General features: G+C 52.6%; 5 protein-coding genes across 5 annotated transcripts; 3 read left to right on the top strand and 2 right to left on the bottom strand.

Moving 5' to 3' along the window:
* Positions 1 to 16,786: 16,786 nt before the first annotated feature.
* MIND_01116800 (uncharacterized protein) lies at positions 16,787 to 17,935 on the bottom strand (the record flags this gene model as incomplete). The annotated part of the gene is made up of 3 exons (XM_037367729.1): positions 16,787 to 16,878; positions 16,930 to 17,684; positions 17,742 to 17,935. The coding sequence occupies 3 exons, from the start codon at positions 17,933 to 17,935 to the stop codon at positions 16,787 to 16,789; spliced, it is 1,041 nt and encodes a 346-aa protein (XP_037215561.1).
* Positions 17,936 to 22,684: 4,749 nt separating this feature from the next.
* Positions 22,685 to 23,262, top strand: MIND_01116700 (uncharacterized protein; the record flags this gene model as incomplete). Its single annotated transcript, XM_037367728.1, has 2 exons — positions 22,685 to 22,780; positions 22,828 to 23,262. The coding sequence occupies 2 exons, from the start codon at positions 22,685 to 22,687 to the stop codon at positions 23,260 to 23,262; spliced, it is 531 nt and encodes a 176-aa protein (XP_037215560.1).
* A 21,079-nt stretch (positions 23,263 to 44,341) lies between these two features.
* On the top strand, positions 44,342 to 45,233 carry MIND_01116600 (uncharacterized protein; the record flags this gene model as incomplete). The annotated part of the gene is made up of 5 exons (XM_037367727.1): positions 44,342 to 44,441; positions 44,487 to 44,681; positions 44,730 to 44,794; positions 44,840 to 44,906; positions 45,220 to 45,233. 5 exons carry the CDS (start codon positions 44,342 to 44,344, stop codon positions 45,231 to 45,233), a joined length of 441 nt encoding a protein of 146 aa, XP_037215559.1.
* Positions 45,234 to 45,567: 334 nt separating this feature from the next.
* On the bottom strand, positions 45,568 to 47,405 carry MIND_01116500 (uncharacterized protein; the record flags this gene model as incomplete). Its single annotated transcript, XM_037367726.1, has 7 exons — positions 45,568 to 46,071; positions 46,127 to 46,225; positions 46,278 to 46,512; positions 46,559 to 46,736; positions 46,779 to 46,918; positions 46,971 to 47,231; positions 47,284 to 47,405. 7 exons carry the CDS (start codon positions 47,403 to 47,405, stop codon positions 45,568 to 45,570), a joined length of 1,539 nt encoding a protein of 512 aa, XP_037215558.1.
* Positions 47,406 to 49,187: 1,782 nt separating this feature from the next.
* Positions 49,188 to 51,489, top strand: MIND_01116400 (uncharacterized protein; the record flags this gene model as incomplete). Its single annotated transcript, XM_037367725.1, has 4 exons — positions 49,188 to 49,396; positions 49,491 to 49,700; positions 49,735 to 50,971; positions 51,010 to 51,489. The coding sequence occupies 4 exons, from the start codon at positions 49,188 to 49,190 to the stop codon at positions 51,487 to 51,489; spliced, it is 2,136 nt and encodes a 711-aa protein (XP_037215557.1).
* Positions 51,490 to 71,235: the final 19,746 nt, after the last annotated feature.

The raw sequence follows: 71,235 nt of genomic DNA, 5'->3' as shown, positions 1-71,235 counted from the left end.
TAGAGCTTAAGCTTTAGCAAAGCATACATACCATGTGCAAAAGATGAGAAAAAGAGTTGCAGAATGGAAGTATAAAGATGCACAGAATTATTCAGAGAAATATAAACATGTCATCAAAGACTATGTATTTGAACCAGGAGACTTAGTCTTAGTCTGTGACACAGTTGCAGAAGGTTCATTGAGCAGCCGCAACAAGAATAGATGGAATGGACCTATGGTTATAATTGCTAGAAGTAAAGGAGGTTCATATATTATCTCAGAAATGAATGGTGCACTATTCCATGGAAAGGTTGCCAGGTTCCGTGTCAGGCCATATGCCCAGAGACACAAGCTGAGTCTTGGTGTCAAAGTCCAAGAACTTATAGATATATCTCAAGATAAACTTAATGAGATGATTAATGAAGAAGAGGATGAGGAACTCCAACCTCAGAATAGAGACTTACAATTTGGAGGCATGAGATTACATCCTAGAGAGGGAGTGAGGGATGATTTACAGTCAGACTCAGACTCAGACTCAGAATTAGTTTCTGATGACTTAGAGGTTATAGAAGACCAGCAGGATGAAGGTCCAAGACGGTCAAAAAGAATTGATAACATCAACAAAAATTGATAAGATGTTCAAAATGCTGAAAGTCGGACGATTTGATTCCATCAGTGATTTGATCAAAATTTGATGATCAAATCAAAAGAGCGACAAGAGTTCATGCATTTACAAAGGAAAAACAAAGTACAACTGTGCTACAAGTTTTCCAACATCTCTGCTAACCCAGTAAGAACCCGGATAAGACAGTATAGTAAGGAGTGGTGTAAGGGCAACCCCGGAGGCCTGAGATCAAGGTCCTAGCAGGGGAGGATCCAAAGCGTGAACATTGGTAAGCAAATACAAATGAAGCGGCATCCAGCCAAACACGGTCGCCAACCTTAAACTCCGGAGACAGAGTGCGTCTCCGGTCGTAGTAGCGCTTATACTCCTCCTTGGCCTTAGTGAGCGCGGCCTTGGCTTTGGCAACCCCAGTGGTGATTCGGTCGCGGAACTCGTTCACTGACTCTATGGCGGAACGGACTCCGGGTTCAAAGCCCATGCGCGGGAGTCGTCCCGTGTCCATCATGAAAGGAACTTGTTGGGTGGAGGAGTGAACGTGGTTGTTGTAAGCGAACTCCGCGGCCAGAATCAGCTCATCCCAGTCGTCCTGCTGATAGTTGGTGAAGATCCGCAGGTACTGCTCCAGCTCCTGGTTGATGCGTTCTGTCTGACCGTCCGTCTGCGGATAATACGCGGTGGACGTGGCTGGCTTGATGCCGATTAGACGCCAGAGTTCTCGGGTGAAGTATGCGATGAACTGTGAGCCACAGTCGGAGACGTACTTCTCCGGAGTCCCGTGATGGCGCCAGACATTCTGGTAGTAGAGGCGGGCTGCTCCTAATGCGTCGACCATGGTATGACACTCGGAGAAGTGGGCTCGCTTCCCGAGGGTGTCCACGACGACCATGATCGCGTCGTACCCATGGGCCTCAGGGAGCTCAACGATGAAGTCGACGGAGACGGTATGCCAGCGCTCCGGGGGCGTTTCCGTCGGGTGTAGCTCTCCGTGGGGCAGTCTCCAGAGTGCCTTGGTGCGACAGCACAGGTCACAGGTCGCAACGTACCAGCCGATATGGCGAGACATCTGGGGCCACCAGTAGTTCCGGGAGACCAACTCCAAGGTCTTGAAGCGACCAGCATGTCCGGCGACTCGGGTGTCGTGGCAGAGCTCGATGATGCGCCTCCGGAGGTCCTTGTCCTTGGGTACGACAATCTTCCCACGAAAGTGAAGAAGACCACCGGAGACGGCCCACTCGTCGGAGCGTGAGGAGCGGGGGCCTCGAGCTTGACCTTGGACTTTAAGGAGTTGCCAGGCCGCTAGTGCGACGGGCTCCTCCAAGTCGGGCTCGCCAGAGAGGGCATCACGAATGTCGCGAAGAAGTTCGGAACCGGGACCGGAAACGGAAACGCCCTCGAGTGCGCGGACGTGGAAGAGCTCTGGTCGCAGAAGGACGCCATCGGAGTTGTGGGAATCAACTCTGTGATCGGGTCTCCGAGAGAGGGCGTCAGGTCGACCCATATCGCGGCCAGGCTTGTGGTGCAGCATGAAGTTGAACCGGGAGAGGTAGAGGGACCAGCGGGCCTGTCTCCAGTTGAGGTGCTGCGTCTTCCTGAAGTACTCCAAATTCTTATGGTCAGTCCAAATCTCGACGGGATGCGCGGCACCCTCGAGGAAGTGTCTATACTCCTCGAGTGCGCGGATGATCGCGAGCATCTCCTTGTCGTGGATTTCGTAGTTGCGCTGGACATCATTTAAGCTTTTGGAATAGAATGCTACAGGGTGCCACTTCCCGTCCGGGGCGGATTGTGAAAGAACCGCCCCCGTCGCATAATCAGAGCTGTCCGCCTCGAGTCGGAAAGGCCGTGCATTGTCCGGAATCCCCAGAACCGGTTCCGAGGTGACCGCGTCCTTGATTGTTTGGAACGCGGAGGCCTCCGCGTCGCCCCAAGTCCATTGCTGGTCCTTCTTGGTGAGCGCGAAGAGAGGACGCGCGAGGGCCGAGAAGTCCCGAATGAACCTGCGGTAGAAATTAGCGAACCCAAGGAACTGCTGAACATCCTTCTTGTTTTCCGGAGTCGGCCAAGCGCAGACGCCTGCGACCTTGACGGGGTCCATTTCGACGTGGTTGTGGGAGATGATGACTCCGAGGTATTCGATTGACGATTTTTCGAAGTCGCACTTCTCCGCTCGGAGGTACAACTTATGCTCTCAGAGTCGGCGCAAGTCCTCCTGGACGATCTGTCGGTGTTTCCGGAGGTCGGAATGGGCGATCAGGATGTCGTCGAGATAGATCATGACGTCTCCGGAAAGAATGAGGTCCTGGAAAATGTCATTCATCATCGTTTGGAACATCGCTAATACACGGAGGAAATGAGCTAGGTTGCTAAATATCAAATCTAACCAACTAAATCAAATCCAAAATATGTATGTGTTTGTGTTCGGGGTTCGAGCCGCAGGAAACGACTAACTGATTCAGATGTGCTACTGGTGGAACTTAAATATTGAATGTTGTGATTAAAGAGAAACTTTCAAGGATAAACAAAGAACAACAAAAGGGTTGAAGTTTGTTGAGGGTTTTAGCAGAAGAGTACCAATACTCAACTACTAGGTAAGCACACTGACTGTTACTGTAGCCAATCTACTTGGCGCTTACTATGGTTGTGCCTTAGGTTTACTAAGATGTGCCTTACTATGCACAAATTCACTATAACTGTGTCTTACTATACACAGGATCGCTGAAGGTTGGTAACCTCAGCAAAACCACTAATGTGACACCACTGCCACAATTAACAGTCTTCTGAGATAAATCACTGTTTAAGGTTGATACCCACAGCAAAACTAACTAGTGTGACAGTGGTAGCGTCACAACTAGCAGTTTTCTGGGGTGTTCACTATTATTCTATCTACTACATGTGAGCTCCTTATATACTGTTCAGAAAAATAACTAATGATGTGACAATTAAACCAATGATGTGACAAAGAAGCAGTATGACTCATGCTTCGTCCAGGACTATTGGGCCCTTAATGCGATGACTGTCAAAAACCGGTACCCCCTTCCATTGATCAACGACCTCATCAACCGGCTCAAAGGTGCTCATTACTTCACCAAACTCGACGTTTGCTGGGGCTTCAACAACGTCCGGATAAAAGAAGGTGACGAGTGGAAAGCAGCCTTCCAGACCAACCGGGGCCTGTTCGAGCCTTTGGTGATGTATTTCGGCTTGACAAACTCCCCCGCGACGTTCCAGACTATGATGAATGACATTTTCCAGGACCTCATCCTCTCTGGAGACGTCATGATCTATCTCGATGACATCCTGATTGCCCACTCGGACCTTCGGAAACACCGGCAGATCGTTCAGGAGGTCTTACGGTGACTCCGAGAGCACAAGTTGTACCTTCGAGTGGAGAAGTGTGACTTCGAAAAATCGTCAATCGAGTACCTCGGAGTCATCATCTCTCACAACCACTCGCGGCAAGTGAAGCAGCCGTGAGGGCACCGTGTCATCTTGACCTCCTTGGTTTCCCAATCGATCTCTGGGTTATGCTTCCGCTGCTGCTGCCGCCGCTAATACTGCTGGCGGACCCCAACCAACACCACCCCCGGAGACGTTGATTCCGACTCCGACTCCGGTCCAGGGCGGCTCCGAAGCCCCCTTTGGCGACGTCGACCTCGCCTCAAAATTGGTCTTGTGACCAAACCCGCCCCGTTTGTCTTCAACGGCGACCGGAAATGTGGCCGCGCGTTCCTATACGTGGTCAAAACCTACGCGCGACTCGCCCCCGAGGCCTTTGTGGTCAACGGAGAGGCGCGCGAGGAAAAGGCCATCTGCTATGCCATGTCATTTATGGCAGAAGGACCCGCTCAGCAATGGGCGGAGCACCACAGAAGCAAAGCCTTGGGATGTTTGGCGATAAATCCGGCATACGGCATAAGTTTGGACTGCCGAACCATGAAAATGAGAATGAGAAGTTCAACAATGCACATACCTGGAAGTTGGCCTGGTAACGGAAATGAACGGTAGCATACGTTGAACACCATGGAATTGTTGTAGCCCGCTGAGGCACGAATTTGACGCTCGAGCAATGGGGGCAAACCATGGTTGTTGAGACCGTTGTTGCGAGGAGCACGAGGAGTAGAGAAAGACATTTGGCAGTAGTAAGATTGCAGAAAGCTGGGAGTGACGATTGGATCGACGGCTAATAGGCAGGAAACACCCCAGTATTTATACTGTAGTGGCTAGGACCTTACAAATCATGAGCGTGGGTTCTCGGAATAACGGGGGACCGTTAAGAGCTATGAAAAAGGGAGGGGAATAATCAGTATGACATCAGAAATATTCTGGAATGAGTCATGCAATTATCTTCTCACCTGAAAGTAGTAGTAGAGGCCCAGAGTGTTGTTTCCAAGCCCGAGTAGCGGTGAAAATGACTCCACAAACAAGATTTGCACATGGATCAAAATGGAAACCTGGGTGAAGAAGCATTGAAGGCCTGGACTCCTAGCCTTAAACTGAAGGAGAGAACCAATATAATGGCCAAGAATATGACTGTCCACACAAGAGAAGCTGACAAACAACAAATTTCCCAAAAAGGAAATTTGAGGAATGCAATCGGTAGCGCAGGGAAACCAAAGTGTGGGTATGGCCCTCAGTCATTTGAACCAGAATTGGCCAATGATACCCCACACCCATGCTATTCAAGGATTAAATGACTCCCACACCCACAATAGAGGGAAAATCAACAGTAAATGAATTACATGGGAATCCTACAGGAAGAACCCTACAGAGGCATGCTGGACAAATGGAAGCGAGCTGTGGGAACCGTATGGAAGCCCCAGGCACCATCCATGAAGTAATCAAGGCGATAGGGCACAAGAGAAACCAGCCCCACCATGACCATGTGAAATGCTTGACATGGGTCAGTGTAAAATATCGGACCTGTATAGGAAGGAAGGGGCATCAATCGACTATGAACCTTCAAAATATGGAAGGGAATGAACCAAAACTGACGACACAGGGCCAAGTCCTGGAATTGCCAAAACAGGAAGGCGCGTCGATAGACCGGTGTGGCAGCGCGGGACCGTCGGTAACCTCGGAATATGGTAGAGGGACTCGAGACGATTCTCCCAGGCCCAAGAACGTGGGAATCGGACCAGAAATAAGCGAATGGCGCGCCAGAACCTGCTACAAGCCCATATTTGACTTGTGGGTCGAAGTTGAGGAGATATGGACAGTTGGGGTACATCCCCAGGTAGTATTCATCTGGGACTATGGCTTTTAGACAGCTGGCACAGTTGGTACTGTCGTCCAAGACCAGCAGAGCAATGGAAGTCCGGGAGCAACCCTAGCAGAAGCCGGAATAGCGTGAGAAAATGACCGTGAGAGAGAGAGCCGGAAGCATCGAGAAGGCAGCCGAGAGGTGCGAGAAAGAGTTCCAGAAGCACATAGCACCAGAATTATGGTTCCTAGTCCCAGAGAAATAGGAAGATGAGCGGAGGAAGCAGCCAGCTGGCAGCTGACTCCAGTGTTGTCAATAAGGGTATTAATAAGGGCAGTCCTGCAAGGTAAGGCCTTAATATCAAGATAAGTCTTAATAAGGATACCATAATTAAGGGTGTTAATAAGTAATTTCCTATTTGGCCTGACTCACCCCGAGATCCGTATCCCGATCAAGGTTCAAGGCATACACAATCCGAGCTGCAACTTATTCCAGATTGTTGGATTTTAACTGAGTCATACACCACCAATTGGCCTGCAGCCGAGCATCAGCTGGCAGTTCCAGCTGGCGCTGGCTGAGTTAGCATATGACAGCAGCTGTGTGTCATCGGAATGCCAGCTGTGCGAACAACTGATGGAAACAACCCAACAATGGAACAATCATAGCACAGCAAATCTATCAATCATCGAATTGCTGTGCTTCCGCAGATCAGCGCCCGTAACCGATGGCCTGGCAGCAACACACCTTTCCTTTCACCCCCATCTTCCTCCCCCCTCCTTCAAGTCCTCCTCCCCCTTCTTCAATGCCTCAAACCCTCACCAATGCCTCAAACCCTTCTCCTCTTCAATATCATGTCCACTCAAGCCCTCAAGTTGCCTCCTCAAGTCTATTCAAGTCTTTTTCAAGCGCTCTCTCAAGTGTCTCCCCTCCTCTCTCCCCTCCCTCTCTCCCCTCCCTCTCTCCCCTCCCTCTCTCCCCTCCCTCTCTCCCCTCCCTCTCTCCCCTCCCTCTCTCCCCTCCCTCTCTCCCCCTCCCTCTCCCCCCCCCTCTCTCCCCCCCCCCTCTCTCCCTCCCTCTCTCCCCTCCCTCTCTCCCCTCCCTCTCTCCCCTCCCTCTCTCCCCCCCTCTCTCCCCCTCCCTCTCTCCCCCTCCCTCTCCCCCCTCCCTCCATCTCCTCCCCCTCTCTCCCCCCCTCTCTCCCCCCCTCTCTCCCCCCCCTCCCTCTCTCCTCCCCCTCTCCCCTCCCTCTCTCCCCTCCCTCTCTCCCCTCCCTCTCTCCCCTTCCCTCTTCTATCTCCCCTTCATGTAGTTAGGCTACTAGATAGAACAATGTATTTTCTAGATACAAATGAATATACCTGGTAGTTGAGTATTGGTACTCTTCTACTAAAACCCTCAACAAACTTCAACCCCTTTGTTGTTCTTTGTTCATCCCTGAAAGTTCTTTTTAATTACAACATTCAACCTTTAAGTTCCACCAGTAGCACATCTGAATCAGTTAGTCGTTTCCTGCGGCTCGAACCCCGAACACAAACACATACATATTTTGGATTTGATTTAGTTGGTTAGATTTGATATTTAGCTACCTAGCTCATTTCCTCCGTGTATTAGTGGTGAGAAAAGCAAGGGCCTCAGTTAGGCTGTCGATTTTCGCCTCGAGTGAGTCTAGCCGAGCGTTTCCGTCAGAAGTAGCTCCGGAAGGCATAACGAGTGCGGGGACTACAGGAGTGGAGGAGGAGGGGACAAGTGGCAGGGGCGGTGGCGAGGGCAGAGTGGACTTGGACTCCGAGCCTGAGTCAGCGTCGAACCTGGCAATCTTGTCCGGTTGATCCCATAGAGAGTTTCTTCTGCTGTAAGGGCAACCCTGGAGGCCTGAGGTCAAGGTCCTAGCAGGGGATGATCCAAAGAGTGAATAACAGTAAGCAAATACAAAGGAAGCTGACCTAGCAGGGGAGGATCCAAAGAGAAGAAACTCTAAGGGTCCGCCTGCTAGGTAGCTGAACTATATACTGCGCTCTTGACGCGCCAAGGTTGATCGTTGCTCCGTGCAGTATGCCTGCACCATGTCGCAGGCCAGGTCCCGGGGGGATCGCCAGGCCGAGGCGGTGATGCGATTGATGGCGGTGATGCGATCACCGGAGTCGGAATCGGGGCGATTCCAGGCTGAAAGGGAGGTTCCCCTGACACTGTTTTAAACCTATTTAAAATGTTTTAAAACGTTTGTTGAACCCTTTCCATTTGATTTGTCTCCACCAACAAAAGGAAACAAAAAGGTTGGAGCCCTATGCTGGTGACCCTCCCGCTCAGTACGACTGTACAGGTCTGCTTGTGCTGCAGTGCTGGCCCAAATACGGGTGCTAGGATGGATGGAATCAAAGACAAATCACTCACAATGCATTAGCGGGCCCAGATAATTGCACATAGCGGATCAATGAATGACGGGTGGGCCTGTTTTTACTAGTCGTTTGGCGACACAAAAGCAAGATACATGACACTCTCCTTCTTTTGTCTGCACTCCCAGGTCGTCGCCGCAGCCCCCTGCACAAGCCACCCTCTTTAGTCCAAAACACACCAGGGTTTTGCCTCTGCCATACCAGCCACCACCCAGGCCCATTTTCAACTCGGCTCTCGACGCTCTGTGTCGTCAATGTCGCGATTACGCCACTTCAGGAAAACATGTTGGCGAGACTCATTGTGGACCAGGGGGGTCCGCGGAGTAGATTTGGAGCTGTGGATAGAGAGGAACGAGGTCAGTGTGGTTTTGAAGCTCTTTTGCATGATGGGCTTGCTGCAGATCAGTACTCGTCGGAAGTCCAGACCACGACGAAACAGATGGAGGCCTCACACTTGCTCGTCACCTTCAAGTTTACTAGGGCTCCCAACCGTCCCCGTCTATGGACGGGTCTACGGTGCCGTATTTACGGTACGGGACCCGTACCGTCAGCGGTGTTGGTCCCTTCCTGTACGGGACGGGTGACGGACGTGGGAAGCCCGGATACAGGCCGCCGGCGCCCGTCTCACCTTATTTAGGTACCAAATTGGGACCTATTTGGCCCAGTCAAACAAGTTTCATAAGGAAATCCGCTGAATGCGGACAATAGTCCGTGCTTACGAACTTTTTCCAGGTAAACCATTGACATATAATGGCCGTCTACAGTACGGGTTACAGCCATACGGTGCCGTACCGTATAAGATCCACTGGCGCGACTTGACAGTACGGGGAAGGCAGTCTGGCACACTGTAAAACTGTATCTTTCAGTATAACTGAAAATGATGCTTTTTGTGGTACTTTAAGGCAGCACTGGAATTGGCACTGAAAACAATACTATGAGTTTATCTCTGACATCTGTACCAAAAATAGTGGTTTCAGCAACAGTTTTTTTAAGTAGCCAGTAAAACTGTTGCTGAAATCACTGCTTTCAGTGCAAATTTTAGACAAACTGATAATATTGTTGTCAGTTCCAATTTCAGGACTATGTGAAACCATAATAAACACATCAGGAAAACTTCATCGCCCTGGGCATCCTGGTGCCAAGGCACCCAGGCCAGTCCCAGGCATGCCAGGCCGCCAGAATCGGCCTGGCCCCATTAATGACATAGCAAGCTCCAGAATTTATTCTGGCACCAGAAATTCTCCAGAATCTCAACAGGGTTCCTCCAACGCTCTCCATTGCTCTCAAATTTTCCACTTCAAATGATGATAGAAAATAAAATATATTTCACTATTCTACGTATTACATAATGTAAATACATGGTGGAACCCTCAGACAGGCTGAGGGTGAACGGAAAAGAGCGGGCGCACCGCCCAAACCCAACTGCTGCCTGTTCCCCTCGATAGTTAGAGAGGGGAGGGTGTATTGCGGGCAAACTGCAGGGCGGGTGAGCGGGAAGATGGGGGACAGGGACAGATTGGGACCTACGTGCTTGGACACAGCGTCCAATGTCACAGTTGCGGGCCTCGTATGCCGCGTGCCACTTCCAGAAGTGCGCGAGGCGCTTGGTCAGCATGAGCGGCGCTCTGTAGTTGCTTGTTAGCTGTCACCCATCAGCGCTGGCATGTTAACAGAAGGGGGACACGCTCACAGGGATGATCTTGGGCTACGCAAAGCCCATTGTGAGGGTTGGCCAAGCCACATGTTGTTGAGCACCGAAGGTGTGTCGGTCGGGGCCCCGTTCCGTAGGGCGCTCGGCGGAGAGAGGCGCGGCAGAGAAGGTGCGGGCAGGCAGCGTCGACAGCTACGAATGGGCGCAGGTCGCCTGGGGTTAGCGAATGCGCAACGATTAGGCTTCCTGAATGCAAGGAGGAAGAAAAACTGGCCAGAACACGCACCCAACGAGGACCCCAATGGCCAACAGCCTTCCCGACCATCGTAGCAAGCATAACGCCCCCGAGGCGGTCGGTTGCAGGTCGGAGAGAGAGGAGGAGAGAGTTGGGGGATGTGGTGGGAGGGAAGAAAGCAGCGAAAAAATCACGCCATCTGTCAGGCGTTGTCATGGAGGAAAAAGAGGATCAGTGATGAAATGATTGATTTGGGACTTAGGGATTTTTTCCGAGGCAGATCCTGGCATGATTTGTCAAATTCTGTCAAATGTCTGACACCAGCCGGAACAGCCGTGCCAGCCACACCAGATTGATCACAGAATCTGGAAGGCCCTTGACAGGCTTGCCAGGGCCTCCAGGGAAATGGAGTTTTCCTGATGCAGCATCACTTTTGGTTACACTGAAGGATACCATTTTACAGTGTGTGGGGCCCAGACTGAGACTAGAGCAATTGGGTTGGAGAAGTGCTGAGCAACATCAGAATGGGGGGAGTGACTGGCATGGGAGTATCACGCACCGCTAACAGTCGCAGGCTGTTCCGTTCCTGCGGTCCTCTTTCTTTTCTTCTCGGGCTGCTTCTGTGTCTTTTGCACATTAGTTGACATGTCTGTGAGTGAATATGTAAGATGAGGTTGTCCGGGATACGACGAGAAGCACTAGCCTTCGACAGCAGCGTCAGGGCCTGAAGCCACGTTATCGGCATCGTCGTCATCACCACTCAGGCTGAGCGTAGATGCCTGACGCTTAGGAGCGTGGCTGATGGGCTCGTCAGGCTTGGGTGGAGCACGGCGCTCCCATTGGGGCCTGCCGTCGGTAGGCGGTAGAGTAGCCATGGCGGTGTGGAGGCAATGAGGTCTTCCGATCGATAATCGATCACCACCGGTTATCTCGGCCGACGGTCCGGCTGTCTGCACTGCCGAAGCCCAGGCTTAAGCCTGAGGGCTTGGGCCTTCCGAGTGCCAGGCCCGAGCCCAGGCCCGGTACAAGCCCGAGCCGGGCCCTGATGGGGGCTCGGGCTGCCCGAACCGGGCTGGGCCGGGCTTTGGGCTTGAAGCCCGGCCCGGCAGAGCACTAGTCTGGGCAACGGCCGTCCCCGTATACGGGACGGTTGGGAGCCCTAAAGTTTACCTCTCCCGCGGAAATTTCATGCGACGCCAATTAGCTGGCGCCGCCATATACCTACTTACTTTGTTTCTAGGCAGAGTACTATGTAGGCATGACTATGAGGGTTCGTTTGTACAAAAAATAATTTCCACGCGCGCATATGATTTCCGCGCGCGCACATCATCTTTTGTCCCATTTTGCACTACAATTGGAAAACCAGTTAACTCGTCGAAAGGGCTCTACTTTGGCCATAGCATGCGGTTTTAGTGCTGTTTCCAAGCTTGCCCCCAAGTTTTAATGGACGGTGCACGGCCATCGGCTATGTCGGACAGTCCTCCGGCTACGTCATCGGCCGGGCCAAATTGATCCGACTTTCAAGTGCACTCAGCAAAAGGACCACCTTCAGACAAGAAAGTAATTTAGGCTTCCAAAGATGGCAAGAGAACTGAGTAAGTATGTCTATATTTCTCTGCTCAGCGCTATGTTGGGAATGGCATCGCCGGCCGGCACTTATTCAGCCCGGCTGCTCCGGACCTTCCCCGAGCTTCTTTCCGTTCCCACTTACTGATTATTCTTCCTCTCTGTAGAAGTATCCAGAACAAATAGCTACAGTATATAAAGACATGTAATAGCTACATAAATTTATACTCTTCTTCTCCCCATCTGCTCCTCTGCGCCCTCTCTCTCCACCTCCATCCTCAACAGGTTATGGGCCCCGGCCATAACTGAATTGCCCGAGTATCACACACCGCCGGACTACTGCTTCGATCATCTGCCGCGATCTATTCGCACGCCAAGCTACTTGCTACTGCGCACGCCTGCCGCGCAAACCGCCTACTGCTGCCTTACCACGCCGTGCATTGCCGCACACCTGCCACGCCACTCGCCGCGCATACTTACCGCGCACCGCCACTCATTGCCTACTGCCGCGCACACTGCGCATCTGCCATCTGCCTTACTTGCTTCTCTCGCGCACCACTTGCCGTGCACCCGCTACCTGCCGCTAACCCCCACACTGCTTCACCATCATGTCTGCATCCGACGCCGCTTCCGCTTATCGCATCCATCACCTCACGGGTGAGGACAATTACGCCACATGGGCTGTCAAAATGACGGACATACTCACCGACTTTGGCTATCTTGAGCATGCCCTGGGCACCGCGCTCCGCCCCGAGCATAAACTTGATGACAAGGGGAGCATTGTCGACCCCCAAGGCACTACTGCCGCCGCCATCACTGCCTGGGACGTTAAGGACCGCAAGGCCCTGTCCCAAATTCGTCTCCGGATCACCGACGATCTGCTCGTCTACGTCACCGCCGCTACTACTGCCGCTGAAGCTTGGCAAACACTTGCCGACACCTACCAGCCGAAAGGCGTCATCGCCATCGTACTTCTTCGCCGCCAGCTGTTCCGCCTCTCATGCCCCGAAGGTGGCAGCATCGAGGAGCACATCCACAAGCTTACGAATCTCCGCACAACTCTCAACTCACTGACAACAAGTTCTCCATCACACTTCTGACATCGCTACCCGACTCCTGGGACACGTTCATCTCCGGGATCGACACTGCTGCTCTCACGTCGTCCACCAAACTCATCGCTCGCATCCTCGAACAGAACCACCGCCGCACTGCTAAGCCGAACTCTGATGAGGTCGCATTAGCCGCCCGCAACACCTCGAGCAAGCCGCCCCATAAGCCATTCAATCCCAACGTCACTTGCTTCGGATGCGGCCGCCATGGCCACATCAAGCCTGACTGTAACGACACCCGCTGCGGCATCACATTTACTCAGGCCGAGAAGGACCGTAACGAGCGCAACAGCCGCCCTCGTTCTTACCAACCCAACAACGACAATCGTGATAATCCGCCGCACGACAGCGACCAAGCTAACTTTGCCGAGACCGCCAACTACGCCTTCACGGCACTCGACGCTACCACGGCCATACCCGCCGATGCGTGGATCGCCGACTCCGGCACCACCCAGCACATCACAAACAGCCGCGACTTGTTCTCCTATTACACCCCACGCGCCGAGACCATCACCGGCCTCGGAACCACTACCAGCCAAGGCCGCGGCACTCCCGCTTACCACTGACTCCTAACCCGACTGCACGGTCACTCTGACCGACGTCCGACACGTCCCGGACGCGCTGTTTAACTTGCTTTCCATCCCATGGCTCACCAGCGCTGGCTTCACCGTCCAAATTCGCCGGCCCGCATGTCCGGATTTTCACACCAGCACCCAATCAGCGCGAAATATTGCATGGCACCAACACAAATGGCCTCTATGTGCTCGCCGTCAGTCCACCCCTGCCGCCTCTAATCCCCATCGCCAATCTTCCCGCGCCGCCGTCCCAGCTCAAGGGGGAGCTTTCTACACCCCCAAAACCTCTTACTGAGCTTGTCACGGCGCCGCTCGCCGACCCCGCTCACCTACGCTGAGGCAAGACACTGGCCAGACTCGCCTAAATGGCATGCTGCCATGAACGCGGAAATTGCTTACGCGCAGGCCTCCGGCTTCATTCATCATCCCGGACTCCACACACCTCCCGCCCAGCTGCCGCTGGATTTTCCGCACCAAAGCGCTACGCTGACGACACGATCTATCGCGCCCGCATTGTTCGCGATTGCTCCCACGCCACGGACACCCCTGATCTTGCTCCAGGGGGAGTTTATGCTTCCACCCAAGGGGCTGTCAAAATTCGAAAAATGGATATAGGGTTGAAAAAAAAATTCCAGCCCTCCAGGGACCCCCTCCCCCCTCTTACCATATCGGGTAATGATTTCCCACGATTAGATAAGATTACTAAGGCATGTGACCAATTGATGGGATCAAAACCGCCGATAAAGGTAATATTTTTGTGTTAACTTCACTATATATATGGTAAGGAGGTATTACATGATGTTCTCAGCCTATATGAGACCATATCAGGTCATATTTGTGATAATCACTGGTCATGTATCACCAGTAGTGTGATGAGAATGTAACAGCCTGGTATTATTGCACCACATTGGGCTTATTAAACCTTGCTTATAGGTATAAGAGATGGAATATATATATAGAATCTAGTAGCAGATGCACTATAGCTGTTTTTGAGGTGTCCCTAGCCATATTTAGTTAAGATATAAGAAGCAGTAAATATTTTTTTCTAGGGCTTGGGACCCCCCCTCCCTATATCCGTGATAGGCATCTTGACAGCCTCTTGCTTCCACCCGCCAATTCCACAGCACCCCTCGCGTCAAACACACCAACGTACGCGCCCACCGGCGACTCCATCGGGCAACGCAGGCTTCTACCTGAAGATTCAGTTGTTCTTTTTCTATCACATGCACTCCCATTCAAATTTCACAGACTCACACCTTCTCCATCACCACCTTCCAATCGCGAGCCTTCTCGACGTCACGCCGACTCGATGGGACTCGCGCTTGAGGGGGAGTGTTGGGAATGGCCAAGGGGGTCCCAACTTTCAAAAATCGGATATACCGTCGAAAAGTTTTTTTTTTCAGGCCATCTGGGACCCCCCCTCCCCCTTACCATATCGGGTAATATATTCCCATGATCGCACATCATGTGACCTATTGATGCGATCAAAAGTGGCGATAAAATGTATATTTCTAGCCACATTCATTAGAATGCTTTTATTTTTGAGTAATACATAGCAATTGAGTCTTTACAGAGTCCCTGGTAGGCTTCCTGTGATTATAGGTGATGAAATATAAATGATAAATTGTAAGGCTAGTCACACTCCAGTCACACTACAGCCCAACTAGACTGCTGAGAGCCTTGCCATAAGCAGATAGTAGGGCTAGTCAGTACCCACCTTGCATTCTATGCTAGAATGCTACACATCTAATCCAAACACAACCTCAAACCTACCAAAACCCCCCCAAACTTTGTTATAGCAAAAGTTTTTTTCAGCATACCTCCCACGTCCGTGATAAGGATCTTGGGACCCCCTTGGGAATGGCATCGCCGGGCTGGCGCTTATTCAGCCCGGCCGCTCCGGACCTTCCCCGAGCTTCTTTCCGTTTCCACTTACTGATTATTCTTCCTCTCTGTAGAAGTATCCAGAACAAATAGCTACAGTATATAAAGACATGTCATAGCTACATAAATTTATACTCTTCTTCTCCCCATCTGCTCCTCTGCGCCCTCTTCCTCCACCTCCATCCTCAACACGCTAACCTCATCTGTAGTCTCATTTAAATTTATCAATATTTAATGGGGGGTGTGACATTAGCATCGGCCCTTCTCCTCCGGCCACATCACACTCGACGGCGGACGCTGCCTGCAGCTGCAGCTGAGGCCGTTTGCTTGGGCCCTAACGGCCACGACTCCGAGCCATGACGACCACGACCTTACACCCGATCCTAGACCACTGCAGCTGGCACCCACCTCCCTCCCTCTTGCGCTGCCTCCCAGTGGACAGCAATGGACTGGGCAGTCTTATTATAGAGTTATGTACTTGTGTAACTTACTAAATTTTGACCAAATTTCTGTGTGCGCGCGGAAATCATGTGCGCGCGCGGAAATTATTTTTTGTACAAACGAACCCTCCTCTATGGGGAAGATTTAGGTTGGTTTTCTACCTATAGAATCACCTAATATAGGCTGGAAACATACGTTATAATGCATCCTATTTAGGTTGTTTTGCAAGGTGGTATTTCAACCTAAGAGGAGGGTGGGAAACCGTCCTAAATCGGCCGAATTTAACCTAAGGCTTATAAGGGTTATGATAGGTTGTTCTTAGGTTGATTTTTTATAATTGGTAATGAAAAGATATCTCATATTTACTACTATATATTACTTCAGATTGCAGTAGATTTGTAGAAATATTGGACTAGAGATAGGTAACATTTATAATATAATTAGATATGACAAGTGAGGGATTTGAACAGGCAGCCTTAGCACTTACACTACAATGAGTAGTTAACCATACCTAAACTCAGGACTTGTAATGTTTTCTGCTTGTGGGCTATGATCTGTAGCCTGTAGGTTGATTCTTGACTTCCTTTAGGTTAAATGATATTAAGTAACATCAATTAGTGATAGATAGAGATATATACCATTTAACCTAAGTAGGTAGAATTTCAACCTAATTAGGTTGTTGGTTGATGTTAGCAATGAAAAACAACCTATATGTTAGGTTGAAAAAATAAATTGTAAAATCTTCACAGAAATGAGGAGTATACAATCGACCTATATACAACCTAAAGTAGGTGGAAATCAATAATATGTCCTAAGAGGGGTGGAATTCCCACCTAAATCAGCCCCATAGTGCTCAGAATGACAGCTTTCTCCTTCTCCACGCGATCAAGGACCCGGTGACAATCCTCTCTTCAGATCCCAGCGGCTTGAGATCGACCAGAATTGTTGCTGATGCCGAGCGAGTCGTATGCTGTTTATGGAGAGGTCTTTTTACCGTTCTACTTGCCTGTGGAGACAGCATAGTTACTATAAATTCCACCAGCACTCAGGCTGAGTTACTCGTCATTTCCAAACTGAAAGATTGTTATTGTACCAGTATAGATACAACAATTCGTGAATCGCTATCCGCTAGGCTACATCGAGAATTTGCTGTCTAATGAGCTGCGCTGTGGGATCTGTTGAATATTCATCATGAAAATCGCCCGTGTAAATACGGTCCTCTGGAAAATGCGTCAGCAGCTTCATGTCTGAGAGTGAGAGTTACCACTCACTGTCGATGCGGCCTTGCTTCCTGTATTCAAGAAAAATGTCGATTGCCGTCCAGAAGGAGTGCTCGTAGCTGGAGATGACCTCTTCCCATTCGTCATAGACGGATACGACAATTCTTGGGTCACAGATCGGTAAGCCGTGGAGATATTCTATGAGATCAGGGACGAGGTCGGGGATCAAGGTCTGCGAGGGCTCCATGAAGGCAAGCACCTGAAGAAAGGCACAACCATCCAAGATTTGCTGGATGCAATGGGCTGGTGGCTGGCTCTCAAGTGCAAGGTGGGTCAGGCTGGGCAGCGCCGTTAAGAATGGAACAATGCGAATGAGGTCTGAGTCGCGGGAGTGGCTGTTGTGGCCTTCGTTGTCAAACACATCGAGGTGCGTGAGCGCTGAGAACGCAGGTGCATGGTCTTTCATCGAGATTGGGTATGGTAGGAGATTTTCGAGAAAAGCCCCAAGGCGGCGAAGCGGCATGGTGGCCAAGATTGGAAACAATGTTGGCCCAATGTCCATTTTGTCAGCACCATTCACGGCGAATTCCTGGATCCCAGTGCAGGACCGCAGTGCATGGTAGGTGCGCTCCAGAAGGTCTTGAGCTGGTGTTCCAGAATGGTCCAGTTCGAGCACCACCACACGCACACTTTTTGCGAGAAAGGATTGTGGGCGGGCAACAGCGACATGGAAGAAAGCGTCTTGCGCGGGCTTTCGTTCAAGGTCGGTGCTGATATAGACATGTTGGTACAGGAGAGGTTCGAGCCTAGATGCTGTAGGTCAGCGATGCTCAAGACGCTGAAGCAATTTCAGATATACATACCATATATGTGCGCGCTGAGCGACGCAGAGAAGTGTGGGGATGAAACTCCAGTCATCCTCGGCGCACATTTTGAGGATGGCCTGCTCAAGCTCCGGGGGAAAGCGACCCATGTTGCAATCGATATCGCTGATGGAAGAGCGTAGCAGGCACACTCGACGTGGGCGTAGTGTGGCGATCACCAGCGCCACTTGCATGACTGCATTTAGCACCCTGGAAACGAAAGCGTTTCAAGAAAAGTCAATAAACATACTTAGAAGTTTCGAACTTCCAGTAAGTAGCCTGTTTCAAGGGAGAGACATAAGGACAGGGAAGTCCGCAACGGAGTCCGGATGCCTTTGGAGGTAAGTCAAGAAAACACCGAGGCCCCGAAATCCGAGGAAAGCTACGAACTCAAAGCATGTCGCATAAACGTCAATCAAAGTAAAATACACTCAGCTTCAAACAACCATGGACTTCAAAGTGCCGTTGAGAATGGTGCGCGGTGTCGTATATGGATATGGAGCGCAGAGTGGAGGAAAAGTGGAAGACTCGGAGTTGTGCGTGCCCAGCAAGACGAAGAATTGGGAGTATCAACGCAAGAACCAAGAACGGTCCGAAGACCGACACGTGATAGGCATCCATTTCTCTTCCGCTCTCCACCACCACAGATGGCCACTTCGCCCTCCACGCCCTGGGAACCTCCCGCTTCATTCCTCACGCACACGTAGTCGTATGCACGAGTAGCCAGGTGCGTATTCTGGCTCGCCAGGCGAGGGTTCTGCTGACTTGACTTCGATTCAGCCGACTCTGTTTCTGGCTGAGGCTGCGTGGCACTACCGCCTCGACCTACCATCCCCAACCTTGCGGAGGAGAAGGACCTGTGGCGACGTGGCGGTGTAACGAATATCTTGTGCGCAGAGCACAATTTGTCTTCCTCTCTTTTGTTAACCTGTTCTCTCCGCAGGTGCTTGCCGACTCCGCATTCAATCGACACAACAGAAACAGGGCATTTGTCTCATTAACGCGAGCCCTATGCTGCTCGGCAGCGCTCGTGGGTCCCACGACAACGACTCGCAAACACGCCTCAGGCGGGTGCAGTAACCTTGCTGGCCCGGGGTGGGTCGCTGCTGCCACTGGGCGGCTGTGGCGCTGGGGATTTCCAGACTGCTCAAAGGAGAACGAGCTCACTACTGGTTGCGAGAACCAGACGCACAAATTCAAGCTGCTTTCCTCCCCGCCCTGTCCGCCCGCGCGCCGCCTTATACCCTTCTCTACACTCTCGACACTCTCGCGCCTATGTTTATCGGCATGCGGTGTGTTCTTCAAAAAGAGGACTTTACCGCGGATGACCACTCGCAACTTTCTCAAATACTGCCTACTCCTTCTACGGCGTCATCTCACCTCTCCACGCATGTTCAAGTATCACCCCCTGCTGCTCTAGTCGTTTTCAGAGTCAGTGCCTGCTCATACGAGTACTTGCGACACTTTTTCGTCGCCTCCTTCGAAGGTCACATCCGTCACCGTCACGCTCCCGGCATACGAGTTTGCAGCCCTGCGCATGCATTACCTATGCTCCTACCGACCGTATCCCGCGGTGCATTACACACCATGCGTTCCACCGAATTCTTTCTGGGCTCTGCGATGGACGAGAAGGCTCTCTTTGACGCTGTTTTTGACGACGCCCACATTTACATCTGAAGCGACTTTGCATCCGTACTGCGAGCTACGACCACTCGAAACCCTGTATCCCCATTTGCCTGTGCATATGCTCTCGTGCTTTGGATGTTGGCGTACACGCTTGGGCCCCGCGTTCGTCGTCTGCGGTCGTTTTAGGCACGTTGACGCTGCAAGTGATTCACAGAGTCCGAGTTTGCTTGCGAAGGGCTTCAAAAGCTTGGCGAGCTCATGGGCAGGAAACTTGTCGATGGTAGAGAAGCATATGGACCACTGGTGCCTATGCCTGCGGACCTTTTTCGTGTCCTGGATCATACATACATACCCGCATACCTACACACCTACTTACACACATCTCCGATACCGTGACCTATAATACGCTTCTCTCCATACTTACTCCACTCTCAGACGCTCTTCACAGTTCTGCATTACAAGGCTCAGAATCTGTCGTTGTGAGCTCGTTCACCGTGAACACCCACATGAAGCGATTACAGAATCTTCGGGAAGATATCTCGGTGCTCGAGTCCAAATGCTCAATGAGTCATAGTCATCGCCTAAACTCTTGATCAGACGTCTTTTCCTCTCATCTGACGGCCTCAAACGCTCTCAGTGCTCTTCCCTCCCCATATTGTCGCTCCCATTGGTCATGAACCACCCAGTCTATGATAATCCTTCTCGTCGCAACCGGAGAAACGAGCAATGGTCTTAATTTGGTACCCAGCAACCACGCGCCGCTCAATTGAAGTCATAAGCAGAATCATCTGGGCTCGAAGGGGTGATATATCTACCTCGCTATCGATACCGCTCTCTGACCTCTGACTTTATGAAGCTCTTCCCTCTAATCTTCGCCACATTGGTAATAGCGCTCATCCACACGCAAACGGTCTTGCCTCAGACAGCTGGCGGATGGCAGCGTTTGAGGCGCGTTCACAGCCTTCCGAAGAGCGGGTCTACACACATCCTTACCGTTACCCGCTCTACCGACGGGGCAGGGGCATTCGTGGCGGGGATGGGGTACTTGGATAACATGCATTTGAAGGAGTTGCCCAACGGCAATGTGCTCGCGACGTTTAGAAACGACGATAAGAATGCGGCGGGGGGCTTACACTTTCTATTGGGTCAGTTTTGCTCGTTTTTTCTTTCAAGCATTGGGCTTATTTTTCTGCTAGACAACCGCGTGTATCTCAAACGACAATGGCAAAACGTGGAGAGTCTTGTCGCAGGAAGACCAGAGCACTCCGAAAGCAGCTAATAACGGGCTTTCGGTGCGTGGCATTTGCTTCGGAAACCAACTGTGTCTGAGCTGTCTTCAAGGAGTCATTTCTTCGCGTTTCAAAAAGCGGAGCAATTCAAGCCTACTATTGCTATGCTGCCGAAAACAGTGCTTCCGACCAGGCCATTTCCATGCGGTCATCCACAAAAAACGGGCGACCTGGTTTACTACGACGATGGTTGCTGTGGGGGAACTACTGAGCGGGATGGAATGCCTGGCTGCCGGGATTTCACTACCTCAAGCGGCTCGGCAAGGGTTTTGAGCGTATTCGAAACACCGGAAGGAACAGTACCCATCAAGTCAGCAGCAACGACGGGGGATGATTCTCGGGGGAGAAGACAGGTCTATGCGACAGCTGGTCATAACGGTGTGTCGCGTATTATTATTATTATTATTAAGGGCATAACAGTCCCAAATCTGGGTACCGCCCAACTCAAGAGGCCTGCGGGGGTGAGCTGTACCCTCCAGGGAGTACGTCGACCCCCTGCCTGCTCTCATGAGCTTTACAGAAAATTGCTACATAACCCGTTGGCCAGGAACCCGCACCCCACCACATGTATAGATCAGCGTTGTGACGCGGCTGGCCCGAAGGGCAGGACGACTGGATAAAACCCCCGTGAAAAACCCATTGGGACAAAAACACGGTAGGACGCAGGCGGGGTCCTCCCCACCTGCGTGTAAATCCCCAGCCTCCACCGCAAAGACGAAAAGCCACACACTGATACAGCCGTGCGCGTGCGCAGGTCCGACGCCGGGTATCCTGCAGCTCAAAACAAGAAACAAAAATCCCAGGACTCTCCTCAGTCCCCACACTCCCCCACCGAATTCGCGTAGTTTTTCGAGGACATTACTCAACAACTTCAGCTGGCGACCCTCAAATTGTGACGACGGCATCTGCGATAATTCTGGTCGCATAGTTCATGACCAACGAGGAGCATTCGGAAAGGAGCGTTTGGCCGCAAGGGCCTTCGCTTCGGCTCTCGACACGCCGCACTTTCTGCCACCTTCATATGGTTTCTGTCGTCCGCAACGCCCTGCTGCCAACTCCACCCATGTCGGCAAACATGTTCCTCCCCAACCTCCACTTGTTGTCGGTTTTGGCTTGAACCCCGTCTACTACTACATCGCCAGCATCCCGCGTCGCATTCTCCGCTTGGTGCCCGAACCGCCCAAGCCGACAATCAAACTCGAGATTCGATATACCAACGAGGCTGGGGAGCTGGCCATCCAATACGTCGACTACCCGGACGAGTTCGCTGAACATTCATGCCCCGAACGGTACTCGATGATATTCTGGGGATTTACTACTCCGAGTCGGATGCCAATTATTCGCGCGTCAACAAGTGGGAGATGGTGTTCCATAACTATGGCGCCAGTTATGTTTTCACCCGGGTTGTAAGGAAGGGCGAGAAAGTCGGTGTCGTCTATGACCCCGAGGATTGGCAGCGCTAGACGTTCGTCGTCTATCATTTCATGATGATACCCATAACACCCAATTTCTTCGCGTATTCCCTCACCTGCCTACTTTTCGCCCTCTTGCCATACACCACATAAACCCCTCCAAGTATTCGATAACCCAACTCCCGTATCCCGCCTTACAGTCTTGGCCTTGTATCTAGAGTTTAGAGTATGTACTTTTCACATTTTTTCGCGCTGGAGCTACATATGTTGTAGCTAAAAGTACTGGATAGCAGTTGCGTGAACTAGACTCGCACTGGCTATGCACAATACTGGATATCATATAGATAGAATACAATTCTGCTTGCTTGTTGACGAAACCTTCGCGGTCTTCCCAGGCTGTGACTGAATCTCGTGACGGTGACCCGCATTCCCTCTTCTGCCTGCCAATCGTGGTTAAGCCCAGGCAAGTTCACTCGACTTAGCTTCTCGACTGGTACTAACAGTGTCTATGAATCATCATCGCGGCTCCCCCCATCAATGAGCACCACGTCAGCCTGGCGGCGGCCTGCTGCCTCAAGGCCGCCTTTCCGGCTCCACAGCCTTGCCTTTCACCGTCATGGCCATCCACCACCCACTTGACATCCTCCCCAGTGAGCTTTGGGACAGAGTATACGACTTTCTACGGGGCCAGCTGCTCCTGAAACTCGCTGGCGTGTGTGTCGATTTTTCAATATGCATTGCCTCGAACGATTTCTCCAGAATTGGGATGTCGGTCTATCTCTCAATGCTTTGACCATGGCGAAGAAGATACGGCTCGACTCGTACGCCATCGCAGCGCTCCCGCCGTGTATGATACGGAAAGAGTTCTCTGTGGAGGTCCTTCGCTGCGAAAACCTCAACGCGTTAGACTTGTCCAAGCTGTTGGCGTGTTTGGACAGCATCATCCTCCGTTCTCCCAAACTACACTCCCTCTCGATATCTTTTGATGCGGACTTGTGCTCCCTCCCTCCTGAAGCCCGCCAACTCGTTCTGCCTCCCTTGTGCCAAACACTGTCGCTTTTCACCCATCGTAACACGAAACACAACGACCCAGTTTTCGTTTTCACCCACTACGCGATGTTCTCGTGCTCTAGTGCCGATTTGGCCCAGTGGGACCTTCACAATGGGAGATTCAATGCTCCCCGGGTTAAATGACGGCGTTTTGGGTTCCACAAAGGCAAAGAAAGTCCAAGTACAACGACGCGCCGTTTTCATGGTCGGACAAAACACATTCCGGCTCTTTTCGGGCTTGTCTCGCTCGATGCTCGCCTCATCACATCCTCCAAAGGCGTCAGTGCAAATGCATATCCGCCATGGACATGGGAAAGCAGCCTGGTCGTCTTGAACCCATTCGAATATGGCTCGATGACACTGTCCCGGGACAATACCTGGATCGCTTCTGAAGAATGTCTTGCGGCCGTTATGCGTCATGCTCGTCTTCGCCACTGTCGGTCGCTCACGATCGACGCGGCTATTGGTCTTGCGCGAGGGTTGCTGCGCCAATTTCTCGCCAACCATTTGTTCGTGACGAAAATCACATATCTGGCAAGCGACAAGCCTCCACAGAACCAGCCTCTGATTCTTGACGCGGCTGTCCGACATCCTTCGCTGGAAACCTTATTACTGGACATTCCGAAATACCATGACCCGCACATCAGGAAATGTGTTTTCGCTACCAGGCCACCTGTTTGGGCTCCATAGGCCTGGTAGCATCAGTAGCATCAGTTGCATCAGTAGAATTCAGGCAGCGCCAAGTAGCTGACAATATCAGCTGGTAGATCTGCGCGGCATTTATGTAGCAATTGATAGATATGTCAAATCATGTTGTGACCAGATGCAATATCAATGGTCCACAAAATCTATAATTTTTCACTATGTAGAATTGTGAACAGTCATTCAGTACTTTAACTAGTGGGCAAGCCTTATTTGCTCTTGCTAGGGCCATGCCCGACTCTGAGAAATTTGCCTAAGTCCATGATCACATGCCAGGTGGCGCCATTTGACGTGATTGATGGCTCGGGCAAAGATCCCGGCTTAAATCAAATGGCGCCATCTGGCAAGTGACTCCCCCTTCTTTCTTCCCCCCTCCACTGCCGTCTCTTCCCCCCCTCATCGACTGCCACCCGAGCATGCCCATGAACTGTGCCTCTGGAGTCTGAGCGTCATCTACTTCACCCGCTCGACCTGGTTCGTCTTCTTTCTTATTATTTGACCATATACTAACTGGTCATTGCTCTTTTTCTTGCCAGCCAAATCGCACGATTTTTGGTACGAAGCTTCGGCCGCCCTGCGCGCATATGCTCACCCATTTTCAGCCAGATTGACCGTTCCGTTCCCGCAAACGATCAAGACTGCCCTCCATGACCCTCCCGTGTCCTCCCATGCCCCCCACCACCACCCTTTATCCCCATATGCCCCCCGCCGACACCCTCGCAACCCCCGCGTGATGCTCACTGCCCTCCTCGCCGCTTACTGCCCTCCTCGCCGCCCAGGCCGAGCTGCACGATGAGCTCACGTACAAAGTGCCTCCACGCCACTGTCGAGAGCATCACCTCTCGCTGCTGGCTCCCCTGGGCTAGTGGTGGTGGTGAGGGCACTGGACGCGTGCATGATGGTATGGAAGCAGCTGCACGTCGACTATATAGAATGCATGTATTCTGTAGTTGCTATTGTATAATTATTGTGCATTCTTTCGTTCTATTACTGGATTATTGAGTGAATAACTGGGCTATCATTAACTACTAATTGCTACTGGTGTACCACCTAGCTGCTACTGGGCTGCTACTGGTTGCTACCAGAATGTGACAGGGTGCTACCAAGTGCCCGAGATGACGGGACTTGTCTACCGGGCTACCACGGCTATCAAGTCTACCTAGCGTGTGATTGCAAAGTTGTCTATTCCTGATGCACGGCCTGTCCCTTATCAGCGGCCTCATTAACTCCCCCAAACTCTCCCTCGTTGCCATTTCCTTCGAAGTGTCATCCCCCATGGCGAGTGCCCAAACAGACAACGTGCTGAGTGCATTGGAGGGAGTTTCAAGTCGGTGGCCGCCTGACTCCCGCCTCACGCTCACCATGAGCATCAAGGGCACCGGGAGACAGCAACTCTCTCTCTTCCAGCGAGAGCGCTACAACCCAGTGAAGCCGATGGTGATATGTCAATGGGTGAATGACCCCCGCGGCCAGGATATTGCCCCGCGTCTCGGATGTGTGGAGGGAATCCGGCTGCTGATGGAGTCTGCCGCGGTCGGGCGCAAGCTGTTGCAATGGTGTAGCTTGCTGCCGATGCTCCGGCTGTTTCAATTCAGGCTGGATGACCCCGGCCTGTCGTCTTCGTTGGAGAAGCGACAGGCGAGGGAGGCGTTCCAGGCGGAGGCGGTGAAGGCCTTGCCGGATGTGCCAACTGTCCTGGGCGAGTTGGTGAGATAGCCTTGGGCCAAATTGGATAGCTACACACTTCTTCAGGTCCGTTGGCTCAGTTCTGACACCTCAAGCCATAATACTCGTTGATAAATCATAATATAGCTACTTGCTTGTAAACTACAAGCTGGACTAGGTGCTTCTTTAAATGCAGTGTGTCCCTCAAGCACAAAGCTTGCTTTGCCCGTTCCCGAAGCTTCGTAGATTTGACCTCGAGTGCCTCGGAGTCCACCTGTACACGGGGTTTTTTTTTTTAAAAGCCTTCTCATTACCAGTCTGAATGTTTTTAAAAAATGCCTCTAATTTATGCCCCTGCCAAAAGGTGGGTTTTATATAGGGAAATGAGAGATCAAAAAAAGGTTTAAAAAGTTGAAAGGCCATGTCAGGGTGGGCAGTGTGGTAGCTATAAGGCCCCAGACCTGATGTGTGGAAAATTCCTTAAGTATGGGGAAAATACTGAGTAGGGGAAAGGCCAAAAAAGATGAAAAAAAAATGTTGATGGCAAAGTGCCAAGAAAGATATGGAGTTTGACAGCGTGGAAACTTGGAGTTTGACAGCGTGGAAACTTGTAAATCACTGATGTTTTTTAAAAATGTTAATATTCTAATTACAAGGGATCTTTTTTTTAAAAAAAACCCCGTATACGCCTGAGTCGACATCCGGAGTGAGAATTTTCGGTGCTGACATAATCGACTCCTGCAACTGCTTCTTCGACAGCCAACTCGACAAGTACTTCGACTTCGAGCGGGTCGACAAACGTGTTGGAGAAGTCTGCTCCTGCTCCTTCTGGGAACGCGTGGCAGCGGGAGCAGCACGCTTATGACCACACCCGCGACGACTTCAAATCCCCGTTCTGCCCCTGTGACCTCTACTTCTTTCCCTCGCCAAACCCCCTCCCAGCCAATCCCTTCTTCACGATCATCACCACCTATAATCGCACAACCCATCCCTTCTTCACGATCATCACCACCTATAATCGCACAACCCACTCCTTCAAGTTCATCCTCACTGCCTTCCCTGCTTGGCCGACCACCGCAACGGCCATTCGTGGGCAACGGCGGTATACGCGGCAACTCGCCCGCAAGCTCCACAGGCACAAACGGCACGGGTAACTCTATAAGAGCAGTTTTCACAAAAATTTAGTTATTTGAGTTTGTGCTCTGTTAATTGAGGTTTTGAAGATGGTACAGCTTCATGGTTGTGTTTTTTACCAGGTTGTGGTGTGTGGTCTACATGGTTTTTGCTTCTCAATTACTGGTTTGTGGTTGTGCTATGAGATCTGTGGTTATGTTTATTATGTTTGAGCTTGAGGTATCATGCATTAGACCACTTACCCACATTTAAATTTAGTAGAAATTGATATTATGATGGCCGATCAATCCCATCAATCTTGCTATCGCACTTTAAGGCATCCACCTTCTACATATCTAGATTATCTGGGTCTCACCAAGCTTCAGAAAGCCTCAGACATTTGAACTGCAAGATTCCCAGACCAATCACTTGGTAAGTATAGCCTTCCAGACTTTGGAGCTTTGTAGAGAGTATTAACTTGTTGTAGAGCATTGATGAATTGATCTGAATCTGATGGGAGGGGAGAAAGGAAATGTGAATTCTAGCTTCCAGACACTTGCAATACAGGCCTGAAACCTCAACCACAAAAATCAAAACCTCAACCATGTATGTCACAAGCACAAAAATGACCTCAACCACAAAAAATGAACACAACCATAAGTCATAAACCACAAACCACAAGCAAATAATTTTTTGTGATAACTGACCTCATATAACTCGAGCAAAAGCAGCGGTGCCCTTGGCCCGCTTACACCGAGAGACGGGAGCGAGGTTGGGCTATATGCGAAGCAGGCGTACCAGATGGCAGTAGCGCAACAGGCCATGGCGGCTGCGGGCGAGGAGTGGGAGCGCGGGTCGACTATGACGGGCATGAGAGGCAGCGTTTATGCGGGGCGGCCAAATCGGGGGTGTTGGTGGGGGGCGGAGCTGGTGGAGGAGGAGGAGGAGGCGGACTGTCTCCGTTTGGCATGGGCCTCGCGATGCTCAATGCACAGAACGGGCCAGATGTTCCCCTCTGGCGCTAGAAGTCTCATGGGCGGGCTCGGGCCGGGCCTGTCAAGGGGCTCGGGCTTGAGAATTCCACGGCCCAGGCCCGACAAAGCCGGGCCCAAAATCGGGCTGGGCTCGGGCAGCCCGGCCCGGCCCGGCCCGGCAGGGCACTACTTTGTAGGCCCGAGGCCCCAAGTCAGCAAAAATGAAGCAGGTATTCCAACTAGTGGCTATTGTTTCCGGCTTTGAGGTTTTTTTCTCGTTGTGTTAATGATTCTTACTGACATCGCTCGCAGAACGGCAAACTATGTAATGACTCAGTCCCCAAAGAAAAGCATATCCGAAATGTGCTGAAGCCTGCAGGGCTTGCTGTAATGCACGAGGAGGATGCTCCCCCGAGTGGAAAGCTGATGAGATCGACCATTTCATTTGTCAAAAACTGCCTGATCTTGCGGCGTACATGAAGGCCAAGTATCCCGAGGAGGAGCCATTCTGGAGGCTTGCCCAAAAGCATTACTTGCTGTTCAAGACAATCCTCGAGGGTCCAGCGGCAGGGTTTCATGTGGAAAAATGGAAAGGTCCGACTGGAAAAAAGTGGATGGACTGCGCAATATACATTGGTAAGTCCATAATTGTTGGAAAGATATCTCATAACTTATCTACAGCTACCACACATGGTATTCCTACACGAGCATGGAAAGGCATTGGACTCAGAGAGGCCACCAAGCTCATCGGAACATACAAGGAGATCAATTCGGACGAATCGGACAACGAGTCATCAAGTGACGAACATGTCTCAAAGCCGGCTAGTTACTAGTAGTGTGGGCAGATACCTCGCTATCTGAATCGTCACACCTTCCCATTTGGGAAGGAGTCAATGATTGAAATCTCCTCTGGTGCATTTCAACTTCATTTCTTCATAGTCTGGCCTGAAAATTAGAGGAATAGTTTGGATAGCATAACTGTCCCATAGCATAAAATTTCTAAGAGATTCATTCACTCATTCACATTCAATTTGACCATAGTGGTGTGAAATCTTGTTTTTTCACAAGAATTTAAAATAGGGGGGGAGTTTAAATAGTGCTGAATCTTACAATAGACCTTCAGTTTTGTTAAGTGCCCATGAATCTATTTCCTGAGGAACATTACAGTGTATTGCAACACAACTTGTCGCAGGTTGTCACGAGGTTGACAGCATGTCACATCATGCTTGGTCGTGTTTGATCCTGCCGGCCGTAGGCCGGCCGCAAAAAAAACCATATGGGGTCAGAGCTATCTGAATCAGCACATGACCCGCGGACCCGGCAGTATCCTACCCGGTAGATAGTGCCCCAAAAGGCAATGATTGGGTAATTTATATATATAAAAATGCAGAATAAATTCTTCTAGATGGTCTATGCATGGTTGCCTCACCTTAAGCTCATAGTCCACTCAAAAACTCTTCTTTTCCCTCTCCTTCTCTTTCCTTTTTTCCTTTTTTGGCAATGAATTTATTTTTCATCTGAGGCCCACAGCATAGGTATCTAGCCTCAAAGCCTACCACCACCAACCAACACTCAAAAGCACAGCGTCTGCTCCCTGATCGCATCGAAAGTGATGACGAGCTTTCCGAGGTTATGCTTGCTGGCGTGCAGAACCGTCAGCGGTCAGTCAAACTGATTGTTAGGGACACAGGTATGTTATTCTTCTTTCGTATGCTATCTGTCGCTAACTGTGTGTAATCTAGATGGGGCATCAGAGAAAAAAAGAAGAGTAAACAAAAGGCGAAGGCCAAAGCCCATATGTACCCTTTTTTCATTGAGTATTGGGCTGACATACAATAGACGTTGTCATCTCATCTGACGAGTCCGAATGATGCGATTGAGGAGATTCCGGCTCAAGGTATGTTGCCAGCTGTTTTCTGTTCGGGCAGGTCCAAACATTGTATTCAAAGATGCAACACAAGCGCAAGTGCAAGGCTAACAACAACAACAACAAGAGCTCTAAACGGTCTCGCGGTGCTGAGAAATCTCGTGAGCCAAGTGCCAGTGTGTTTTTCATTTTGTTCCTCTTGGTTTTTGTCACTGACTGTTTCTCTATCCAGGCCCCAACCCGATGGATGCACCTGTTTGTCCCAAAAATGACTGTGAATTCACAGTGTTGACCCGGCGGAGTAACACTGTGTAGCAACAGAAATTTGCAAGGTTCTCATAGAAATGAATAATCCATGGATAAAGGAATGAATAATTGTAAGTTTTTAAAGTTTCTAAGGCAATGTTTGACCAAGTCCAATACATTGTAGGCTTATCAGTGGTCTATATAGTATGAATAATTTGAATAATATCGATAAAGTCCACATGCTAATAAGATAGTCAGCAGAGAATGAATAATAATGAATAATTCAAGACCTGAGACCCTAGGCCTGAGTTCAGCGCTGTCACACCGTGTCACATGCGTGACAAATTTCTGAAAAAGGAAATTTTCGGTACAATCATTAGAAAATGTCACAGATTGTCACAAAATCAAAGTTGTATATTTTGGTTGTATAACCAACTTTCATTAAGTGATCTATAGTAATAGCTCAATAGTTGTGCCAGCACTAGCCAACCACTAGCTGATCCATAACTGATGAGATGATATCTCAATAACAAGATAGGTTACAGAGCTAATTGAAGTACTACTAAGGATACCTGAATGATTGGATTAATATTCACATCAAATCTAATGTTATCTGTATATCAAACAATTAAATGATTATGCATCAGACTCATTGATTCAGCAATATATCCTCTAATTCTTTATAAATTCAGATAATTTTTTCACTAGTTAGTACATAGGTAGTTATATTGTCTTGATGTGTTCTGATATGACTGTAGTCTCATATCTTTATACCATACTGTTATACCACTTTTCTGTAGTTTTTCTGCTTCAAATTTGATCAAGCACAGTGATGGCCTGATATTTGGGTCAGGAATGCATGGATAACCATGATCTAAGTTGTGTTCTAGGCTGATGGATGTCCATCATAGCCCTGTAAGACACACCTATTTTTAGGCAACCTACATACCTGAATATAAGGCATATATCCTGTTATTCTAATCTCCCAATAACTCACTCGGATGTAAGGAATTCCCAATGAGATAAAGGTAGGAAGCATACAGAGGAGTCCCTCTGAAATATGACATGCCTCTCATAATGTACCATCCATGGAATCTCTTGTTATTTGGTATTATACACATTGCTCCTATTACACAATATATTCACAATACAACCATGATCTGTTAGTTGATTATAGATTAAAATGTGTCAAGTTCAGTCATTGAGATATATAAAGATACCCATGTACTCTGATTGGTCTCTATATATTCTTAGAGGATGAATTAAGGTGAACATTCCAAGACAGGTTGAGTGCAGAACTGGTTTACACGAATGGTAGGGTCTGTCAGGGGAACCCCTGCTTCGGCCTCCTTCGGACCCTCCGAACGCATACAAGGCGCATCCGACCGGCGCCCCTTCGGACGCTCCGACCCACCCCGACCATCATCCACGGCCTCCTTCGCCCGCACGATCACCGATCCGTCAAGACCCTCCCAATGATCGCCTTGGGACAGAGCCTGCGACGCCGCTCAGGCCTTCTGCGCTCTACGTCGGCAGTTACGGATGACCAGTATATAGTTGGCGCCCTAGCAGGCGGACCCTTAGAGTTTCTTCTCTTTGGATCCTCCCCTGCTAGGTCAGTCCCTCCGTGTATTTCCCGTAGCTTTTATTCGCGCTTTGGATCCTCCCCTGCTAGGCTTTCGTCGGAGTCTCCAGGGTTGCCCTTACAGGGTCTATAGACTGAGTACTGGACATTGAGATGCATGTATGGGGGTATTTGAATGTGTACTATAACCCTCTACTGTAATTACTTGTGGTTCAGGTATGTGTCACCAGAGGTAGGTGAAGAGGGGGTAAATACCCATAGAGCAAAGATAGTGTCTTCGCTATTACAACTGGTGAGAAATTAATTTCAAGTATAATCCAAGACATGAAGGTAGGATGGTATAGACCTCCAAATGAAGCTGTCCAGCACTTGAATCAACCTCATAGCCATTCTGGATCCCTCACAGTACCATTATCAGTGTTATCTATTCCAAAGATGATGGGTTGGCCATGGCATGGCCTTTATGAGTCTGAGAAATCTAAGTATATCTATGAGTAGGGGCATGATCCAGCTCCCAGAAAGTGGTGCCCCTGCCTCTGTAGCCCATCTTCATCCTGTGTTATATGACACCTAAGGCCACCAAGAATTGACTTGCTCTAACACTTGTGGTAAGGTCATAAATGGGTGGGATTATACTGGACCATTATATGTCTCTATATCAACTTAGATCATGGGATTCCATGGATGTAGTCCCAAGATATCAGCAAAATACTCCCTAGCTCAGTATTGAATCATACTTGGCAGTCAATAGGTTGATGCCATGGCACCAAATAAGATGACTAGATGGAGAAGATAATGTTAGGGTGCTATACCCGTCAAATGAGCACTCTCCCAACTTTATCTGCCCTGACTAGCTAGATAACATGGTTATCTTGCAGGGTTGATGAAGATCAAATACTACTGATGTATGGATACATTGCATTACTAGTATCATATTCACTCAGGATCTGAAGCTGAAATACCAGGTGTGGAGTATCTGAACATATAAGTCACCGACCACATACTAGTTTAAGTACCAGATATTCTCTTTATTATGACTGAGAACTAAATACAGTCATCATATGGTATGATAGTAATCAAATAGCATGGTATATTGATGGTACTGCTCAAAACCTTTCTAGTAGTGCTTGAATTATGTATTTACATATCTCAAGTAGTTATGGAGATAGAGGCTTATCAGTTGTGGATTAGTTAGTGATTGGCTCATGCTGGCATAACCATTCAGCTGGGACTATATGTTACTTAATGAAAGTTGTTTGTATAGACAAAACATACAACTTCAGTTTTGTCATGATTTGTGACATTCTCTGATGATTCTCCTGTCAAATGGCGAAATTTTCCTTTTCTGGAAGTTTGTCACGCCTGTGACGCGGTGTACTAATTATCTCATTAGTATATAGACTTTAAGGATATCATTCAAATTATTCATACCATGTAGACCACTGACAAGCCTACAATGTATTGGACTTAGTCAAAAATCAGCTGAAGAACTTGAAGAACTTATAATTATTCATTCCTTTATCCATAGATTATTCATTTCTATGAGAACCATGCAAATTTGTGTTGCTTCACAGTGTTACCACGCCGGGTCAACACTGCGAATTGACAGTCATTTTTGGGACAAACAGGTGGATCGATGAGATCAACAACTTAGTCTGAGACTACTCCAATTTCCCTCCGGACTTTGTCAACGCAACACCAGGGCTACTCACTAGAAGTGGGATCATTATCCCACCTGCCGGCGTTGTTCCAGCTAACCCCCCGCCGGGCCGGCTCCTGTCGTTGTCTCCGCTGTCAACTTGAACGGTCTGACGTTGAAGCACTAAGTACGGCAACTCCCCTCACCGAGGTGGCCTTTGTGTTCGCGAGACCCATGGGCATGAACAGTACCATACCAATCATATACATTCCTTGCTCATTCCGAACCCATTCCTTCAATAATCACTTGTTGTTCACACTCTTTACTTCATTTGCATAGTAGTTCATACTTACTCGTCTACATTCTGAATTTAATTGTGCCATTGTGGGCAGGCATTTGCCCCAACATCTTGCCCAGACAGCAAGTCTGCCTCTCCAGCAATGCATCCGATGGCCCATCGACAATGATGTGGCTGCGCGAAACCGCGCGCGCGTTGAACAAATCAGCGCGCGCTGACGAGTTACTGCACCATCTTTTATGAGGGTTCTTTTGTACAAAAAATGCGCGTGGGAAAAATGATGTGCGCGTGGCGCAAAAACATTGTTTGTACAAAAGAACCCTCATATCTTTTAATGGTGGTGTTTTGGCCTGAATATCACCCAAACCGGCCTAAGATGGCGTGGAACATCAACTTCGGGCGCGGAAAAATAAATGTGCAGTTAGACTGCCATACTTGGCCAGAAACAAGCAACATTGTTGATTCGCGGTCACGGTCAGACTCTCTTTCTCTTATACTGTCACCACCTCTCTATCCATCTCCCTCGGCCATTGCAGTGCACATCCAGAAGCATGCGTGTCTTGTTCTAGCTCAACATTCAAGACCATGAGAGGACAGCTGACAAGGCGAGATTGTTTTGGGTTGAGGAGGGAAAAATGGGGTAGTTGTGTGTAAGTGGCGGCACGCCGTTCTGACTTCCGCCGGCCTGACATGCAGCGAAGCGGGGTGGTTACATCTGCGCGCCACTGGAACGACTGGACGAGAGGCAGGTCCATGGTTAAATAGGGGAAATTGAGCAACAAGGTATGTCTTTGCTCACCTTTGCTTCGATTCAGGGCTGACCCTTGGTGTCGCAATCTGTTCTCAGAGCTCTGCGCTCAGACAGTGTAGCGGGTCTGGCACCGAAATCTAAGCAAGCGCGAAGTCAGTCTGCAGTAACGATGCCTGCAATAGAGTCTTGGGTGTTTTAGGGAAGGGTAGCGGATGACGAAAAGGTTTGGCGATAGGTGCGCGAAAACTCGCTCAGTGTCGTTGTTGACGGTCTTTCCCAGCAAGCTCTTTATTTCAGGTCGCAATACCGCGACATTACCGTTCTCCAGCAAGACTTTCTTTCGGACAGTCTCGAGACCCATTATTCCTCGCGTGTTGGGAAGACTGCCATACATATTGCTTGTTGTCAAGTGCGTATCTAACCTCCCATAATCTTTCTTTTATCTCCACAACGGCACGAAGAGATGTGTTTATGGTTGTGAAACAGCCCAACGGCCTTTCTCCCATAACGGATGTGGTCGAAAATTTATGGGCTGGGTTGTGATGGTGCATCCATATAGATACGCCAGGGAGGTGATGATAATGGCCACCATGAAAGCCCAAGCGGGGAGCGCGATGACAATAGTGGTGTCCATTCTGTTGCGGGTGTAAGGGGATCACCTAGATTCTGTCAGACTGCGGGTCGGGCCATGCAAGGACCTTTCCTAAGAATGTGTGCCCGGAACAGAACAGACAGATCTTCGGGCCCGCCAGTACGGTGAGCAGGGTAGATCAAAACCAAAAGGGCCCGTTAACTTAGTCCCTTGTCGCTGTCAGTGGTCGAAGTTTCAAATCGGGTCATGTCGGGCCCGATAAGTCACTGTCACCTCCTTGCACGGAGAAAGGTAGTTCTTCAGACGATTTAAGCAATAGAGTACATGGTACACTATCGCGCATTATATACGCGGGCCTGCAAAGGGGTGATCGGACACCCTGGCCTCTCCTGCTCCTCCTCGCTCCTGTTCCTGGCCGCAGAGGGGATGATTGTACTTCCCTTGCGGGCCAGTGTCAGGGGAACCTCCCCTTTCAACCCCTCGGAGACGATTCCGATTCCGGTCCGGCCCTCCATCTCACGCGCGCAATCACCGAACGCCGCCCAGGCCTTCTGTGCCCGACAGCGGCAGCTACAGATGAGCAGTATATAGTCAGCTCCCTAGCAGGCGGACCCTTAGAGTTTCTTCTCTTTGGATCCTCCCCTGCTAGGTCAGCTTCATTTGTATTTGCTTACCAATGTTCACGCTTTAGATCCTCCCCTACTAGGACATTGATCTCAGGCCTCCGGGGTTGCCCTTACAGCCAGGCGCTACTCCTAACCTCCTAGCACTCCTCCCCTAGTGTCGAGTTGGGCTGGGCGATGGCTTGACACGTTGTTCTCGGTCACGTGCTTCCCACGTGTGCGTTCCTCCTACTGAGGTGCATGTTCCCTGTGGTCACGTGCTGCATGCTACGGGCCCGCGATGGCCCAACACCAGCGATACTTTTGGCTAAATTTCCTTTTTAGTATTTTGTCTCCGGGTGTGAGCGTTCACCAGCCCCGGTTCTCGTGACTGATCTAGATACTGGATTTAAAAAAGGTTTATTTCCATGACTGATTGTTCATGTTCCCAGTGATTGTCAAATATACACAAATAATTAGACAACCCTCCTATTATCTATGCATGTATGTGAACTAGTAGAAGTGAGAATAGGTACCGACAGTTTGAGGGTCTTTACCCCTATCTCCAGGCACAATCAACACCAGGATAGATAGAATCAAAGAAATAAATTTACACTTTCCTAGGTTTTATTTCCCCTGTGGACAGCTCCATGGACCTTTCTACCTTGGATATGCACAAATGTAATCGTCAATCAACTATTCCTGCAGAGACCTGCATTTTTATGTAGGTAATTCAGATCAGGAGCTGTAATTTTTGATGAAATTATTAAATTACTTGATAATTGTAATATAGAAAATTTCTAAACTTGGAACATTTCAAGATACCATGTATATCTAACCACACACCAATTTCCAGCTGAATCTGTTATCATTTCAGTGCACAGTAGCACGATGGAGATTTTATATCACATGTATGGCCCAAATAGGTAATACTATGACTAATTTTCACTAACTGCAGTATCTACCAGCAACATGAGTATCTAGCCTGAACCTCCACCAGTGACTCCCGGCATCCTCGCTTGTTACTAACACTATGGAGGCCTCAGACGGCAGCAATGGAGCAAGACTGGGAACAAAAATGTACCTTGTTGTGTCTGGTTACGTTCATGGCTCTCGCTCGATATCGGTTGCACCGGCGCTGTCAGAGCTTTCTCCATTGTAGAGATGAGCCGGAAATGGCACCAACAACAACCAATGCGGTTGACTGACTTGGGAATGCTACAGCCAGTGCTGGCCATAAATAAATATCTTTGAATAAATATTGAACATATTCTTGTAAGGGCAACCCGGAGGCCTGAGATCAAGGTCCTAGCAGGGGAGGATCCAAAGAGTGAATAGAAGTAAGCAAATACAAGTGAGGCTGACCTAGCAGGGGAGGATCCAAAGAGAAGAAACTCTAAGGGTCCGCCTGCTAGGTAGCGGAACTATATACTGCGCTCTTGACGCGCCAAGGTTGATCGTTGCTCCGTGCAGTATGCCTGCGCCATGTCGCAGGCCAGGTCCCAGGGGGATCGCCAGGCGGGGGCGGCGATGCGCCTGACGGAGGCGGTGATGCGATCACCGGAGTCGGAACCGGAGTCGGACTGGAATCGGAATCGTCTCTGAGGGGCCGAAAGGGAGGTTCCCCTCACATCACCCCCCCCCTTTGAATGCGGCGTCTCGACGCATAGACCGAAACGGAATCGAGTCGAAGGTCGCGGAGGCGATGTGTCGTGGCTTGCCAGGGTACTTACGATAGAACTCCGCGATTTTCTCCGGGGCAAAGACGCGGTCGAAGCGGACCCATTGGTCGTGCGATGCGTCGTAGCCTTTCCATCTGACGAAGTAGTTCAGCCGTTTATACCTCACCCTTGCATCCAGGATTTCCTCTACTTCCCACTCCGGGACTCCGTCCTCGAGGTCCGGAGGGGGCTGGTCATAGCCGGGGCGTCCGTCGAAGGGGTCGTCTTGGGCGAGCTCGAGCTTGACGACGGGGAAGACCGGGTGGAGCTTCGAGTAGCGCGGAGGGAGGTCGAGCTTGTAGGCACCTTTGCTGATCTCCGCGACTATCTTGAACGGTCCGAGCGGCGGTGGGAGAACTTCTCCGAGGGGCGAGTCGTCCTGATGTCAGAGGCATCCAGCCAAACACGGTCGCCAACCTTAAACTCCGGAGACGGAGTGCGTCTCCGGTCGTAGTAGTGCTTGTACTCCTCTTTGGCCTTAGTGAGCGCGGCCTTGGCTTCGGCAACACCAGTGGCAATCCGGTCGCGGAACTCGTTCCACGGACTCCATAGCGGAACGGACTCCGGGTTCGAAGCCCATGCGGGGAGTCGTCCCGTGTCCGTCATGAAGGGGACTTGTTGTGTGGAGGAGTGAACGTGGTTGTTGTAGGCGAACTCCGCGGCCGGAATCAGCTCATCCCAGTCGTCCTGCTGATAGTTGGTAAAGATCCGCAGGTACTGCTCCAGCTCCTGGTTGACGCGCTCTGTTTGACCGTCTGTCTGCGGGTGGTACGCGGTGGACGTGGCAGGCTTGATGCCGATTAGACGCCAGAGTTCTCGGGTGAAGTCCGCGATGAACTGCGAGCCGCGGTCGGAGACGTACTTCTCCAGAGTCCCGTGATGGCGCCAGACATTCCGGTAGTAGAGGCAAGCCGCCCCTACTGCGTCGACCATGGTGTGACACTCCGAGAAGTGGGCATGCTTCCCAAGGGTGTCGACGACGACCATGATCGCGTCGTACCCATGGGCCTCCGGAAGCTCGACGATGAAGTCGACGGAGACGGTATGCCAACGCTCCGGGGGCGTTTCCGTCGGGTGCAGCTCTCCGTGGGGCAGTCTCCGGAGTGCTTTGGTGCGACAGCACAAGTCACAGGTCGCGACGTACCGGCCAATATGGCGAGACATCTGAGGCCACCAGTAGTTCCGGGAGACCAACTCCAAGGTCTTGAAGGCGACCAGCGTGTCCGGCAACTCGAGTGTCGTGGCAGAGCTCGATGATGCGTCTCCGGAGGTCCTTATCCTTAGGTACGACAATCTTCCCACGAAAGTGAAGAAGACCACCGGAGACAGCCCACTCGTCGGAGCGCGAGGAGCGGGGGCCTCGAGCTTGACCTTGGACCTTTAGGAGTTGCCGGGCCGCTAGTGCGACGGGCTCCTTTAAGTCAGGCTCACCGGAGAGGGCATCACAGATGTCGCGAAGGAGTTCAGAACCAGGGCCGGAAACGGAAACACCTTCGAGAGCGCGGACATGGAAGAGTTCGGGCCGCAGAAGGACGACGTCGGAGTTGTCGGAATCGATTCCGTGGTCGGGTCTCCGAGAGAGGGCGTCAGGTCGGCCCATGTCGCGGCCGGGCTTGTGGTGTAGCGTGAAGTCGAACCGGGAGAGGTAGAGGGACCAGCGGGCCTGTCTCCGGTTGAGGTGCTGCGTCTTCCTGAAGTACTCCAGGTTCTTATGGTCAGTCCAAATCTCGACGGGATGCGCGGCGCCCTCGAGGAAGTGTCTATACTCCTCGAGTGCGCGGATGATCGCCAGCATCTCCTTGTCGTGGATTTCGTAGTTGCGCTGGACATCATTTAAGCTTTTGGAATAGAATGCTACAGGGTGCCACTTCCCGTCCGGGGCGGATTGTGAAAGAACCGCCCCGTCGCATAATCAGAGCTGTCCACCTCAAGTCGGAAAGGCCGTGCGTCGTCCGGAATCGCCAGGACCGGTTCCGAGGTGACTGCGTCCTTGATCGCTTGGAACGCGGAGGCCTCCGCGTCGCCCCCAAGTCCATTGCTGGTCCTTCTTGGTGAGCACGAAAAGAGGGCGCACAAGGGTCGAGAAGTCCCGAATGAACCTGCGGTAGAAATTAGCGAACCCAAGGAACTGCTGAATGTCCTTCTTGTTTTCCGGAGTCGGCCAAGCGGAGACGCCTGCGACCTTGACGGGGTCCATTTCGACGTGGTTGTGGGAGATGATGACTCCGAGGTACTTGATTGACGATTTTTTAAAGTCGCACTTCTCCGCTCGGAGGTACAACTTGTGCTCGGAGTCGCCGTAAGACCTCCTGAACGATCTGCCGGTGTTTCCGGAGGTCGGAATGGGCGATCAGGATGTTGTCAAGGTAGATCATGACGTCTCCGGAGAGGATGAGGTCCTGAAAAATGTCATTCATCATCGTTTGGAACGTCGCAGGAGAGTTTGTCAGGCCGAAATACATCACCAAGGGCTCGAACAGGCCTCGGTTAGTCCGGAAAAGCCGCTTTCCACTCGTCACCTTCCTTGATCCGGACATTGTTGAAGCCCCAACGGACGTCGAGTTTGGTGAAGTAGCGAGCGCCTTTGAGCCGGTTGATGAGGTCGTTGATCAGCAGAAGGGGGTACCGGTTTTTTGACAGTCATCGCGTTGAGAGCACGGTAGTCCTGGACGAAGCGGAGTCCGCCGTCCTTCTTCTTGACGAAGAAGACCGGAGACGCCATCGGAGACTTGGAGGGGCAAATCCGGCCCGTCGAAAGCCCTTCCTCGATGAACGCTCGTGAGCTCGCGTTGCTCGAGGGGCGAGATGGGGTACACCTTGCAGTTGGTGGGCTTAGCGTCGGGGACGAGTTCAATGGCGTGGTCCCAGGCTCTCCGCTCCGGTAGCGTGTCGAAGGACTCCTTGTTGAAGACGTCCTGAAACTCCTTAGCCCAGTCCGGGATCTCGGAGGGCGGAGGGGCGGAGTTCCTGGCGAAGGCTTCGGCCAGGCGCTGTGAGACAGTACTGCCAGCGGTATCTCCTCCGAGGGGCGGAACGAGGTGTAGAAGATGCGGTCACCATCTTCAAGCTGACCATCGTCTTCATCGTCGTCGGAGTCCGGCATCAGATCAGGCAGGGCGGAGTCGTCACCGGAGACGGAATCGTCTCCGTCGTCAGGCCCAGAGAGGTCCATGGCACAGACCGAGGGGAACGGGCCGGACCGGAGTCGCTTCTGGAGCAGCCGGAGTCGCCGTAGCTCAGTCCGTTCAACGCGTTCTTCCTCGCGGCAAGTGGAGCAACCGCGGGGGCACCGTGTCATCTTGACCTCCTTGGTTTCCCAATTGATTTCCGGGTTATGCTTCCGCAGCCAGGAGTACCCCAGAATAAGGTCTTGTTTACCAAGATGAGTGACGGCGAGTTGAACACGCTCGGAATGGCCTTTGTAGCGTAAGACCAAGTCCGCGATCTGGTTGATGGAGCCGGCGTCGTTCGGAGTGCCATCAACGTTAAAGACCGGAATCGGTTGCGCCAGGGTGCGGACCGGAATGCCATTCCGAGCGACATAGTTCGTGTCGATAAAGTCGGAGGTTGCACCACAGTCAACCAGGCCGGAGAGCGAGAGCTTAAGCGCGCTGGTAGTTGTAAGGGCAACCTCGCGAGGCTCGAAATCAGAGTCCTGAGCAGAGGGGGAATCCTTAGTGAACTACTACAACAGGAAGGGACGCTACAGACTCACCTGAGCAGAGGGGGAATCCTTAGAGAACAAGCCAAGGAGCCCTCTGCCCAGGTGCACTACTATATACCAGTGACCGGAGTAATGATAGAGTGACTGCATAGCGACGGATGACGGATGGGAGAAGTCAGGCATCGCTAATGGACCCTAGGTGAGTGTCGAGTAGCCCTTGAAGCTCCGGAGAGGCAGGTTTGGGACCGTGATGCCAAGGGAGGGGCCCAGGCATCCCTAGAAGGCCTAAGAAGGGCTTCGGGAGGTCCAGGCTGCCTCTGGGCGTCTCCGCTTGTGACCGTGACCGTGACAACCGGAATCGGAATCGGAATCGGAATCGACTCCGGGTGTGTGACCGTGACGTGACGGCCGGAAACGGAGAGGGAAGGCGTGGAGCGGAAAGGGAAGGAGTCTGGTCTAGCCCAAGGGCCGGGGAGTGTCGAAGAGGACCAATGGGAATGGCGGCCAGCCATGACCACTGGAGGGTAGCGACAGGGGGTCACTCGGAGACGTCCCCGGACGTCTCCAGAGAGGTGGAGGTGTGAGGGCGTGCAGCCTGGGGCGCTGCAGTAGGCACGAGCCTTAACGGCAGTAGGCCTCACCCAGGGGAAGGCCCGATGACGGGGGCCGTGGTGGCGGAGTGGAGAGCGGAGCCATGGCAAGGCTCAGCCATCCGAACATAAGCCCGAACGCTGACATGGGTTGGGGACACCCAAGAGGTCCAGCAGGTAGAGATCGTAGGGAGACCTTGATAAGTGACAGCCCAGAGAGGCTAGAAGGCCATAGGCTCAAGGTCTCGGAGGGAAGTGGTGCGTCCACATCCGGAGGGGTCTCCGATGGCATTAGTGATCCCTGATGGTGACTCCGCCAGGCGGAGAGACTCCCGGAAAGGGGTGGCCAGGGAAGTCGAAGACTGGGGATCACTGGATGTGGGATGTGGTGCGGGCAGTGGAGGGAGAGCGTCAGGGTGCGGAGACGCGGAGACACGAGCGGAGACGCGGAGACGCGAGCGGAGACGCGGCGCTTGATGGGATCAAGTGACGGCATCAGGGTTTCCCCTGACAGTAGTGGACTCTAGCTCCAACGGGAGGTGGAGGGAGTTCACTCCAGGGGAAGCAGCGACAGTGTACTGCTTGGGTAATTTCTTTTCCCAGGCAGTGAGGCGGCGAAGGACAATGACCGGAGTCGCAGGCGGAGTCGGAGACGGAGTCGAAACGGGGGCGGGGGAGGGTATGTCTTTCGTTTCAGGCTCGTTGTAGGGCAAAGGAATTGATTCGTCATACAAACAAGCGAAACGATTTATGGATGCGAACGAGGGCACACCAGTCACTCGTCGCGGGGGACAAAATCCTCTCTGGCCATCGACTCCGCGGCTGTTTCCGGCAGCGCAGCTGTGTCCGAGTAGCGGGTGATCAACTCCGCTAACATCTCGTCACCGAGTTGTTGGATCACCTCGTCGAGGATGTCCATTGAGCGGACATCCGCGGGGAGGGGGCAATCTCGGGCGAGATAGTTTGGGTCGCCGCACCTGAAGCAGGCGCGACGAGGGGCACCCCGAGCCCTAGTGCGATCCAACTCCATGGGGACGGGAGCTGGAGGCGCCGGAGCGGGGGCGCGGGCCGCGGGTGGCACGACTGGAGCCACCGGTCGAAAGGGGGCCGGAGCCGGGACGCGGTTGACCGGAAACGGAGTCCGAATCAAACCGCCAGGCGTCTTGGGGGCGGCTGACTTGATCAGCTTGGCCTGGACCAGGGCCTCGTATTGACGGAAGGCCCGGGTGCGCCAGCTAAGGTAGTCCCGGAGGTCCGGGGGGTCGTTCGAGGACGTGATTCCGTTGTTGATCAAGGGATCAAGTCCGTGGCGGAACTTGGTCACCTTGACCAACGCATCTTCGAATCCGGCGAGGTCCATCAGGTCCTCGAAGTCGTCGGTGTACTGGTAGACATCCTTGGTGCCCATGTGATAGGCAGAAGTCTCCAGTTTGGAGAGAGCGTGATCTTGCTCATTCTCCTCGACGAACCGGAGTCGAAACTCGGAAACGAATGAGCCCCAGGACGGAAACGGAAACGGGGCTTTGCTTCCGTGGCGCTCCGCCCATTGCTGAGCAGGTCCTTCTGCCATAAATGACATGGCATAGCGGACGGCCTTTTCCTCGCTCGCCTCTCCATTGACCACGAAGGCCTCAGGGGCAAGGCGGGCGTAGGTGCGGACCGCGTAGAGGAACGCGCGGCCGCGTTTCCGATCGCCGTTAAAGGTGAACGGGGGGTTTGGTCGTAAAACCAATTTTGAGGTGAGGTTGATGTCGCCAAAGAGGGCCTCGGAATCGCCCTGAACCGGAGTCGGAGTCGGAATGGGCCCTGGCAATGTTCGTGAGCGGGCGGGCGGCAAGCTTTCGTGAGGTGTCAAACGGCACCTTAGCCGATCAATCGGTTGCGGCGTTATGATCTTCCACTCACGAAGACAGCGACTTGTCAGTGGGTGCTTCGACCTTGTGTCTATCGGAGTTCAATCGGAGTCCAGTTTTTGATGTCGGCATCCTCCGTGCCGATCTAACCGGCGCCGCGTGCCACCTCCACCTGCACTGCCTCAAGAATGGTGCTCCTCGAATGTCTCGCCTGCTCCTGCGCTCGCAGCCTCACACTCGCTACTGCTCGAGGCAGCCGCGGCGCCAATGCAACCAGTACCTGCAAGGCCCATCGTCTATAACACAGTGAGTTGTGTGACCGTTGCACACATGGAGGTGAAGACACTTCTCTGGGTGTTGGAACCGTCAAGGCAGTTAACACGGAATCGTGTGGGGAGACCCCGGTCGGCGGCCAGCTATATAGGCTCACATACCCAAAACAGCGCAAGATTTCGCACCTCCCTCAGCTTTTGGCATTGGAGATAGCCGTCGGGCCAGCCGTTCCACTCGGATGCCTGGAGAGGGCAGTAGACATGGACTTGCGGTGGTGGGAATATCAGAGGTGGGGGTGGGGAGACTGCGCCTGGGTAAGATTCGGGTGACTTCAGTGCCAATGCAGCTCTATCGAGGAGAGAAATGAAAACCTACCAGTATTCTTCAATAAGCACTCGAAAGGTTCTTCAGAGTCCATCTACCCACCGTTCGCATCGTAGACTGGCTGCGGCCTACTGTGTTTGTGGTGGATTGGTCTTGGTAGCCTGTACGATGTCATCCTTCAGGCTGAAGACTGACCTGGATATAGACCAGGATGAGGGCGTAAAAGAGCGAGAAGAGGCTCGCTGGAGAAAAAGCTAGAGAATGCCGACAGCCACGTCATCACCAGGATTGCTTACAAGGACACGAGTTGAGAGTGGCTCCTGGGATGATGGATGCTGGGTGCCGCAGGGTACAAGCAAGAACTGCAAGAAAGAGTGAAAATGTGTGCTGATGGTCGTGGATTAAGGCTCCAACAATTTGTGTTTGACAAACTTTATAAACGGTTTTAACCCTTTTTATTTTCGTTTTATTTGGCAGGTTGAGCACATAGTAAATAAAAGGAAACAAAAGGTTTAAAAAGTATTTATTTATAGGTGCCACGTAGCACACTCCGAAAGGTCCGAGTAGTCCGATATGCCGCCATGTCACATCAAATCACTCTTACGCAATTTGGCCCAATGACTCTTCACGCTTGACCAAGACCAGCAACGACACGCGTAGCCGACTCCGCGTCTCAGCGGTCCCTACTCCGTCTCCGAGCGGTCGATAACGTGGCGGTGACGTGTCCGGGACCTTAAAAGGTCTGAGCAACGGCCACTGAGTTCATGGAGTCGACCGGACGCCGCCAGCGTAACCCTGCACCCCGAGTCCTTGACTCTTCGAATGGAGAGAGCCCAAGTGCTGCTCATGCGAAAATTATCGCCGGTGCGTGCCAGAAACTTCACTTGGATGCATCTGAAGCCCTTCCAGCGAAACCTATCCAAGATCTCATAAAGAAAATCGGCCTGCTTACCGCAAAACTTCCGTCCTCGATCCCTCTAGCCACCGAGAGCGACGAAATCTATCGCGTCATCAAGAAGGTCAAAGCTCTCGATGACAAGGTGGCCGCTCATTTCAATCGTCGCTTCGATATCCTGTACGGAGAAGACTGTCGCGATGAGAACGGTCGGCTGGTGCATATCCGGCGGGGGAAGTATGGGCTGGACTGCGTAGTCGTGTACCTGAAGTCTCTGAAATGGGACTCGGGGGACATTCCAATCGACATTGCCTTTCTCAAGGTTGCCAGACTAGCTCGTGAATCACAATCCACTTATTTGTCGCAGGAGTTTGGGCACCACTTCCCCGTCATATCTCAAATGGCCCGAGACTTTTTGGCTATACCTGGAACAAGTGTTTCCGTCGAACGGCTATTCTCGAAATCACGTCACCTCTGTCACGAGGTTCGAGGCTCAATGAAAGCAGAAACAATCATGGAAGCAATGCTGACGAAAAGTTGGATCAATTCGGGTCTTCTGTCGCTGTAGCCTTCACAAGAATAAATTTTATTAGACATTTTTAAACCTTTTTAAAACTGTTATAAACGTTTTAAAATGTTTTTTGAACCCTTTCCGTTTGATTTGTCTCCACCAACAAAAGGAAACAAAATGGTTGGAGCCCTATCGACGTGGATGCGGAAAGAGAGCGAAGATTAACACAGCCACAGCTGCCGTCCCATGATGACGAATGATGTCGAGGCCTTGAGCTCAAGCGTTCGGAGCACCATGGATTCCATTTCAATGTCTATTTGGGTGAGTGATATGTCAATACATACCTTGATATCCATTCGAGCTCTTAATAATACATCCAGCGCTGCAAAATGACTGTTTTAATTGCGCCGTTTATACTACAAATTTTACATTATCTTCAACAAAGGTTGTATTCGAAGGTTGTATTCGGACTCTTCTGTTGGGCTCGGGGGCCAGTTTGACCTGAACTTGCCAGTGGACATTCAAGTTAAAGTTGCATATCCAATTACTATTTACTATCATGATGAGTATTGTAATTTTCTATTCTACGCAAATTCTACGTATTGATTTTCTGCCTTCCAAACAGCTACATACTCTGGATACTCCACCGCAAATGCATCGAAATGCATTCTCGCATACTCTCGAATCGGAGTCACCTTCCCATCAACATAGATCTCCCAGTCTAAATTGAGGCCTTTGTTGCGTGTGTTGGCGGGCCCAGACTTGTTGCGCTTCCTTGATGTGTGACCCGAGCTCTCTGTGTCGCGCGCGCGTTTAGTAGTTGTGGACTCCGATATCACTCGCCGATCAAGAGCTGGCTGCGTCGGACGCGTTGAGCGGCGCACTGCAGGGATATCCGCGGCAGGACTCAGTGGAGCGGTCACATTGCCTTGAGACTGAGCTGATGAGCTCAAATCCATGACAATATCGACGAGAGGCTGAGAGTTGTCCGCCGCGTCTTCCTCAAGCTCTTCAACAGTTGCCAGGTAGCTCTGGGTTTGTGCGCTAATCCGAGGTCGACCAACGGACACCCGTCCCGACGAGTTAGACTAAATATCATCTTGTTAAGCCTGCGACTTAGAGGATGACAGATAAACAACGGACCTTGGCCTCAGCTTTGGCTTTTGAAAGCTTTGTCTTAGACACCTGAAGTTGTTTCTCGCACACCGCAACTTGATTTTGAGCTTGCGCTGACGGTCGCGACTGACAATTGTGTTAGGACGGAACAAAATAATAATAGACTCAGAAAATGTACCTTTGCCAGTTTCCTTGCCTTTTTGAGCTCAGCTTTCGCCTCAGCCACACCGACTCCACGCAATCGAACCTTGATGTCGACAAATCGAACTCGACGGCTCTTCTCAACCGCGGAGAGTCGTCGAGTGTATCGACTGAGATATCGGGTGGCGACGCCGTTGCGTGGGTTCCGCGCATCACCTGTTCGCTCCTCTTGCCGAAGCTGGGCCTCAATAGAAGCATCGAGCGCCTCGTACCTGTATGCGCGTTAGTTTCAATGTGATGCAGACCGGAGAGACCAACTTCTCCATCGATTCTATGATTCCCATGTCTGTGCCGGTTTGGATGTTGTTCCATCGATGCTGACCTTCTCCGAGGTTCGTGTTTGGCTCGAGAAGATCCCAGTCGGCGCCGATGTTGGAGCGAAACTGAATGAGGGCTGGAAGAAGCCACCGATGCATTTTCTTGTGGTCCAGCCATCCTGAGACGGTGAGACACAGGACAGTAAATAGAAGTTACTTACTTTGAGTACGGCCAGTCGGATCATCGATACTACCAAGCCACAGCTCAAACTTGTCCAGCTCAGCCTGCGTCTTGACGTGACGAAGCTCACGCAACTGCCCTCGAGTTTCTTTTGACAGATGCTTTAAATCGTCAATGCCGCTGCCAATGTGCTTGTTAAAATCTCATCGCGATATGAAACACTGACACTCACCGATTGAAATGGACGCTACAAATCCGGAGAACGTAAGATAGGGTCGATTCAGGGTTACCGATCCGAGCCTTATACTCCGGTGTCATTTCTTCCCAAAGAGCAGCAGCGAACCCAAGAAGTGGTGCCGCTTCCATATCAGAAAGTAGACCCAATATCTTCCCACCATGATGGACACGCTTAAATCGAAGGGGTTTACCAGTCAACTCGAAAACAATTCGGAAGATTTCGGACCAGACAAATTTGAAGGACGATTCATCGTGACTCTCCATCCAAAGGTTAGGATAGGCCCAAAGCAATAGAATTGTCCACGCACCATGTTGCCCTGTTGCTTCCACAGCCACTGTTGCTCCCAGGGCCACTCCATGCGTCCTCCGCGTAATTCGCCTCCGCACGTTCTGGCCGTGCATAGTACGTGTCCCACGATGGGTCATACATAAGCTGCGGTGAGTGAGTCACAGGCTGATACACTGTACAATGTGTGCGCACCGTGTTTGATGTCTGCGACGCGCGTTTTAACGGTCGGGAGGTTGGGGCGGAGGGGTCGGGCGTCGGAAGGGATGGAGGAAAAGAAGCAATCGATGATCTGCCACGTCACGTTTTGACGTGTGACCTACCATTTTGGGTCAGATTCCCATGATGCTTCGGACCTCACGAAAGTCGTTGACAGCTTTCATCAACCTCACGAATGCTGACGCTCGGCAACCAACTCACGAAAGCTACCATCAAGTTCATGAAAGATGCCATCAATCTCACGAAATCTTGTCGCGCGCGCGCTCGCGAACATCACTATTACCCGTCGGAATCGACGTCTCCGGTGGTGGTGTTTGGGGTCCGCTAGCAGTATTAGCGGCGGCAGCGGCAGCGGAAGCCTGGGTGGTGAGGAGAGTAAGGGCCTCAGTTAGGCGGTCGATTTTCGCCTCGAGTGCATCCAGCCGAGTGTCAGCGTCAGGAGTAGCTCCGGAAGGCATGACAGGTGCAGGGACGACAGGAGTGGCAGAGGAGGAGGGGACAAGTGGCAGGGGCGGTGGCGAGGGCGGAGTGGACTCGGACTCCGAGTCTGAGTCAGCGCCGAACCTGGCAATCTTGTCCGGTTGATCCCGTAGAGAGTTTCTTCTGCTGTAAGGGCAACCCCGGAGGCCTGAGATCAAGGTCCTAGCAGGGGAGGATCCAAAGAGTGAATAGAAGTAAGCAAATACAAGTGAGGCTGACCTAGCAGGGGAGGATCCAAAGAGAAGAAACTCTAAGGGTCCGCCTGCTAGGTAGCGGAACTATATACTGCGCTCTTGACGCGCCAAGGTTGACCGTTGCTCCGTGCAGTATGCCTGCGCCATGTCGCAGGCCAGGTCCCAGGGGGATCGCCAGGCGGGGGCGGCGATGCGCCTGACGGAGGCGGTGATGCGATCACCGGAGTCGGTGACGAGCCTTGCTCGTCACGCCTGTCATGTGACCGCTCCGCTTAGTCAGCAGCCATATCCGGTAGCCGCCTTAGTTTTCTTAGTTTTTCATTTCCCTTGTCTTGTGCCTGTTCCTTTCTGTAGTTCCCTTGACTTGTTCCTTAATTAGAGCTCCTAGCTCCTAGTTCTTTAGTCTATATAAGCCACTGTTTTAGTTAGTCCAAATCATCATCCTGTTGATCTCTCTCTGCTGCCTGCCTCTCTGTTTCCTCTCTGTTCTCCCTCTGAGTTCTCTTTGCTTAAGTCCCTTAAGTGTTGAGAGTTTGGCTGCTAAGTGCATAAGTCTTATCAGAGCTTTTTGATAGCACTTGCTTTTTAGTTCTTGTTCACTCCGTGAGCAAGCGCGTCATTTTGGAGCCCACCGCGAGGGCTTTTCAAAATTGCGTCTGACAGCTCTTACGGCTTACGGCCTAACTCCGCCCGCACTTCCCACCGCGAACTGCACGAAGAAGTTCTCGCTGCCATCCACGACCCCTACACATCAACTCCTTACCTTCCCGGTGACCCGGACGACCTCCTACACGTCGTACCTGACACATTCGCGACACACAACACACTTACCCCTCATCGCCCCGGTGATCCGACATTAGCTTGGTTATTCGATAACCCACCAACGCCTATCGACGAACAGACGTATCGCTCCGACGAACAGACCTCGCCCGACTCTCCCACACCCAGCCGCGCACCACCCCAGTCCCGCTCAGCCTCGATAGTACCACCCAACAACGTTAACCCCGTCAATATGCCTCCCACTCCGATCCCAATGCCCGCTCGCGGCGCGCATACTGCGCCCAAGTTCGACTCCACGAAGCCAGAAGAGCTTCGTCGTTATCGCGCCGATGTTGAGTACTTGATGGGGCTAGCAAATATCACTACGACTGAGGATAAGAAGAAAGCATGCTCACGTTACCTTTCAGTCCAAGACCAGGAGCTCGTTGAAGGTCTTGACGAGTTCCATGATGCCACTAAGACGTACGATGAGTTTAAGAAAGCCGCTCTCGCACTACGCTGGAAACGATGAGGAGCACTTGTATACACTCAAAGATTGGGACGCTCACCTTGGTAGCACGGCCCGCGTCGGCATCCACTCCGAGAACGAGCTCGCTGCGTTCTTCCGAACCTTCGTTCGCATCGCCAAGTTTCTCATTTCGAAGAAACGGCTTTCTGAGACTGAACAGAGCCACGCATTCTTGCGTGCTCTCCAGCCCGCCTCGCTTCAAGCGGCTGTGAAGCAACGGCTTCAGATCATCCGCCCGAACGTCCACGCGGACGACCCGTATGCGCTCGCCGACCTGTACGATGCTGCAAAGTTCTGCCTTGCCGGCTCGCCGTCCCCTGCTGTTGAACGCGGCACCAACCCCGAGCCCCGCTGAACCTGTGGTCAAGACGGACCCCGAGCTGAAGGCGGTGCTCACCTCTATAAGTCAGCTTGTTGCCGTGCTCGCCAGTCAAGCACGCACCAATGCTGCCCCCAGCCAATCCCCCCAGACACCCAGCAACGCCAACCCCTCCGCGAATCCCGGCCGCTCCTCCGGACAGCGCCACCCCGGCTGCAGCTATTGCCTCGACCTCACCCACTTCATGCGCGAGTGCCAGAAGTTGATTGAAGATATAAAAGCTGGATTAGTCCGACGAAACGAAGAAAACAAGCTGGTCTTACCCGATGGAAGATACCCTTCCCGGGCTCTTGCAGGCCAGTGCCTCCGCGAACGAATCCTCGCTTGGCACGAGCAGAACCCTGGCCAGAAACTGACGCCCCAGCTGATCGTCGACGTTGTGAAGAAACCCGCTACCCCCACGCCAGTTCCCGCGGTCGACTCCTTCGTCTTGAGCGACGAGCAACGGCTTGAAGCGATTGCCGTCGAGCAGCAGATGCTGCGAACGCGAATGGCGGCGAGGAAGGAGGCTGAGGCGAGAAAGAAGGGGGCAGAAGCAAAGGAGACGCCTGACTCGGCGGAGATCAGCGATCACCGCCCGAAGGCCGATCAGCGATCTGCTCCCGCTGCCACGTCAAACCCCGATTCTCCTCCTACTCCCACCTCCTCGTCTCACGGCCCCCGGCCCCGGCCCACGACCACGCGACAGCTGACGCACCAGCCGCCCCTGACCTCACACCACCTCCGGGACCCTTCCCCGAACACCCCTATGCCGCCGCTGACGCTGCTTACGCGCCGCCAAAAGAGCGCAATCTTGGCGCTCCTCACAAGCCACCCGTCCGCCCTCCGATTCACGACCCGCGAACGCGCAAGACGTGTTCAACGCGGTGCTAGACGCCGATGTGACCGTCAAGGCGCGCAAGTTACTGGCCAGTCCGGAAGTCTCGGCTCTGGCTCGCCAATCGTTTACGCCCGCGCCCGACCTGCAGACAAACCTGCAGAGCAACTCCTCAACAGCGAGGACCCGCTGCCTCCACTTACTGGCTTCGACTTGGCCCCACAAACGACCACGCCACGGCGCGCGCGCAGCCGCAATCCGCGATTCACTGCCCGATGCAGTCTCCACTGCGGCCGCAAACCACAACGCGAATGGCATCTTTGTGCCAGACGCGTTCGTGGCGCTCTACGACCAAGGCCGCCTTCCTGAAGGCCTCATCACTTCCGCCCGAAACAACCGCCATCCGCTGCATACTCCCCATAGTCGACAATCAAGAATATGTGGAGTCTATTGTAGACCCCGGCTCGCAAATCTGTGCGATGTCGGAAGCTCTCTGCCATCGCCTCGCCCTCCAGTACGACCCGACCATCGTTCTTCAGATGCAGTCCGCCAACGGGGCGATTACCCCTTCGCTTGGAGTCGCTCGCAACGTCGCGTTCACGTTGCGCGACATTGTACTGTACCTGCAGGTCCACATCGTCCGGAACCCCGCCTACGATGTCCTGCTCGGGCGTCCATTCGACGTTCTCACACAGTCTGTGGTACACAACTACAGTAACAACGACCAAACCATCACGATCCGCGATCCCAACACCGGCCGAACCGCGACCGTCCCAACCATCCCGCGTGGCTCCTCTCGAGCAACAAAAGAGGGTTTTCTCAAGCTCAAGTCTTCACGTATGAAGCACTGAGCTCCGCAGACAGTATAGCGCTGGTTATTGACCATGACGCTCGCTCGGACACATTTCAAATATCGGCACACAAGACACTCGAATCGGACACCCGCGAACACATTCAACTCGCTTACCTCGCTGCGTGCGAGCACCTGCCCTGCCCAAATATAGCAACAGATGAGATGTGTTGATGGGACCCGATCAACACATCTCCGCGGTATGAAATTCTTTGATTTCTCTTACTCTTTGGCAATCCTCTCCCAGAAATCCCCTCGCTAGACTTCACTCTGAGCTCGGTGCTGTCCGGGCGGCCTGCCGCTGCCATCAACGGCGCGGCGGTGTCACTCGGCGTGACACCGCCCCTCTGTCCGCTGCTCACCGTCCCCCGTCCTCCGTCGTCACTGTTGCGCGCTCCCGGCGGGTCTTGGCGACGCCGTGCGGGACGGACGTCACAGCGTGATCATCGCGTGACTCCGCGGCTCTGTCAGCCGCCACGTCGACCACCCCCGTCTGCTCACTGTCCGCCGCCGTCGCGCTGGCCACCATCACAGCTCCATCACCGCGCGCTCCCCGTCGGGCCTCGGCGCCGCGCCGATGACCGAGAACAGCATGACAGCGTGGCTCTGTTAGCCGCCACGTCGACCACGCCTACCCTGTCCTCTCGCTCGCTGCCGCCGCCGCGCCCTCCGGCCGCGATGACCACCACTGCGCAATCACTGCGTGACGCCTGGCTCTGTCGCTCTGTCAGCGGTCTCGCCGACCATATCTCGCCTCGCCACCCTCCCCCGCCGCGCACCTCCGCCCTCCCGCGGCCGCTGTCCGCATACGCCGCCGCCCTCGCGCTTAATTCGCGCTGATCGACACCACAATTATGTGGCAATAGCAGGCCGCAACTCCTCGCCGCGCCGCTAACTGAGCGCTGCCCCCATGGTCAACGCCTGGGCGCGATGACAACAATGTCGACGGGAAGCGCGGCGGTGGTAGTGAGTGCGGCTGCGACAGCGGGCGGCGACAACTCGGGCGCCCGGAAAGTGTATCCGTCGCTAACGATCGTTTGCCAAGACCCTTGTGCGGCATGTGTCGCTCCAGAGTCCAAGCGCTGTCAGCGCCAGTCCTGACTTCGTTTGCAGTTTTTCACCATTTTCCCCTGGTTTCTTCCCCCCCCCCAACCGTCGTCGATTCCTTGCTGCTCGCCGCATCACCACAAGCCCGCCATCGTTCTGTGCTGGCTGGGCGCTTCACAGCACTAGGCACGTCGCAACTGAAGCGCTGTCAGCGCCGGCCTATCACCGCTTCACTGATAGGCAACACGGTCTCGGTGCTGTCTCGCGGTGGGAACCAACTGGGAACGTACCCGGGACCGGCATCTCCAAACTGGATGCTTGTTGCGTGGGTTCTGCGTGGGCTCCTTGTTGCCTCAGAGCGATCTCCTCGGGCCAGCTATTGCGCCGAGCTTGGCGCTTCGCATGCCGGCCTCCCTGACTCAGTGGCCGAGCAGCCGCTGGTCACTCCTCAGGCCTGCTCTCAAGCCGCTGCTCTCACGACCACTGCTGTTTCTTCGCTGCTAGTCCCTGTCCTCGCTCCCCGCCTGCGAGACCATTGTCATCCTGTGGTGGCCTGCGTTTCCTCCCCCATTCCGCGCGACGTGAGAGCTGCGTCTTTTCTCTCTGGACTGGCCGTACGCACAGTGGATCTATCGTGTAGCGGGTGACGCCGATGAGGGCCGTGCTGCCCGCGCGCGGTCGTGCGTCGGACACATGAAGGGCAGCTGCCCGGAGCTCTATGCGCTCGGCGCTGCGCAGCGCGCACCCGCGGTCCATGCGCCCGACCACGTGCGAAAACTGGTACGTGTTCGCGGATTCACGGTATTTGTCTGCGGATTGCGCCAGGCGCAGGAGAGTGTGCCCACGTGCAGGTTGGCGGGCGTGATGTTGTACTATGTAGTCAGTTGTAGGAAGGCTTTGCTGTAGTTCACATAGATCTTTATAGTCTGTTTGAGAACTTGGTGGTTGAAACTTGAGAACTTGGTGGGTGAAACTGCTTGGAATATAACTTAGGTCTGTCAGAGAACTTACATTGCCTTATCGGAAACTTCTAGCTCCTAGAATATGTTTCAATATTTTATCATATAGGCTTAAGATCTGCCTGGATCTGGGGCTAGATAAGCTATCAGAGAGTATAGAGATGAAGGATAGACCTATATGTACCACAATATCCATTTGGGTATGAGATACCATGCCTTGTATATGCTGCAATTTGGTGAATGTTGCACATGTCACTTTTGTGACACTCTTTGCACTCAAACATTGAACTTGTGGTTTGGAATACAGGATACAGACCTCAGAAAGTGGTGTGTTTGTAGGCTCAGGAGAGTCCCTGATGAGATATGTGTGTTTTTGTGAGCAGTACCAGACATTAGAATCAGAGACCGGGTTAGTACTCTTAAGGCCAAAAGAACTGTCTGCGCTATTACATCTGGTCAAATATTTATCTCAAGCAGGATTTATAAAACATATATAGGCCTGAGGAGGACTTCAAATAAACTCTTCAGGCACTTTAAGTAGCCTCCTAACTATCTTGGATGTTCCATGATTAAGGAATCAGTGTTATCTTTGCCAAAATCAACTCCCCAATATCTGTACTGATTTTTGGCAAATATGTTTAGTAATTTGGGGTCTGGTAGAGTGCATATGTAGCTCTCAGAAACTGATATGCACTGCCAGCTAGACCTACCAGAAGTCAGAATATAATATGCACAATAAACCCCACCTTTGAGTGATACCATCAAGTGCCCCTGGTCCAGAAATGGGTCATATTGTAGTATTCTATCCCTCGTAGTCAAATCTACTTAGATCGATCTTATCCACCGAGTACATAAGAAGCTTTCAGCTTTTCATTACCTAAATAGCCTGATACAGGCAATTACTGCTGAATAATGTGGCATAAGGGTCTTGAGTAGCATTGATTTCTCATGGGAGATATTCTACTCATTCATGCCTTTAAGATGAACACTCAACTATTCATATCCATGCTCTGGATGTGGAGAAATAGTACAACATCAGCTGCATCAAAACCACATGATCAAGTGATGGGAGGCCTTTTCATGCACTTTGGAGCAGCACAAGCTTCAAGAGCGGTTGCTATGGTCCTGTAGGCATACAGTAGGCTCAAAAACACTTCATAGCTCTTTTATTGTACACTACCATCTATCTACTTGGACAATCTACTACCTGCCCCCAGTGGCCCAGTTGAGCCTCAGCTATCGGCGTGTCGACCAGCAACAGGCCACAGCGGGCCCTAGCGGTGCGTGGACAACGAGTGGCGACCAGGCAATAGTGTCGAGAGAGCCGTGGACAACGGGGTGGCCATGCAGACGAGCGATAGGACATGGTGCGAGTAACAGAACGGACCTGCCGGCAATGCTGGAGCCGGCGCAGAGTGCGATGTCATACTGGTTGGGGTTGATAGCAGGGTGTCGGGTCGGCGTGGCGGCGACGCTAGCACATAACAGCGTGGGCCGGCAGGCGGGCTACGTGATGTGGTACGTGGGCAATGAGAGCCGTTAAGGTCAGCCTGACCGCATTACTGGTGCGGAGACAGGAGGTGCGTTGGGCGGTGCGTAGGGCATGGTTAACTAGTGGCGACCATGCAACAACGGTGTCGCGTGAGCCGCGGGGCAGGACATGATGCGGGCGTGTGTGTTTGATGTCAGGAGGAGAGATAAGAAGGGGGATGGGTTTGGCGAGCAGACACGGCGGGTGACAGCGTGTGGGGCAGGTTACACAACGTTATGTCATTGTGGCGGCGCCGACTCGTGGGCAACAAGAGCCGCATCAGCGCAACATCAGCGACTAGGCCCTAGGGGCAGCGAGGACACATGTGGCTGGGTCGACGTGGCTAGCGCGGCGCAGAGGAAGCGGGCGGGCAACAGGGATGTGAACAGTGTCGGCAAGTAGCTGACAGTGGGCGGGCGGTGTTGCGGCGGTAGCAATTCTACGCGAATGTTACGCGTGATTGATCTCGTGTCGTGTGTCGTGGCATTGACCGTAAGCACGGTGATGTGCCAGTGGAGGCAGTGAGCACGGTGGCGGCGGCGGTCGGGCGGCCTCGACCCTCGGGGCAGCGCTCGGTGGGCGGCACGGCGGGGAGTTGCGGCACGTTGCGGCGGTGATCAGCGCGCATTGCGCACGAGGGCGGCGACGTAGGCGGACAGTGGCAACGGGAGAGCGGAGGTGCGCGGCGGGAGGATAGCAGCGAGCGAGAGGACAGGGTAGGCGTGGTCGACGTGGCGGCTAACAGAGCCACGCTGTCATGCTGTTCTCGGTCATCGGCGCGGCGCCGAGGCCCGACGGGGAGCGCGCGGTGATGGAGCTGTGATGGTGGCCAGCGCGACGGCGGCGGACAGTGAGCAGACGGGGGGTGGTCGACGTGGCGGCTGACAGAGCCGCGGAGTCACGCGATGATCACGCTGTGACGTCCGTCCCGCACGGCGTCGCCAAGACCCGCCGGGAGCGCGCAACAGTGACGACGGAGGACGGGGGACGGTGAGCAGCAGACAGAGGGGCGGTGTCACGCCGAGTGACACCGCCGCCGCGCCGTTGATGGCAGCGGCAGGCCGCCCGGACAGCACCGAGCTCAGAGTGAAGTCTAGCGAGGGGATTTCTGGGAGAGGATTGTCAAAGAGTAAGAGAAATCAAAGAATTTCATACCGCGGAGATGTGTTGATCGGGTCCCATCAACACATCTCATCTGTTGCTATATTTGGGCAGGGCAGGTGGTGCGAGAACCTAGGCGACGACCACGACACTGTACATTGCGCGCACTACCTAGCGCAACCAGCCTTTACCCTAATCACGGACGGCCCCTTGGTGCCGCCATACCCTGCTTCCCCTCACTGCCGCCACTCCCGGCGATGACTTCCTGCCCATCTTCTCTATCTCTTCTCACTCACGATACCCGCCGCCGTCGCGCGCTACCGATCCACGACAGCCCAGCTTCCTCGACTCTATCCCTTCCTCATATGTCCCGACTCCTTCCCCCATCTCTCCTCTCGCTAATGTATTCGCTAATCGGAAATATAAACCTGTTTCTAAGAAAACACGGCCCGTACTCGATGCTCTGCCCGAAAAATTCCGCATCGTAAGGAACATTCTCGGTGATCCACTCGCCGACATACCTACACTCAACCCGCATCCACCGCCCTTTGAACCCACTGGCCGTTACACGCGCGAACGCCGTGAGGCACTCGACGCTGCCCACGCTGGCAACTTTCTCTGGCCGGCAGAACGCGAATTGTTGCACCACTTCATGTGCTTGCAGAACGGCGCGTTCGCTTGGGAAGACTCCGAACGCGGCAGTTTCCGCACGGACTTCTTCCCGCCAGTCGATATGCCGGTAATGCCCCACACACCTTGGGTCCAACGCAACATTCCAATACCGCCTGGCATCTACCAAAAGGTTTGCGACGTCATCAAAACCAAGATCGCTGCGGGCGTCTACGAGCCCTCGAATTCTGCCTACCGCTCCCGCTGGTTTTGTGTGGTCAAGAAGGACGGCAGCAGCCTCCGACTTGTCCACTCCCTCGAGCCGCTTAACGCAGTCACGATTCAACATTCCGGAGTCCCGCCTTTTACCGATCAGCTCGCTGAGAGCTTTGCTGGCCGCGGCGTGCGGCGCCACGCTAGACTTGTATGTTGGCTACGACGAGCGACTGCTCGCGACTTCTTCCCGCGACTACACAACCTTCCAAACGCCTTTCGGCGCCCTCCGCCTCGTCACTCTGCCCATGGGATGGACCAATTCCGTCCCCATATTCCACGACGACGTAACATTTATCCTCCAAGATGAAATTCCCGACTACACCCAGCCATTCATCGACGACGTGCCCGTTCGCGGCCCGGCCAGCCAGTATCGCCTCGCAGACGGATCATTCGAAACAATCCCTGCAAATCCCGAAATCCGCCGCTTCATCTGGGAGCACTTCAATAACCTGAATCGAATTGTTCAGCGTATGAAATACTGTGGCGGTACCTTCTCAGGTAAAAAGTTGATACTCTGTGCTGAAGAATTCACCGTTGTTGGCCACGTTTGCACGCCCCGCGGTCGACATCTGTACACGCTGAAAGACTGGACCACACACCTGAATTCCACAGCCGCTGCGGGTATCCACTCTGAAACAGACCTCGCCACGTTCTCTATCGAACGTTTACGCGCATCGGCACTCCGCTTAGTCAGCAGCCATATCCGGTAGCCGCCTTAGTTTTCTTAGTTTTTCATTTCCCTTGTCTTGTGCCTGTTCCTTTCTGTAGTTCCCTTGACTTGTTCCTTAATTAGAGCTCCTAGCTCCTAGTTCTTTAGTCTATATAAGCCACTGTTTTAGTTAGTCCAAATCATCATCCTGTTGATCTCTCTCTGCTGCCTGCCTCTCTGTTTCCTCTCTGTTCTCCCTCTGAGTTCTCTTTGCTTAAGTCCCTTAAGTGTTGAGAGTTTGGCTGCTAAGTGCATAAGTCTTATCAGAGCTTTTTGATAGCACTTGCTTTTTAGTTCTTGTTCACTCCGTGAGCAAGCGCGTCATCGGAACCGGAGTCGGACCGGAATCGGAATCGTCTCCGAGGGGCCGAAAGGGAGGTTCCCCTGACATCTCTGAATATTATGGATATAATATGATGTCAGTGGAGACCTTGAATATTAATATACCTGAATATAATATAATATATTATGAATACATTATATTACTGCCTAAGAATATTCAATTATACTTAAGTATTTAACTATTCCTGATTTTAGTGTATCTTTGGAACATCTAGTATACTATTTTGATCGATTAATCCTGTTTAACTTTTTTGACTGAAATTCTTGTGCCTGTCACAGGTCACCACATCAAGTTTCCAAGGTCCTAAACTGGCCTAAACTGGGAAATTTCTAAATTTTCTGTGCTCATGGTGTGCAGACATACCATATAAGGCAGGAGGCCACATCAAAGTTGGCTATTGACTGATGAGGTGTCACAGATCACTGGCCCATAAAATTGAACAAAATACTACGGTATCTTTTTGCCTCAAGTATAAAGACAGTGTCAATTGGTATCATTACCAAGGAATGACTAAAGGTGAGTTTGGTAGACATTTGAAATCAATACATTATATTTGAATATATTCATATCATATCGAATATCTGAGAGGAAATATGAATATAATATACTACAAAGATAACAAGTAAGCTTTTCGGGAACGCGTTTTTTGTTTTACAAGCTTACCCTTGCAACACCCCTTCCGCATCCAGTCAATATCTCCTCCTTGTCGTTCCAGCCTGTTGCACACCCGACAACCGAAAATGGTAAGGCCCGTAAGGTCTGAGGTCTCCCATCGAACACATCGTTTAGCAAGGTCACCTTCCTCGAAACGAATGAATTCTTCCCCAGCAACACTATTGCCCCCGCCCAAGGTGTCCCTGCTTGGCTCGAGCCGTTTCGCAAACGAACAAAGCGCCATGATACATAGCAACAGTTGGCGAGCTGTTGACCAATGAGCACTAGTGAAAACGACAAACAACATCACCCATGGTGATTGTCACGGAACGGGGCTCGTGAATGTGAACACAGAGAACTTGAAGCCGTCAGAGCAGGAGGGATTGCCCTTCAAGTTGACGCCACTCCCCTGTAATGCTTACGAGAATCCCGCATGACTTCGGTGATACCGCGATCTACAGTGACGTAGCGAGCGCGATCGGCAGAGAGTAGAGTTAGGGTTAGGCGACTCCGATTGTCCGCACTATAAGTTGCCCGATAGCTTTGGGGAAGACAGGTGTCGATATCAATGTGGGTTGCAGGGATAAACAGGAGCGGCGCAGAGAGGATTCGCAATGCGGATGAAAGTTTTAGGGTGCGGCTTCATCTGGGGAAAGTCAATCAGTCATCGCAGCAAGGAAAAGAGCAGTTGACGCACCGTTTGCCCACCATTCCACCTCCCGAACCCGCTCAACTCTATCTTCGAGCAGCTTCAGTCCATGTGGTACCTCATTGGATTCACCAGCGCGGCAACTTGAATACTTGGCCGTCCTGTGAAAGCTAGTCACGTTTGGACTTTGAGCAGCAGGACAAGGGGAGTAAAAACCCACCTTCATACCCGTGGTATTGTGCGCATGTGGGCCCTGGGGGCGCGAGACGTGATTACGATGCCTATTCGTAGTCTCACCCATATCGATAGCAAGCCGAAAACACGCCCCACATCCCCTTCCGAGTCGCCCTCTCGCGTATTGGCTTCAGATCATCGAGTTTGTGGGAGAGTTTGTTTGTCATCTGTCGTCGATCTGTCGAGGAAGAGGTCAGCAAACTTGAAGTCACGTCAAAACTTCAGTGGTCGTTACGCACCTTCAGCAAGACCCTCCACATCCCGCGCCAGCACAACGCCCCTGCCCCTTCCGCTGGTAGTCGCTTGCGCAAGTATTCTGAGGACAAGACAGTCTGAAGAGAAGATGAGCCATTCAGTGAGAAAACACAAGAAAAATGGTGATACACCGACTTGTAACAGTGTGTTGCAATTGTCGCTAGTGTCAGGCACCACGACTCGGAGCCATCCTCTAGCGTTGATATGTAGCGAAAGAAGCCATCGAAAGGCAGCGAGGGGCTATGTGTAGTCGGTAGTTGTCATGGCTTTCGTGTCGTTGGCCCGTTGGCCCGTTGTGGGTGCTATGCGAAGATTGAAGTGCTAGCTAATTAGCTAAACAAAGCAGACAGCGCTCAGCGCACCTTCTGGCTCTCAAATCCTTGCTCTGACTCTTACTCCTTCCGTGTGCGTCTCGGTGTGGTTACAAGGGCAGGGCCTCGTTTCAGGTATATGTGCCAGGGCTGCGCCATTCTGCCCCACTATCGGGAAGGTAGGAGTCGGATCTATAGTCCGGTACCTCCTCCGCTAAGTCCGATCCCAGGTTTGACAGCTGTCAACGGGCTAGGGCTTGGTTTATATAGGGGTGTTTGTAAACCGGTTTATAAACACCCCTGTTTTATATGTTTATAAACAGCCTGGCTGGAAACCCCCTGTTTTATGGTTTTATATTAGTAAGCGCCCAAAAAGGAAAGAAGCTAGCAAACCAGACTTACTTTACACCAATATTGCTTGTATATACTGCTAGCAGGTTTGATCATATCTTATAGGTCTATTATAATATATTGTTTCTTATCAAGTAGGATCTCAACCCACTTTCGGCTAATATTGCCATATTGATCATGATTAATCCTAGTAACTATTGGGAGCTTGGGCGTGTGACTATACTATACTAATTATACAGATTAATTATTATCAAGGTTATCATGATTTTTAAGTGTTCTAAAGGATTCATGACAGGGGTTCTAAAATCTACCAGTGCTGATAAGTAAATTATACATATTATATATAACTAATTCATGTTATGCAAACTTACAAGTGATAGTTGATATAACCTTGCTGTTTCAACCCCTAATGATTATGAATCTCAAAGTCTTGAAGTTAAAACACCAAATTTTGCTGCAAAAAATTTCCTAAAAAGGCAATTTTGATCTCTCCGGTCATATCGGCTCAGTTGGTTTATAAAACCTAAAAACCGGTTTATAAACAGGGTTTCAGAGGCTATTTTTATCAAACCGTTTGATAACCTCCAAAATCTTTACAAACCAAGCCCTACAACGGGCCGATCACGGGCGATGCGGGCAGCGCTAATTCAGCAGCAGCCAGCGTCGGCTCCTGAGTCCTCTGACCCGCCGCCCTATCGCGTCAACGCGTTCGCTGCCCATGCGGCCCCTCCAAACACTCCAGTCAACAATCCCTTCCTGTCTGACGCCGGTGAGATCGACCTCTTGGTGGTTAACTCCATCGTACCTCCCATGGATGCTAGTTCCGCTTATGCAGCACTCCGCCGCGGCGGTCACTGATCTGGTGGCGTACAACTCTATGGTGCTTGTACTCGGTAGTCCCGTCGAACGGTACCAAGTCTCGGATGCAGACATCTGCGCACATGCCGACGGTCAAATCCTCGGCTCATTAGCCAAGGCCGTTGCTGGCTTATGCCAAATCAGGCATGAGCCACTTGATTGATGGTAGCACAGCCCTGTGTCACGCGAGATAAGCCATCGTTAAGCCATCTCCGCGCGACAGCAAGCTCTCCCCACGTCCAACGGGCCTTCTGCTGCTTCTCGACATGGCGGGAGACACGGCACCCAATGACCGCAACCACGGTGGTCGCCGGAACGGCGCCGGCCGACCGAAAGGCTCGAAAAACAAACCCAAAGAGCCTGCACCGTCCACACCTCCCTCTGCACCTTCCGCCGGCCCTCGTACTTCCGCTGCAAGCGCGGACACGGTCAATCCATCGACCAAGCGAAAGAGCGCGGACCGGATTCTCTCCGGCTTCTCGAAAGTCGGTCGTGGCATCGCCAACTTTTGGACTACGGGCATGCCGCAAACTGGAGACGCAACGTCCAACGAGGGACCTACTGGTGTGTTTCTGTGTGCTCTGGCAGCGCGCCCTCTGACTTGGATGACCCAGACTTCGACTCCAGCGCGTCCACGACCGCAAACAATGCTGTCATGCAGCTTCAAATGGACATTGTCGCCGCTGGTGCCGCGTCGTCAATTCCGGACCGCGTGTTTGATGAGACCATCGAGGAGGATGGAGAGGGAGATGGAGGGGCGGGATTGCTGGACGATGAAGCGGATGCGGGTGCCGAGAACGACGAGAGCAACCTGGATTCCGAGCAGACAGCTGCGGAAACGGCGTGCGAGTCGGTCAATGACCAGTGGCTTGCGTCGACGCTGGAACAGGTGCAGAAGGAGATTGAGCTGCTTGGCCAGCCTCGCGTTTACCGCGACGGGCAGTTGTGGGTTCATCCCAAAGACCCCATTTTTGCCCTGCACGATGCTGCGACCACGGGCATCTTCACTCCCGACGGGCTCTACCTCCTGCCAATATTTCTTTGGCTGCCCGAGCATCTGCCTGGTCATCCCGACGAGTTTCACTGTGAATGCGGAGAGAAGCTCAACAGACACGGTGCGTCTTCGCGTTCCTTTCCAGTTTAAGACACTTCTGACTTGCATGCAGGCTTCAACTCAAATCCAATTGCACGACGCGTATGCACCACGTCTGGGTCGGACTACTTCCTGCTCACGCGGCGGTTCTACTGCCCGAATCGCGAGGGAAACCGGCGAGGATGCGGAAACACCTACCAAGGAACCGATCCATGGATTCTTGCTCAGCTACCGCGATTCGTTCAAGACCGCTTTCCTGGTGTGTTCGTCTGTTTAATGCTTCACTCTTCATGCTCAATTGTATTCAGTGGCGATTAGCCACCGGTCCGCGCTCGACTTGTCGCAGATGGACATGATGAAAGTCACGTTTGCTGGACGATTTGGCGCAGATCCGTTCTCCAAGATGGTGGGCGAGCTCAAGCGTCTACGCCATAGCCGCCTCGAGGCCATGTACCTGCACGCAGCCATGCATTACGGCTTGCGCGGGACGCAAATCCCTTTGTTCTCGCAATTCAAGGACCGAATGCGCTTTGCCGGCTATGCACCATCCACCAAGTACCTCAAGAGCATGTTCATTGCATGGTTTTCTGCCCACCGCTTATACATGGACCGTATCATGTCGTCGTTGCCTGCCCGAGTGCTACGAGCCGACCACACCTTCAAAGTACGTGTTGCTCTTGCCTGTCTCTCTTCTGGGGATTGACAAAGTTGTGTAGACTGTTGAGCACCAAGGTCGTCTGCCTGGAGGCGAGCCAATCCACACCGCTCTGTACGAGGGTGTCAACGAATACGAGGAGGTTCGCTTCTACAACCTCGTATTGACGCAGGGGCTTTGCCCCGCTGCGGGGGACGTATGAGCGTGTCCAGACCGAGCTCGCACGTCATGGAAACACGCCGACAGAGGTACTTTATACGGACAACCCGCGTCGTGAGTTGATCATGTGACCATACTGCTCTCGCTAACTCAGACGCAGATGAACGGAACTGGCACGAGTCAGTGACTCCCTCGCTCAAGAAGAATGTCGAGCACATCATCCTCAATCCGTTCCGTGATCTCCCGGAGTACAAGCTGTCGCTCACGCCGCAGTTTGCAAGTACATCTGAGCGTGTCGAGACCATCTGCGACACAATCATCCAATCCCTCCCAGATGTCGACTCTCTCTACACCGCTCTTTCTGTTGTTCAACGGGGCAACACTGTACAAGCCCTCTCGCTTCGAACAAAGTCTGCTGTTTATGTCATTGATGTACATTGTCCTGTTCAAGCTTTGTTGACTGAAGCTGACTTGCAAAATTTAGACGACCAACTTCAAGACCATCCTCCCCTTGTCGCTACGCTCAGTGCTCACGCATCCACGTATCATCAAGTTTGGGCACGACATCAGCTCAGCGGCCAAGCTACTCTCCTCTACGTGGCGCCTTACGATTCCGCCCGCCAGCCTCGTTGACCTCGGCAAGCTTGCCAAGGTCAAGGGAGCTGCCAGCGATCCAAACTGCACTCTGGCCACACTCTGTGGCGCAGTATTGGCCGTCCAACTCATCCAGCCTGATTTGTCCTCGCTTCCCGTCTCGACCCAGGTCAGTAGCCTAGCTCTGCCTGTTGACTGTGCGTGGTTCATTCAGGCTGCACTCATGCAGCTCGGTTCGGTGGGCATTCCGTTACAGCCGAGCCAGCTGTCTGCTGGGCAGCTAGTGGCATTCGTCATTGGCAACAAGACACAAGCATGGGGCGAGCTTGTGGCCCACGATGGCTCCCTTCGTGTTCCCAATACCGAGGGTGCGGTGACTGTTACCGCTGCCTACTCCGTCATCAAGTTGACAAAGGTCCTTGTACCTGGCTTCCTTGTCGCCAAACATGGGCAGACTCTGGAGTGGCTCAACACAAATGGTGGGCATGCTGTTGTTCAGACACGCACTCTGCGCAGTCGTGCTCCCGAGTCTCCTCATCCTGCAACCGAGTCCACCGAGGATGCCTCATTTGGCATTGCGGCTCCCATCACCATACCCTCCGTTGTTGAGCAACTCCAACAACCTCCGCATTTTGATCCGCACCAGGTCGCTGCAGAGGTCAGCTCCTGTATCCTCTCCGACTCTGCTTTTCCTGGAGATGAGGATGAGAACGAGGACGAGAATGGGAATGATCCTGTGGTACGCTTAGCTTCTGCTACCTGCCTTCGCTGACATCGAACAGGTGGACTCCAATACTAGTGCTACACCCAATCTCCAGACTTTACTCACCAACTCTATCGAACATGCTCAAAACGTCCTTCGGCAGCCTGCTATGGCGACCACGCTTGACAGTCGTGTTCTTGACGACGCCTACCACTTCATGGACCGTCTCCTTCGCCTCCTCTCCAAGAAGCACCCTGCGTTCAAGGAGTTTTCCCATCTTTTCAGCGAAACGATTTTTATTCGTGACGCGGAGGACGAGGCCAAGGTCCGAGCCATCCTGGAGCAAAAGGGCATTCGGTGGGAGTATGCAATACGAGCTCGGAAGGATTCACTCAACCGCAGAATCCGTCGGTATATCGCCTGCCCCGAGAAGCTCGTTCAGGATCTTTTGCTGCTATTCACCTGTTTCCAGGACCTCCGAGATGCTGATGGCAAAAAATTCTTCTCCAAAGAAGCTCGAAAGCAGGCTGCTGCCCTTGTCGAAACTGCTCGACTCGGATTCCTCTCGGACCCAGCTGGCCTTGCCCTTTACTTCTTGGTCGGTTGCGACAAGAATGGTTTGAATCTCTATCGCACTATTCGTGGCACCAACTCGGTCGAGGGTGGGGTCCACAAGCAGATTCGGCGCATCTTTGGCTCCCTCCATGCATCGTTGGCCCTAACAGAGGCGATCTTGGCAAACTGGTTCCATCGGCGCAATCGTCGGGTATGATCTAGTTTTTCTGCTGGGTACTTCCAGTTTTCTGATATACATCTGCAGATTGGACACTATAACCGCACTGGCTCAAGGTGGAACAACCACTTTGACCTGTGGTTACTTGACGAGATCACCGAGACCGCGATCAAGTTAGACACAACGACCACCTTTTCGACTCCCTCCCTCCTTGCAACTCGAATCGCAACCTCCGAGTCGTTTGGTGTTATTCCGCTCACAAACGAACTTGCTGTTGACTATGAGATCCTCACAGTCCCATTCCCGGACATCGTTGCCCGCCCACACCATCATGACACTCCTCGCTCTTCCCTTGTGCGCTTTGTTACAAAGCCGGTCAACCTCTACCACTACATCCAGCTCCGCCAACGCACAACAACTCCTGTGGTGCCCGTTCACACACGCCGGGAGTTTGAATTCTTCCAGGCAAACATTGCCTCATTCATCCCGCTCAACGCTCACACATCTCCTGACAACATTCATAAAGTCACCAAATACGTGGACTTGGCCCGTTTCTGGAATCGCCAGGTTGTTGCGCAATCGCCTGCCGAGTTGGACTCGACAAAGCGGCTCTACTTCAAGCTCCCTGAGCAGCTCGAACGGCACCACAAAAAGTCGGTGCAGTGGCGACAGACTCGCGCGCGACGCTCAACATGGGCGAGAATGTTACTGCACTTGAGCCCATCCACCAACTTGTCCGCGACCCCGCTCGCAAGGCCATCGTCCTCCCGCCCATCATGCATGAATCAGTTGAGGTCGACTATGCCGCAGATCGTGCGTCCTTCTTTTCTGTTCGGAAATTGTCCGCTCACACTCATAAACAGCACTTGTCGGGATGGATGTGTGCTCCTTCAACCCAACCGAGATGCGGCGCCGTCAGGACATGCAGCGGGCACTCAATGCTGCCATCACTGCAGCTCCCGGACTCGAACCACCTCCGATTGAGCTGGCCGGACCACAAGTGCCGCCGCCTGAGTTGCATCAGACCGTGTTGGCATTCACGCCAGCCGGAGGCGACGGAGACTACCAGCTTATGGAGGTTGCCCGGCACGCCAAGAAGGCACGCTTGAATGCGCCTGCAGTGGTCCAGAAGAAACAAGGCGGGCGGCGATGCGCACTCTGTGCGCACGCAAAATGTCCCGAAGCGTTGACATGCAAGGGCAAGGGCGGACCGCCGCGGACGGCTGAAATGTGAGCACAAAACACGGGACGATCACAGTGAGCTTGGTTTCGAGGAGCTCATGCGCAGGCGGCACCGGGATAAGGCGTAAAAACTTATATTTGCTTGTAAATAGTGTACATGCTGCCAAAGCCACGTTAGTGAGGAATCTGAGTTCAAGCGACCCAACGAACCTAATAAGAGTGAAGGGCTTGAGTCGCCCATGCTGATGCGGTTCCCGTGCCAGTGGCGGCGAGAGAGCTTGCGGAAAGTCGTGTTTGCAGAAAATCTGCGGAAAAGTCGCGTGCACGTGACTTTCCCGCAGATTCTCTGCGCGACGCGAATTGCGGCAGCACAGTGAGCAAAGCTGGCTCAAAAACGTCAGAAATATGCATGATAAATCAGTTGGAAACATACCTTCAAGTTCATTGCTTGTGGATTCCCCGAATTCACGCGTTAAAGTTTGTGGTGAGCGGGAGCGGGAATCGAGGTGATGAGGGTCGGCGGAGACGAGTGCAATGGCGGCGGGGTCTCTTGGGCTAACTGTGCGCATGGCGCAGGCTCCCCGAGTCCTCCACTCATTCATTTGTGCTCTGCGCCGCAGCGCGACACCACCAGGACACGCGACAAGGTGTGAGGCGGGTGCCGGTTCGTGAATCGGATGCGGGGGTCTTGGCGCGCATGGGGGGCTTTGGATAGAGTGTTGTCGGGTTGGGAGGAGTGTGGGTGTGGTGTCGGGGCAGGCGCGAGACAGAGGGTGTCGCCAATCAAGCCCAATGTAGCACGGTTTATACCGCAGGTAGTTGTTTGAGGCCAGGCTGGCCGCCCAGGCTTGTCGGCTTGGCCGTTCGTGGCAGCGCTGATGGTGTGGCCCGAGGCAGGAGGCGGGAAGAAGCAGCTTGGACGGCTGTTGTTGCGCAGACCCAGCGAGTGAGCAGGCAGTTGGTGCTGTTGGCGAGTGAGCACAATTTGCAGACAGCACAAAGAAGGGCAACGCACCTTGAGCCAGGAGTTTCATCCCAGTGCGTGCCCGTGCCGGCTGGGGGCCTTGTCTCCCGCTCCCAATCCTCGAAACCCCAGCTAGCGCTCGAGTGTGGCTGTCGGTCGGCGGCGGACGACGAGAAGATGGTGGTCGAGGGAAGGAAGATGGTGGGCAGAGGGCTGAGGAGTTGAGTGCGAGCTCACATCGGACGGTAACTGCGTCCGACGTGAGCGTTGCGGGGCAAACAATTCGCGGCGTCGCGCTGGGTCACAACGCCGTAACACCGGCTCGGATCCCGTCGGGCGGCCTCGCGTCGCAAAGTCCGAGGTGAGCTATTCATATCTTGATTTTCATTGGCTGGGGCTTAACTCTTTCGGGCAGTCGTCCCCATTTGCGATAACTTGATATCCGGCCATCAGCCCGCCAACCCGCCAGCTTGATATCCAGCGCTCTTAGTGATTTTTTACGCGTCTAGGGCCACAATCAAGCAGGGAAACTGGTGCATTGGATTGGCAAGGTACGCTACAATGTTCCTCCCTTTTCTCTCTTTTCTCTCTCTTTTCCCTCTTGAAAAACTTGATATTTTAGACCCCGACAACTGACATAAGCCATAAGCCAAATCCTCCATTTGCTGCTGCTGGTTACGCCGCGCTGATGTCCCGCGCGTATTGCAACAGACGGTGGTCATGTCAAATTTTGACATGCCGCCAGCGTTGCCGGGTGTTAGGCGATGGGGGGACTTCACATGCCAAGTGATCAGGACCCCAGTGATAGGAATCAGCCGTGTCCGGCGCCACGGACCACGGTCGGCGATGCTTCCAGTCCTCCAGATGCAGAGGCTCCTGAGCCTCAGATGATATGCCAGTGCCACAACATCGTCCAAGTGGCTGGCCATGGCCCACCGTCGCACAATCGACACGGGCTCAGGCTCATCATTTGCATTGTTCCCGGGCCATTTCAAGTTATCGGAGTCTGTTATCCGACATTCATTCTTGTCGCATCCCAGTCGGTCCGAGTTTACTGTGCGCCTATAGCGGTGGGCAGAATTTGGCGTTGGTGGATCCGGAGACTCGGAGCCGAGACTTATCATGAATGTGGCCGGCGTCCGGGCTGCTAGCGGCATTGGCCTGTGTCGTCCCGGAGGATACCCCTGAAGCAGCTGGGGAGAATGTGCCTAGTGGTAAGTACTAATACTCTGCCAACATATTCAATTCTTAATCTCACCAAGCCTGAAGAAAACCAGCTATTTTGTTTTCTAAATTCTACATACTACTAGTAGTACTACATACTACTACTAAACTTGGAATTCAAGTTCAATATACCCACACATATTGCAACAGAAGGTGGTCATTTGACATGCCGCCAGCGTGCAATAGCGAAGTTCTTTGCCAAACATGCCTCGCCTGGTTGTGCCGGAAGATGATCATGTTGTGGAAAGGGTATAATGGCAGAATCGGGATCGTTCAGGCCGGAACTGGGCGCTCGGCGTCGGTGGCGCAGATGGACCGCCCCACAGTGAATATTGCGCTTGCGGCTTCAAATGTCCCTTGCCGTCAAGCAGACTCGGATCGCGACCATGGCCATGTTCGCATTGGTCGGGGCCCAATATCTTCAACAACAACAACCGTGTTGTCCGAGTCCCGAGGTGCATCCCGCCGTACGTCTGCCAATGTTCTGCGTTTCTCGAGCGTTTCTTCTAGCAGCCATCGTCTTACTTCATTGCAGTCGCGGTACCATCGCTGACTTGTTGTTAGATCTCAAGGCAACAATATCTGTGACAACGGTGAGCACTGAGTTGTACCACTTGCAATAAATACCACTCACATTTCAGAAGCTCGTGACGAACGATGACCACGACGTGAATGCCCTTCAGCGCAAAGGACGGCAAGAACATTCTCCAATCACTCACCGGCGACGACCATCCGATGTCAGGTGTGTTCCGCCGGAGTGGGCAATATTGTCGTCGCCCTGCTCGATGGCCTGCTTGGTGTTGGCGGTGCAGGTTTCCGGCTAGGTCAGTCTTGTTGCTGTGTTCATCGTTATGAGGCATCCTCCAGCGAATTAGACGACGAGGACTGAGTTAGGCTGGGGCGGAGATGGCACGTCGGTGGCGCGGAGACAGTGTCGTTGCGCAAGTCTTGGGCTGAGAGTTGGGGGCTCAGCGTTGGGCAGGCCGCGCTCGCAGCTGCAAGCGCAAGAGTGTTCAATGGCGGGGATGGTTGTTGGATCATTGTTGTTCGTGCTCATAAAGTTGTTCTGGAGGAAATTGATCAACAAGGGCGGCGAGACATTAGAATCGGCTCCAGGACCGCCGTTTGGCGCGTGGTTGGCAAGGCTGGGTCTGGGCGCCGAGTTTTCAGCTTCTGCCGCCTGGGGGCTCGCCGCGCCGCTCACGAAGGGAGGGAGACGCTTGGGAGAAGCAGGGTAGCGGCTATTGCCTATGATAAAGCCCACCACAGAGTGCCGAGACGCAGCACAAGCAAGAGATGTGCCCAGCCGTGGCCGCGGATAAGTAAAGGCCACTGGCAGTCTGGCACTGGGGTTTGCGTGGAGTCGGAATGGTGCTTCCTTGGTAAGTTGAGCGTCGATCATATGGCGAGCTTCTGCCCAATGTGGGCCCGGGGACTTGACGCAGAGTGGAGATGGGAGAAGTGGCTGAGTGACGTGGACGGTCACGTGATAGGCTGGCAAGATAGCCGAGGGTACCACGGTAGGCTGGGGTCCTCGCTTGGCGGTCGGCAACGCTGGCGGCATGTCAAAATTTGACATGACCACCTTCTGTTGCAATACGCGCGGACTTCATCAACTGTCTTGTCAATGACGACATACCTTGGCATCACGATGGGCGTCGCCTGGTGCCGTTCGACACTTCGGAGGCGGGTTTCCGCAGCCTAGGTACGCGCCACGGTCGAACTCCTGGAATCTTGATGGTGCTTCAGTACGGCAACACCATTGTCACCCGGCGCTACGAGACGCGGGACGAGTGCCTTCGCGCTGCCCGGATTCTTGTGTGGGTAATTAACTACGCAACCATGCAGATCGCGTGGCTGTGTACGGTGTTCTATCGGCATCCGAACCCGAGCTCCGTCCGCACCAATCCGGGTGCGTACATTGGCATTCGGGCTGATGATTTCCGCACTGCAAATTCCAACTATAGGTTCATGGGCCAAGCTGTCAGGCTCATGCCCGATTAGGCAAGAGTCTACGTAGGCCATCGCACGTGCTGATGCAGCGTTACATTTGTTACTTCTGTCACACATAAGCCTTGATTTCCATCCGTTCGCTGTATCTCGTCGTTCTCTCGCCAAATCCACGCTTGACAGATGCTGCCAGCCACGGCAGCGATGCCTACGAACTCGAACGGTCATGGGGGCTCTCGCGCTGGCTCCGGCCGCCCTCCTGGCTCCAAGAACAAGAAGAAGAAGCGGCTCTTCTCTCGCGCAAAGTCTCTAGCTGCAGAATCAGAACCCGCCGCGGAACCGGCCCAAGGCTCGAGGAAGCGCTCAGCCGTGGTGAAGATCGCATCAAGCCTGGTATCTGCCGGCCATACATTTGCGAATTTCTGGTCAACCCGTGCACCTCAAGGCACCCACTCGATGGCGGCAGCAACGGCGCCAGGTACGTCTTCATCAAGCTTCATGTTGAATGCTGCCTGATAATAACGCTGTCTAGCCCCTGATTCCGGGCTCGAAGCGCCAACGACTGTCCACGAAACAATCACAGCACTGCAAGCAGAGCTGGAC

The sequence above is a fragment of the Mycena indigotica genome, assembly GCF_014461135.1.
Source record: "Mycena indigotica strain 171206Taipei chromosome Unknown Mind.scaff0010, whole genome shotgun sequence".
In the NCBI taxonomy this organism is placed as follows: Eukaryota; Fungi; Basidiomycota; class Agaricomycetes; order Agaricales; family Mycenaceae; genus Mycena; species Mycena indigotica.
The sequence above is the reverse complement of the archived record's forward strand: the minus strand, read 5'-3'. Positions and strand labels throughout refer to the sequence as shown.